This window comes from Rhipicephalus microplus, unplaced genomic scaffold, assembly GCF_043290135.1.
Source record: "Rhipicephalus microplus isolate Deutch F79 unplaced genomic scaffold, USDA_Rmic scaffold_12, whole genome shotgun sequence".
In the NCBI taxonomy this organism is placed as follows: Eukaryota; Metazoa; Arthropoda; class Arachnida; order Ixodida; family Ixodidae; genus Rhipicephalus; species Rhipicephalus microplus.
Window position 1 is genome coordinate 11,067,866 of NW_027464585.1, and position 72,089 is coordinate 11,139,954.

Sequence of the window (72,089 nt, forward strand, 5' to 3'; positions counted from 1 at the left end):
CGCACCACCACCGGGTGGGCTCGAAACTCCAACCTTTCGGTTAACAGCCGATTCAGCTAGTCAATTGCGCAACAGAGACAGTCTTGCTCCACTCTCACCACCATCAGAACATATCTTCAAAGCTATCAGCCCAAAGAAATAAAAGCAACACACCACTCCCGGGAAAGCTCGAACCTCAAACATTTCGGTTAAAATCCGATCGCGCTAGCCAATTGCGCCACGGAGACAGTCGTGCTCCACTTTCACCACCATTAGAACATATCTTCAAAGCTATCAGCCCAAAGAAAAAAAAAGCCGCACCACCACCGGGTGGGCTCGAACCTCCAACCTTTCGGTTAACAGCCGATCGCGCAAGCCAATCGCGCCACAAAGACAGTCGTGCTCCGCACTCACCTCGCGCCACAACATATCTTCAAAGCTATCAGCTCAAAGAAAAAAGCAACACACCACTCTCGGGAGGGCTCGAACCTCCAACTTTTCGGTTAACAGCCGATCGCGCTAGCCAATTGCCCAACGGAGACAGTCCTGCTCCACTCTCACTGCCATCAGAACATAACTTCAAAGCTATCAGCCCAAAGAAAAAAAAGTGCCACACTACCACCGGGTGGGCTCGAACCTCCAACCTTTAGGTTAACAGCCGATTGCGCTAGCCACTCGCGCCACGGAGACAGTCCTGCTCCTCTCTCACCACTATCAGAACATATCTTCAAAGCTATCAGCCCAAAGAAAAAAAAAGCGCCGCACCACCACCGGATGGGCTCGAACCTCCAACCTTTCGGTTAACAGCCGATCGCGCTAGCCAATTGCGCCACGGAGACAGTCGGGCCCCACTTTCACCACCATCAGAACATATCTTCAAAGCTATCAGCCCAAAGAAAAAAAAAGCCGCACCTCCACCGGGTGGGCTCGAACATCCAACCTTTCGGTTAACAGCCGATCGCGCAAGCCAATCGCGCCACAGAGACAGTCGTGCTCCACACTCACCTCGCGCACAACATATCTTAACATATCTTCAAAGCTATCAGCTCAAAGAAAAAGCAACACACCACTCTCGGGAGGGCTCGAACCTCCAACTTTTCGGTTAACAGCCGATCGCCCTAGCCAATTGCGCCACGCAGACAGTCCTGCTCCACTCTCACTGCCATCAGAACATAACTTCAAAGCTATCAGGGCACAGAAAAAAGCAACGCACCACCACCGGGTGGGCTCGAACCTCCAACCTTTCGGTTAACAGCCGATCATGCAAGCCAATTGCGCAACGGAGACAGTCATGCCCCACTTTCACCACCATCAGAACATATCTTCAAAGCTTTCAGCCCAAAGAAAAAAAAGAGCCGCACCACCACCTTGTGGGCTCGAACCTCCAATTTTTCGGTTAAAAGCCGATCGCGCTGGCCATTTGCGGCACGGAGACAGTCCTGCTCCATTCTCACCACCATCAGAACATAACTTCAAAGCTACCAGCCCAAAGAAAAAAAAAGCACCGCACTACCACCGGATGGGCTCGAACCTCCAACCTTTCGGTTAACAGCCGATCGCGCTAGCCAATTTCGCCACGGAGACAGTCGTGCCCCACTTTCACCACCATCAGAACATATCTTCAAAGCTATCAGCCAAAAAAAAAAAGCGACGCACCACCACCTTGTGGGCTCGAACCTCCAATTTTTTGGCTAACAGCCGATTGCGCTAGCCATTTGCGGCACGGAGACAGTCCTGCTCCATTCTCACCACCATCAGAACATAACATCAAACCTATCAGCCCAAAGAAAAAAAAGCGCCGCACTACCACCGGGTGGGCTCGAAACTCCAACCTTTCGGTTAACATCCAATCGCGCTAGCCAATTGCGCCACGGAGACAGTCGTGCTCCACTCTCACCACCATCAGAACATATCTTCAAAGCTATCAGCGCAAAGAAAAAAAAGCGCCGCACCACGACCGGGTGGGCTCGAACCTCCAACCTTTCGGTTAACAGCCGATCGCGCTAGCCAATTGCGCAACGGAGACAGTCCTGCTCCTCTCTCACCACCATCAGAACATATCTTCAAAGCTATCAGCCCAAAAAAAGCGCCGCACCGCCACCGGGTGGGCTCGAACCTCCAATTTTTCGTTTAACAGCCGATCTCGCTAGCCATTTGCGGCACGGAGACACTCCTGCTCCATTCTCACCACCATCAGAACATATCTTCAAAGCTATCAGCCCAAAGAAAAAAAAAGCGCCGCACTACCACCGGGTGGGCTCGAAACTCCAACCTTTCCGTTAACAGCCGATCGCGCTAGCCAATTGCCCAACAGAGACAGTCCTGCTCCACTCTCACTGCCATCAGAACATATCTTCAAAGCTATCAGCCCAAAGAAAAAAAAGCGCCGCCCGACCACCGGGTGGGCTCGAACGTCCAACTTTTCGGTTAACAGCCGATCGCGCTAGCCATTTGCGCCACGGAGACAATCGTGCTCCAATCTCACCACCGTCAGAACATTTCTTCAGAGCTATCAGCCCAAAGAAAAAAAAGCGCCGCACCACCACCGGGTGGGCTCGAACCTCCAACCTTTCGGTTAACAGCCGATCGTGCTAGCCAATTGCGCCACGGAGACAGTCATGCCCCACTTTCACCACCATCAGAACATATCTTCAAAGCTATCAGCCCAAAGAAAAAAAAGAGCCGCACCACCACCGGGTGGGCTCGAACCTCCAACTTTTCGGTTAACAACCGATCGCGCTAGCCAAGTGCGCCACGGAGACTGTCGTGCTCCACTCTCACCACCATCAGAACATATCTTCAAAGCTATCAGCGCCAAGAAAAAAAGCGCCGCACCACCACCGGGTGGGCTCGAACCTCCAACCTTTCGGTTAACAGCCGATCGCGCTAGCCAATTGCGCCACGGAGACAGTCCTGCTCCTCTCTAACCACCATCACAACATATCTTCAAAGCTATCAGCCCAAAAAAAAAGCGCCGCACCACCACCTTGTGGGCTCAAACCTCCAATTTTTCGGTTAAAAGCCGATCGCGCTGGCCATTTGCGGCACGGAGACAGTCCTGCTCCATTCTCAACACCATCAGAACATATCTTCAAAGCTATCAGCCCAAAGAAAAAAAAAGCGCCGCACTACCACCGGGTGGGCTCGAAACTCCAACCTTTCCGTTAACAACTGATCGCGCTAGCCAATTGCGCCACGGAGACAGTCCTGCTCCTCTCTCACCACCATCAGAACATATCTTCAAAGCTATCAGCCAAAAAAAGCGCCGCACCACCACCTTGTGGGCTCGAACCTCTAATTTTTTGGCTAACAGCCGATTGCGCTAGCCATTTGCGGCACGGAGACAGTCCTGCTCCATTCTCACCACCATCAGAACATAACATCAAAGCTATCAGCCCAAAGAAAAAAAAAGCGCCGCACTACCACCGGGTGGGATCGAAACTCCAACCTTTCGGTTAACAAACAATCGCGCTAGCCAATTGCGCCACGGAGACAGTCGTGCTTCACTCTCACCACCATCAGAACATATCTTCAAAGCTATCAGCGCAAAGAAAAAAAAGCGCCGCACAACGACCGGGTGGGCTCGAACCTCCAACCTTTCGGTTAACAGCCGATCGCGCTAGCCAATTGCGCAACGGAGACAGTCCTGCTCCTCTCTCACCACCATCAGAACATATCTTCAAAGCTATCAGCCCAAAAAAAGCGCCGCACCGCCACCGGGTGGGCTCGAACCTCCAATTTTTCGTTTAACAGCCGATCTCGCTAGCCATTTGCGGCACGGAGACACTCCTGCTCCATTCTCACCACCATCAGAACATATCTTCAAAGCTATCAGCCCAAAGAAAAAAAAAGCGCCGCACTACCACCGGGTGGGCTCGAAACTCCAACCTTTCCGTTAACAGCCGATCGCGCTAGCCAATTGCCCAACAGAGACAGTCCTGCTCCACTCTCACTGCCATCAGAACATATCTTCAAAGCTATCAGCCCAAAGAAAAAAAAGCGCCGCCCGACCACCGGGTGGGCTCGAACGTCCAACTTTTCGGTTAACAGCCGATCGCGCTAGCCATTTGCGCCACGGAGACAATCGTGCTCCAATCTCACCACCGTCAGAACATTTCTTCAGAGCTATCAGCCCAAAGAAAAAAAAGCGCCGCACCACCACCGGGTGGGCTCGAACCTCCAACCTTTCGGTTAACAGCCGATCGTGCTAGCCAATTGCGCCACGGAGACAGTCATGCCCCACTTTCACCACCATCAGAACATATCTTCAAAGCTATCAGCCCAAAGAAAAAAAAGAGCCGCACCACCACCGGGTGGGCTCGAACCTCCAACTTTTCGGTTAACAACCGATCGCGCTAGCCAAGTGCGCCACGGAGACTGTCGTGCTCCACTCTCACCACCATCAGAACATATCTTCAAAGCTATCAGCGCCAAGAAAAAAAGCGCCGCACCACCACCGGGTGGGCTCGAACCTCCAACCTTTCGGTTAACAGCCGATCGCGCTAGCCAATTGCGCCACGGAGACAGTCCTGCTCCTCTCTAACCACCATCACAACATATCTTCAAAGCTATCAGCCCAAAAAAAAAGCGCCGCACCACCACCTTGTGGGCTCGAACCTCCAATTTTTCGGTTAAAAGCCGATCGCGCTGGCCATTTGCGGCACGGAGACAGTCCTGCTCCATTCTCAACACCATCAGAACATAACTTCAAAGCTACCAGCCCAAAGAAAAAAAAGCACCGCACTACCACCGGGTGGGCTCGAAACGCCAACCTTTCGGTTAACAGCCGATCGCGCTAGCCAATTGCGCCACGGAGACAGTCCTGCTCCACTCTCACCACCATCAGAACATATCTTCAAAGCTATCAGCCCAAAGAAAAAAAAAAGCGCCGCACCACCACCGGATGGGCTCGAACCTCCAACCTTTCGGTTAACAGCCGATCGCGCTAGCCAATTTCGCCACGGAGACAGTCGTGCCCCACTTTCACCACCATCAGAACATATCTTCAAAGCTATCAGCCCAAAGAAAAAAAAAGCCGCACCTCCACCGGGTGGGCTCGAACCTCCAACCTTTCGGTTAACAACTGATCGCGCTAGCCAATTGCGCCACGGAGACAGTCCTGCTCCTCTCTCACCACCATCAGAACATATCTTCAAAGCTATCAGCCAAAAAAAGCGCCGCACCACCACCTTGTGGGCTCGAACCTCTAATTTTTTGGCTAACAGCCGATTGCGCTAGCCATTTGCGGCACGGAGACAGTCCTGCTCCATTCTCACCACCATCAGAACATAACATCAAAGCTATCAGCCCAAAGAAAAAAAAAGCGCCGCACTACCACCGGGTGGGATCGAAACTCCAACCTTTCGGTTAACAAACAATCGCGCTAGCCAATTGCGCCACGGAGACAGTCGTGCTTCACTCTCACCACCATCAGAACATATCTTCAAAGCTATCAGCGCAAAGAAAAAAAAGCGCCGCACCACGACCGGGTGGGCTCGAACCTCCAACCTTTCGGTTAACAGCCGATCGCGCTAGCCAATTGCGCCACGGAGACAGTCCTGCTCCTCTCTGACCACCATCAGAACATATCTTCAAAGCTATCAGCCCAAAAAAAGCGCCGCACCGCCACCGGGTGGGCTCGAACCTCCAATTTTTCGTTTAACAGCCGATCTCGCTAGCCATTTGCGGCACGGAGACAGTCCTGCTCCATTCTCACCACCATCAGAACATATCTTCAAAGCTATCAGCCCAAAGAACAAAAAAGCGCCGCACCACCACCGTGTGGGCTCGAACCTCCAACGTTTCGGTTAACAACCGATCGCGCTACCCAGTTGCGCCACGGAGACAGTCGTGCTCCGCTCTCACCACCATCAGAACATATCTTCAAAGCTATCAGCCCAAAGAAAAAATAAGCGCCGCACTACCACCGGGTGGGCTCGAAACTCCAACCTTTCGGTTAACAGCCGATCGCGCTAGCCAATTGTGCCACGGAGACAGTCCTGCTCCACTCTCACCACCATCAGAACATATCTTCAAATCTATCAGCGCAAAGAAAAAAAAGCGCCGCACCACGACCGGGTGGGCTCGAACCTCCAACCTTTCGGTTAACAGCCGATCGCGCTAGCCAATTGCGCCACGGAGACAGTCCTGCTCCTCTCTCACCACCATCAGAACATATCTTCAAAGCTATCAGCCCAAAAAAAGCGCCGCACCGCCACCGGGTGGGCTCGAACCTCCAATTTTTCGTTTAACAGCCGATCTCGCTAGCCATTTGCGGCACGGAGACAGTACTGCTCCATTCTCACCACCATCAGAACATATCTTCAAAGCTATCAGCCCAAAGAAAAAAAAAGCGCCGCGCCACCACCGGGTGGGCTCGAAACTCCAACCTTTCCGTTAACAGCCGATCGCGCTAGCCAATTGCCCAACAGAGACAGTCCTGCTCCACTCTCACTGCCATCAGAACATATCTTCAAAGCTATCAGCCCAAAGAAAAAAAAGCGCCGCCCGACCACCGGGTGGGCTCGAACGTCCCACTTTTCGGTTAACAGCCGATCGCGCTAGCCATTTGCGCCACGGAGACAATCGTGCTCCAATCTCACCACCGTCAGAACATTTCTTCAGAGCTATCAGCCCAAAGAAAAAAAAGCGCCGCACCACCACCGGGTGGGCTCGAACCTCCAACCTTTCGGTTAACAGCCGATCGTGCTAGCCAATTGCGCCACGGAGACAGTCATGCCCCACTTTCACCACCATCAGAACATATCTTCAAAGCTATCAGCCCAAAGAAAAAAAAGAGCCGCACCACCACCGGGTGGGCTCGAACCTCCAACTTTTCGGTTAACAACCGATCGCGCTAGCAAAGTGCGCCACGGAGACAGTCGTGCTCCACTCTCACCACCATCAGAACATATCTTCAAAGCTATCAGCGCCAAGAAAAAAAGCGCCGCACCACCACCTTGTGGGCTCGAACCTCCAATTTTTCGGTTAAAAGCCGATCGCGCTGGCCATTTGCGGCACGGAGACAGTCCTGCTCCATTCTCACCACCATCAGAACATAACTTCAAAGCTACCAGCCCAAAGAAAAAAAAAAGCACCGCACTACCACCGGGTGGGCTCGAAACTCCAACCTTTTGGTTAACAGCCGATCGCGCTAGCCAATTGCGCCACGGAGACAGTCCTGCTCCACTCTCACCCCCATCAGAACATATCTTCAAAGCTATCAGCCCAAAGAAAAAAAAAAGCGCCGCACCACCACCGGATGGGCTCGAACCTCCAACCTTTCGGTTAACAGCCGATCGCGCTAGCCAATTTCGCCACGGAGACAGTCGTGCCCCACTTTCACCACCATCAGAACATATCTTCAAAGCTATCAGCCAAAAAAAAAAGCGACGCACCACCACCTTGTGGGCTCGAACCTCCAATTTTTTGGCTAACAGCCGATTGCGCTAGCCATTTGCGGCACGGAGACAGTCCTGCTCCATTCTCACCACCATCAGAACATAACATCAAACCTATCAGCCCAAAGAAAAAAAAGCGCCGCACTACCACCGGGTGGGCTCGAAACTCCAACCTTTCGGTTAACATCCAATCGCGCTAGCCAATTGCGCCACGGAGACAGTCGTGCTCCACTCTCACCACCATCAGAACATATCTTCAAAGCTATCAGCGCAAAGAAAAAAAAGCGCCGCACCACGACCGGGTGGGCTCGAACCTCCAACCTTTCGGTTAACAGTCGATCGCGCTAGCCAATTGCGCAACGGAGACAGTCCTGCTCCTCTCTCACCACCATCAGAACATATCTTCAAAGCTATCAGCCCAAAAAAAGCGCCGCACCGCCACCGGGTGGGCTCGAACCTCCAATTTTTCGTTTAACAGCCGATCTCGCTAGCCATTTGCGGCACGGAGACAGTCCTGCTCCATTCTCACCACCATCAGAACATATCTTCAAAGCTATCAGCCCAAAGAAAAAAAAAGCGCCGCACTACCACCGGGTGGGCTCGAAACTCCAACCTTTCCGTTAACAGCCGATCGCGCTAGCCAATTGCCCAACAGAGACAGTCCTGCTCCACTCTCACTGCCATCAGAACATATCTTCAAAGCTATCAGCCCAAAGAAAAAAAAGCGCCGCCCGACCACCGGGTGGGCTCGAACGTCCAACTTTTCGGTTAACAGCCGATCGCGCTAGCCATTTGCGCCACGGAGACAATCGTGCTCCAATCTCACCACCGTCAGAACATTTCTTCAGAGCTATCAGCCCAAAGAAAAAAAAGCGCCGCACCACCACCGGGTGGGCTCGAACCTCCAACCTTTCGGTTAACAGCCGATCGTGCTAGCCAATTGCGCCACGGAGACAGTCATGCCCCACTTTCACCACCATCAGAACATATCTTCAAAGCTATCAGCCCAAAGAAAAAAAAGAGCCGCACCACCACCGGGTGGGCTCGAACCTCCAACTTTTCGGTTAACAACCGATCGCGCTAGCCAAGTGCGCCACGGAGACTGTCGTGCTCCACTCTCACCACCATCAGAACATATCTTCAAAGCTATCAGCGCCAAGAAAAAAAGCGCCGCACCACCACCGGGTGGGCTCGAACCTCCAACCTTTCGGTTAACAGCCGATCGCGCTAGCCAATTGCGCCACGGAGACAGTCCTGCTCCTCTCTAACCACCATCACAACATATCTTCAAAGCTATCAGCCCAAAAAAAAAGCGCCGCACCACCACCTTGTGGGCACGAACCTCCAACCTTTCGGTTAACAGCCGATCGCGCAAGCCAATCGCGCCACAGAGACAGTCATGCTCCACACTCACCTCGCGCCACAACATATCTTCAAAGCTATCAGCTGAAAGAAAAAAGCAACACACCACTCTCGGGAGGGCTCGAACCTCCAACTTTTCGGTTAACAGCCGATCGCCCTAGCCAATTGCGCCACGCAGACAGTCCTGCTCCACTCTCACTGCCATCAGAACATAACTTCAAAGCTATCAGGGCACAGAAAAAAGCAACACACCACCACCGGGTGGGCTCGAATCTCCAACCGTTCGGTTAACAGCCGATCATGCAAGCCAATTGCGCAACGGAGACAGTCATGCCCCACTTTCACCACCATCAGAACATATCTTCAAAGCTTTCAGCCCAAAGAAAAAAAAAGAGCCGCACCACCACCGGGTAGGCTCGAACCTCCAACTTTTCGGTTAACAACTGATCGCGCTAGCCAATTGCGCCACGGAGACAGTCCTGCTCCTCTCTCACCACCATCAGAACATATCTTCAAAGCTATCAGCCAAAAAAAGCGCCGCACCACCACCTTGTGGGCTCGAACCTCCAATTTTTTGGCTAACAGCCGATTGCGCTAGCCATTTGCGGCACGGAGACAGTCCTGCTCCATTCTCACCACCATCAGAACATAACATCAAAGCTATCAGCCCAAAGAAAAAAAAGCGCCGCACTACCACCGGGTGGGATCGAAACTCCAACCTTTCGGTTAACAAACAATCGCGCTAGCCAATTGCGCCACGGAGACAGTCGTGCTTCACTCTCACCACCATCAGAACATATCTTCAAAGCTATCAGCGCAAAGAAAAAAAAGCGCCGCACCACGACCGGGTGGGCTCGAACCTCCAACCTTTCGGTTAACAGCCGATCGCGCTAGCCAATTGCGCCACGGAGACAGTCCTGCTCCTCTCTGACCACCATCAGAACATATCTTCAAAGCTATCAGCCCAAAAAAAGCGCCGCACCGCCACCGGGTGGGCTCGAACCTCCAATTTTTCGTTTAACAGCCGATCTCGCTAGCCATTTGCGGCACGGAGACAGTCCTGCTCCGTTCTCACCACCATCAGAACATATCTTCAAAGCTATCAGCCCAAAGAAAAATAAGCGCCGCACTACCACCGGGTGGGCTCGAAACTCCAACCTTTCCGTTAACAGCCGATCGCGCTAGCCAATTGCGCCACGGAGACAGTCCTGCTCCACTCTCACCACCATCAGGACATATCTTCAAAGCTATCAGCCCAAAGAAAAAAAAAGCGCCGCACCACCACCGGGTGGGCTCGAACTTCCAACCTTTCGGTTAACAGCCGTTCGCGCTAGCCAATTTCGCCACGGAGACAGTCATCTCAACACTCACCACCATTAGAATATATCTTGAAAGCTTCTAAACGCAAGGAAAAAAGCAACACACCACTCTCGGGAGGGCTCGAACCTCAAACTTTTCGGTTAACAGCCGATCGCGCTAGCCAATTGCCCAACAGAGACTGTCCTGCTCCACTCTCACTCCCATAAGAACATATCTTCAAAGCTATCAGCCCAAAGAAAAAAAAGTGCCGCCCGACCACCGGGTGGGCTCGAACGTCCAACCTTTCGGTTAACAGCCGATCGCGCTAGCCATTTGCGCCACGGAGACAGTCGTGCTCCACTCTCACCACCATCAGAACATATCTTCAAAGCTATCAGCGCCAAGAAAAAAAGCGCCGCACCACCACCGGGTGGGCTCGAACCTCCGCCTTTCGGTTAACAGCCGATCGCGCTAGCCAATTGCGCGACGGAGACAGTCCTGCTCCACTCTCACCACCATCAGAACATATCTTCAAAGCTATCAGCCCAAAGAAAAAAAAAGCGCCGCACCACCACCGGGTGGGCTCGAACCTCCAACCTTTCGGTTAACAGCCGATCGCGCTAGCCAATTGCGCCACGGAGACAGTCGTGCCCCACTTTCACCACCATCAGAACATATCTTCAAAGCTATCAGCCCAAAGAAAAAAAAAACGCCGCACCACCACCGTGTGGGCTCGAACCTCCAACTTTTCGGTTAACAACCGATCGCGCTACCCAGTTGCGCCACGGAGACAGTCGTGCTCCGCTCTCACCACCATCAGAACATATCTTCAAAGCTGTCAGCTCAAAGAAAAAAAACCGCCGCACCACCACCGGGTGGGCTCGAAACTCCAACCTTTCGGTTAACAGCCGATTCAGCTAGTCAATTGCGCATCAGAGACAGTCTTGCTCCACTCTCACCACCATCAGAACATATCTTCAAAGCTATCAGCCCAAAGAAAAAAAAAGCGCCGCACCACCACCGTGTGGGCTCGAACCTCCTACCTTTCGGTTAACAGCCGATCGCGCTAGCAAATTGCGCCACGGAGACAGCCGTGCCCCACTTTCACCACCATCAGAACATATCTTCAAAGCTATCAGCCCAAAGAAAAAAAAAGCGCCGCACCACCACCGTGTGGGCTCGAACCTCCAACTTTTCGGTTAACAACCAATCGCGCTACCCAGTTGCGCCACGGAGACAGTCGTGCTCCGCTCTCACCACCATCAGAACATATCTTCAAAGCTGTCAGCTCAAAGAAAAAAAAGCGCCGCACCACCACCGGGTGGGCTCGAAACTCCAACCTTTCGGTTAACAGCCGATTCAGCTAGTCAATTGCGCAACAGAGACAGTCTTGCTCCACTCTCACCACCATCAGAACATATCTTCAAAGCTATCAGCCCAAAGAAATAAAAGCAACACACCACTCCCGGGAAAGCTCGAACCTCAAACATTTCGGTTAAAATCCGATCGCGCTAGCCAATTGCGCCACGGAGACAGTCGTGCTCCACTTTCACCACCATCAGAACATATCTTCAAAGCTATCAGCCCAAAGAAAAAAAAGCCGCACCACCACCGGGTGGGCTCGAACCTCCACCCTTTCGGTTAACAGCCGATCGCGCAAGCCAATCGCGCCACAGAGACAGTCGTGCTCCACACTCACATCGCGCCACAACATATCTTCAAAGCTATCAGCTCAAAGAAAAAAGCGCCGCACCACCACCGGGTGGGCTCGAACTTCCAACCTTTCGGTTAACAGCCGTTCGCGCTAGCCAATTTCGCCACGGAGACAGTCATGCTCAACACTCACCACCATTAGAATATATCTTGAAAGCTATAAACGCAAAGAAAAAAGCAACACACCACTCTCGGGAGGGCTCGAACCTCAAACTTTTCGGTTAACAGCCGATCGCGCTAGCCAATTGCCCAACAGAGACAGTCCTGCTCCACTCTCACTCCCATAAGAACATATCTTCAAAGCTATCAGCCCAAAGAAAAAAAAGCGCCGCCCGACCACCGGGTGGGCTCGAACGTCCAACCTTTCGGTTAACAGCCGATCGCGCTAGCCATTTGCGCCACGGAGACAGTCGTGCTCCACTCTCACCACCATCAGAACATATCTTCAAAGCTATCAGCGCCAAGAAAAAAAGCGCCGCACCACCACCGGGTGGGCTCGAACCTCCGCCTTTCGGTTAACAGCCGATCGCGCTAGCCAATTGCGCCACGGAGACAGTCCTGCTCCACTCTCACCACCATCAGAACATATCTTCAAAGCTATCAGCCCAAAGAAAAAAAAAGCGCCGCACCACCACCGGGTGGGCTCGAACCTCCAACCTTTCGGTGAACAGCCGATCGCGCTAGCCAATTGCGCCACGGAGACAGTTGTGCCCCACTTTCACCACCATCAGAACATATCTTCAAAGCTATCAGCCCAAAGAAAAAAAAAACGCCGCACCACCACCGTGTGGGCTGGAACCTCCAACTTTTCGGTTAACAACCGATCGCGCTACCCAGTTGCGCCACGGAGACAGTCGTGCTCCGCTCTCACCACCATCAGAACATATCTTCAAAGCTGTCAGCTCAAAGAAAAAAAAGCGCCGCACCACCACCGGGTGGGCTCGAAACTCCAACCTTTCGGTTAACAGCCGATTCAGCTAGTCAATTGCGCAACAGAGACAGTCTTGCTCCACTCTCACCACCATCAGAACATATCTTCAAAGCTATCAGCCCAAAGAAAAAAAAAAGCGCCGCACCACCACCGGGTGGGCTCGAACCTCCTACCTTTCGGTTAACAGCCGATCGCGCTAGCCAATTGCGCCACGGAGACAGTCGTGCCCCACTTTCACCACCATCAGAACATATCTTCAAAGCTATCAGCCCAAAGAAAAAAAAAGCGCCGCACCACCACCGTGTGGGCTCGAACCTCCAACTTTTCGGTTAACAACCAATCGCGCTACCCAGTTGCGCCACGGAGACAGTCGTGCTCCGCTCTAACCACCATCAGAACATATCTTCAAAGCTGTCAGCTCAAAGAAAAAAAAGCGCCGCACCACCACCGGGTGGGCTCGAAACTCCAACCTTTCGGTTAACAGCCGATTCAGCTAGTCAATTGCGCAACAGAGACAGTCTTGCTCCACTCTCACCACCATCAGAACATATCTTCAAAGCTATCAGCCCAAAGAAATAAAAGCAACACACCACTCCCGGGAAAGCTCGAACCTCAAACATTTCGGTTAAAATCCGATCGCGCTAGCCAATTGCGCCACGGAGACAGTCGTGCTCCACTTTCACCACCATCAGAACATATCTTCAAAGCTATCAGCCCAAAGAAAAAAAAGCCGCACCACCACCGGGTGGGCTCGAACCTCCAACCTTTCGGTTAACAGCCGATCGCGCAAGCCAATCGCGCCACAGAGACAGTCGTGCTCCACACTCACCTCGCGCCACAACATATCTTCAAAGCTATCAGCTCAAAGAAAAAAGCAACACACCACTCTCGGGAGGGCTCGAACCTTCAATTTTTCGGTTAACAGCCGATCGCGCTAGCCAATTGCCCAACGGAGACAGTCCTGCTCCACTCTCACTGCCATCAGAACATAACTTCAAAGCTATCAGCCCAAAGAAAAAAAAAGCGCCACACTACCACCGGGTGGGCTCGAACCTCCAACCTTTAGGTTAACAGCCCATCGCGCTAGCCAATTGCGCCACGGAGACAGTCCTGCTCCTCTCTCACCACTATCAGAACATATCTTCAAAGCTATCAGCCGAAAAAAAAAGCACCGCACCACCACCTTGTGGGCTCGAACCTCCAATTTTTTGGTTAAGAGCCGATCGCGCTAGCCATTTGCGGCACGGAGACAGTCCTGCTCCATTCTCACCACCATCAGAACATAACTTCAAAGCTACCAGCCCAAAGAAAAAAAAGCACCGCACTACCACCGGGTGGGCTCGAAACTCCAACCTTTCGGTTAACAGCCGATCGCGCTAGCCAATTGCGCCACGGAGACAGTCCTGCTCCACTCTCACCACCATCAGAACATATCTTCAAAGCTATCAGCCCAAAGAAAAAAAAAAGCGCCGCACCACCACCAGATGGGCTCGAACCTCCAACCTTTCGGTTAACAGCCGATCGCGCTAGCCAATTGCGCCACGGAGACAGTCGTGCCCCACTTTCACCACCATCAGAACATATCTTCAAAGCTATCAGCCCAAAGAAAAAAAAAGCGCCGCACCACCACCGTGTGGGCTCAAACCTCCAACTTTTCGGTTAACAACCGATCGCGCTACCCAATTGCGCCACGGAGACAGTCGTGCTCCACTCTCACCACCATCAGAACATATCTTCAAAGCTATCAGCGCAAAGAAAAAAAAAACGCCGCACTACCACCGGGTGGGCTCGAACCTCCAATTTTTCGGTTAACAGCCGATCGCGCTAGCCAGTTGCGCCACGGAGACAGTCTTGCTCCACTCTCACCACCATCAGAACATATCTTCAAAGCTATCAGCCCAAAGAAAAAAAAAGCGCCGCACCATCACCGGGTGGGCTCGAACCTCCTACCTTTCGGTTAACAGCCGATCGCGCTAGCCAATTGCGCCACGGAGACAGTCGTGCCCCACTTTCACCACTATCAGAACATATCTTCAAAGCTATCAGCCCAAAGAAAAAAAAAGCGCCGCACCACCACCGTGTGGGCTCGAACCTCCAACTTTTCGGTTAACAACCGATCGCGCTACCCGGTTGCGCCACGGAGACAGTCGTGCTCCGCTCTCACCACCATCAGAACATATCTTCAGAGCTGTCAGCTCAAAGAAAAAAAAGCGCCGCACCACCACCGGGTGGGCTCGAAACTCCAACCTTTCGGTTAACAGCCGATTCAGCTAGTCAATTGCGCAACAGAGACAGTCTTGCTCCACTCTCACCACCATCAGAACATATCTTCAAAGCTATCAGCCCAAAGAAAAAAAAAGCGCCGCACCACCACCGGGTGGGCTCGAACCTCCAATTTTTCGGTTAACAGCCGATCGCGCTAGCCAATTGCGCCACGGAGACAGTCCTGCTCCACTCTCACCACCATCAGAACATATCTTCAAAGCTATCAGCCCAAAGAAAAAAAAGCGCCGCACCACCAGCGGGTGGGCTCGAACATGCAACCTTCCAGTTAACAGCCGATCGCGCTAGCCAATTGCGCCACGGAGACAGTCCTGCTACACTCTCCCCACCATCAAAACATATCTTCAAAGCTATCAGTGCAAAGAAAAAAGCCGCAAACCACTCCCTGGAGGTCTCGAAACTCCAACCTTTCGGTTAACAGCCGATCGCGCTAGCCAATTGCGCCACGGAGACAGTCGTGCTCCACACTCACCACCATCAGAACATAACTTCAAAGCTACCAGCCCAAAGAAAAAAAAGCACCGCACTACCACCGGGTGGGCTCGAAACTCCAACCTTTCGGTTAACAGCCGATCGCGCTAGCCAATTGCGCCACGGAGACAGTCCTGCTCCACTCTCACCACCATCAGAACATATCTTCAAAGCTATCAGCCCAAAGAAAAAAAAAGCGCCGCACCACCACCGGATGGGCTCGAACCTCCAACCTTACGGTTAACAGCCGATCGCGCTAGCCAATTGCGCCACGGAGACAGTCGTGCCCCACTTTCACCACCATCAGAACATATCTTCAAAGCTATCAGCCCAAAGAAAAAAAAGCGCCGCACTACCACCGGGTGGGCTCGAAACTCCAACCTTTCGGTTAACAGCCGATCGCGCTAGCCAATTGCGCCACGGAGACAGTCCTGCTCCACTCTCACCACCATCAGAACATATCTTCAAAGCTATCAGCCCAAAGAAAAAAAAAGCGCCGCACCACCACCGGGTGGGCTCGAACCTCCAACCTTTCGGTTAACAGCCGATCGCGCTAGCCAATTGCGCCACGGAGACAGTCGTGCCCCACTTTCACCACCATCAGAACATATCTTCAAAGCTATCAGCCCAAAGAAAAAAAAAGCGCCGCACCACCACCGTGTGGGCTCGAACCTCCAACTTTTCGGTTAACAACCGATCGCGCTACCCAGTTGCGCCACGGAGACAGTCGTGCTCCGCTCTCACCACCATCAGAACATATCTTCAAAGCTGTCAGCTCAAAGAAAAAAAAGCGCCGCACCACCACCGGGTGGGCTCGAAACTCCAACCTTTCGGTTAACAGCCGATTCAGCTAGTCAATTGCGCAACAGAGACAGTCTTGCTCCACTCTCACCACCATCAGAACATATCTTCAAAGCTATCAGCCCAAAGAAAAAAAAAGCGCCGCACCACCACCGGGTGGGCTCGAACCTCCTACCTTTCGGTTAACAGCCGATCGCGCTAGCCACTTGCGCCACGGAGACAGTCGTGCCCCACTTTCACCACCATCAGAACATATCTTCAAAGCTATCAGCCCAAAGAAAAAAAAAGCGCCGCACCACCACCGTGTGGGCTCGAACCTCCAACTTTTCGGTTAACAACCGATCGCGCTACCCAGTTGCGCCACGGAGACAGTCGTGCTCCGCTCTCACCACCATCAGAACATATCTTCAAAGCTGTCAGCTCAAAGAAAAAAAAGCGCCGCACCACCACCGGGTGGGCTCGAAACTCCAACCTTTCGGTTAACAGCCGATTCAGCTAGTCAATTGCGCAACAGAGACAGTCTTGCTCCACTCTCACCACCATCAGAACATATCTTCAAAGCTATCAGCCCAAAGAAATAAAAGCAACACACCACTCCCGGGAAAGCTCGAACCTCAAACATTTCGGTTAAAATCCGATCGCGCTAGCCAATTGCGCCACGGAGACAGTCGTGCTCCACTTTCACCACCATCAGAACATATCTTCAAAGCTATCAGCCCAAAGAAAAAAAAGCCGCACCACCACCGGGTGGGCTCGAACCTCCAACCTTTCGGTTAACAGCCGATCGCGCAAGCCAATCGCGCCACAGAGACAGTCGTGCTCCACACTCACCTCGCGCCACAACATATCTTCAAAGCTATCAGCTCAAAGAAAAAGGCAACACACCACTCTCGGGAGGGCTCGAATCTTCAACTTTTCGGTTAACAGCCGATCGCGCTAGCCAATTGCCCAACGGAGACAGTCCTGCTCCACTCTCACTGCCATCAGAACATAACTTCAAAGCTATCAGCCCAAAGAAAAAAAAGCGCCACACTACCACCGGGTGGGCTCGAACCTCCAACCTTTAGGTTAACAGCCGATCGCGCTAGCCAATTGCGCCACGGAGACAGTCCTGCTCCTCTCTCACCACTATCAGAACATATCTTCAAAGCTATCAGCCGAAAAAAAAAGCACCGCACCACCACCTTGTGGGCTCGAACCTCCAATTTTTGGTTAAGAGCCGATCGCGCTAGCCATTTGCGGCACGGAGACAGTCCTGCTCCATTCTCACCACCATCAGAACATAACTTCAAAGCTACCAGCCCAAAGAAAAAAAAGCACCGCACTACCACCGGGTGGGCTCGAAACTCCAACCTTTCGGTTAACAGCCGATCGCGCTACCCAGTTGCGCCACGGAGACAGTCGTGCTCCGCTCTCACCACCATCAGAACATATCTTCAAAGCTATCAGCCCAAAGAAAAAATAAGCGCCGCACTACCACCGGGTGGGCTCGAAACTCCAACCTTTCGGTTAACAGCCGATCGCGCTAGCCAATTGTGCCACGGAGACAGTCCTGCTCCACTCTCACCACCATCAGAACATATCTTCAAATCTATCAGCGCAAAGAAAAAAAAGCGCCGCACCACGACCGGGTGGGCTCGAACCTCCAACCTTTCGGTTAACAGCCGATCGCGCTAGCCAATTGCGCCACGGAGACAGTCCTGCTCCTCTCTCACCACCATCAGAACATATCTTCAAAGCTATCAGCCCAAAAAAAGCGCCGCACCGCCACCGGGTAGGCTCGAACCTCCAATTTTTCGTTTAACAGCCGATCTCGCTAGCCATTTGCGGCACGGAGACAGTACTGCTCCATTCTCACCACCATCAGAACATATCTTCAAAGCTATCAGCCCAAAGAAAAAAAAAGCGCCGCACTACCACCGGGTGGGCTCGAAACTCCAACCTTTTCGTTAACAGCCGATCGCGCTAGCCAATTGCCCAACAGAGACAGTCCTGCTCCACTCTCACTGCCATCAGAACATATCTTCAAAGCTATCAGCCCAAAGAAAAAAAAGCGCCGCCCGACCACCGGGTGGGCTCGAACGTCCCACTTTTCGGTTAACAGCCGATCGCGCTAGCCATTTGCGCCACGGAGACAATCGTGCTCCAATCTCACCACCGTCAGAACATTTCTTCAGAGCTATCAGCCCAAAGAAAAAAAAGCGCCGCACCACCACCGGGTGGGCTCGAACCTCCAACCTTTCGGTTAACAGCCGATCGTGCTAGCCAATTGCGCCACGGAGACAGTCATGCCCCACTTTCACCACCATCAGAACATATCTTCAAAGCTATCAGCCCAAAGAAAAAAAAGAGCCGCACCACCACCGGGTGGGCTCGAACCTCCAACTTTTCGGTTAACAACCGATCGCGCTAGCAAAGTGCGCCACGGAGACAGTCGTGCTCCACTCTCACCACCATCAGAACATATCTTCAAAGCTATCAGCGCCAAGAAAAAAAGCGCCGCACCACCACCTTGTGGGCTCGAACCTCCAATTTTTCGGTTAAAAGCCGATCGCGCTGGCCATTTGCGGCACGGAGACAGTCCTGCTCCATTCTCACCACCATCAGAACATAACTTCAAAGCTACCAGCCCAAAGAAAAAAAAAAGCACCGCACTACCACCGGGTGGGCTCGAAACTCCAACCTTTTGGTTAACAGCCGATCGCGCTAGCCAATTGCGCCACGGAGACAGTCCTGCTCCACTCTCACCCCCATCAGAACATATCTTCAAAGCTATCAGCCCAAAGAAAAAAAAAAGCGCCGCACCACCACCGGATGGGCTCGAACCTCCAACCTTTCGGTTAACAGCCGATCGCGCTAGCCAATTTCGCCACGGAGACAGTCGTGCCCCACTTTCACCACCATCAGAACATATCTTCAAAGCTATCAGCCAAAAAAAAAAAGCGACGCACCACCACCTTGTGGGCTCGAACCTCCAATTTTTTGGCTAACAGCCGATTGCGCTAGCCATTTGCGGCACGGAGACAGTCCTGCTCCATTCTCACCACCATCAGAACATAACATCAAACCTATCAGCCCAAAGAAAAAAAAGCGCCGCACTACCACCGGGTGGGCTCGAAACTCCAACCTTTCGGTTAACATCCAATCGCGCTAGCCAATTGCGCCACGGAGACAGTCGTGCTCCACTCTCACCACCATCAGAACATATCTTCAAAGCTATCAGCGCAAAGAAAAAAAAGCGCCGCACCACGACCGGGTGGGCTCGAACCTCCAACCTTTCGGTTAACAGCCGATCGCGCTAGCCAATTGCGCAACGGAGACAGTCCTGCTCCTCTCTCACCACCATCAGAACATATCTTCAAAGCTATCAGCCCAAAAAAAGCGCCGCACCGCCACCGGGTGGGCTCGAACCTCCAATTTTTCGTTTAACAGCCGATCTCGCTAGCCATTTGCGGCACGGAGACAGTCCTGCTCCATTCTCACCACCATCAGAACATATCTTCAAAGCTATCAGCCCAAAGAAAAAAAAAGCGCCGCACTACCACCGGGTGGGCTCGAAACTCCAACCTTTCCGTTAACAGCCGATCGCGCTAGCCAATTGCCCAACAGAGACAGTCCTGCTCCACTCTCACTGCCATCAGAACATATCTTCAAAGCTATCAGCCCAAAGAAAAAAAAGCGCCGCCCGACCACCGGGTGGGCTCGAACGTCCAACTTTTCGGTTAACAGCCGATCGCGCTAGCCATTTGCGCCACGGAGACAATCGTGCTCCAATCTCACCACCGTCAGAACATTTCTTCAGAGCTATCAGCCCAAAGAAAAAAAAGCGCCGCACCACCACCGGGTGGGCTCGAACCTCCAACCTTTCGGTTAACAGCCGATCGTGCTAGCCAATTGCGCCACGGAGACAGTCATGCCCCACTTTCACCACCATCAGAACATATCTTCAAAGCTATCAGCCCAAAGAAAAAAAAGAGCCGCACCACCACCGGGTGGGCTCGAACCTCCAACTTTTCGGTTAACAACCGATCGCGCTAGCCAAGTGCGCCACGGAGACTGTCGTGCTCCACTCTCACCACCATCAGAACATATCTTCAAAGCTATCAGCGCCAAGAAAAAAAGCGCCGCACCACCACCGGGTGGGCTCGAACCTCCAACCTTTCGGTTAACAGCCGATCGCGCTAGCCAATTGCGCCACGGAGACAGTCCTGCTCCTCTCTAACCACCATCACAACATATCTTCAAAGCTATCAGCCCAAAAAAAAAGCGCCGCACCACCACCTTGTGGGCTCGAACCTCCAATTTTTCGGTTAAAAGCCGATCGCGCTGGCCATTTGCGGCACGGAGACAGTCCTGCTCCATTCTCACCACCATCAGAACATAACTTCAAAGCTACCAGCCCAAAGAAAAAAAAGCACCGCACTACCACCGGGTGGGCTCGAAACGCCAACCTTTCGGTTAACAGCCGATCGCGCTAGCCAATTGCGCCACGGAGACAGTCCTGCTCCACTCTCACCACCATCAGAACATATCTTCAAAGCTATCAGCCCAAAGAAAAAAAAAAGCGCCGCACCACCACCGGATGGGCTCGAACCTCCAACCTTTCGGTTAACAGCCGATCGCGCTAGCCAATTTCGCCACGGAGACAGTCGTGCCCCACTTTCACCACCATCAGAACATATCTTCAAAGCTATCAGCCCAAAGAAAAAAAAAGCCGCACCTCCACCGGGTGGGCTCGAACCTCCAACCTTTCGGTTAACAGCCGATCGCGCAAGCCAATCGCGCCACAGAGACAGTCATGCTCCACACTCACCCCGCGCCACAACATATCTTCAAAGCTATCAGCTGAAAGAAAAAAGCAACACACCACTCTCGGGAGGGCTCGAACCTCCAACTTTTCGGTTAACAGCCGATCGCCCTAGCCAATTGCGCCACGCAGACAGTCCTGCTCCACTCTCACTGCCATCAGAACATAACTTCAAAGCTATCAGGGCACAGAAAAAAGCAACACACCACCACCGGGTGGGCTCGAATCTCCAACCGTTCGGTTAACAGCCGATCATGCAAGCCAATTGCGCAACGGAGACAGTCATGCCCCACTTTCACCACCATCAGAACATATCTTCAAAGCTTTCAGCCCAAAGAAAAAAAAAGAGCCGCACCACCACCGGGTAGGCTCGAACCTCCAACTTTTCGGTTAACAACTGATCGCGCTAGCCAATTGCGCCACGGAGACAGTCCTGCTCCTCTCTCACCACCATCAGAACATATCTTCAAAGCTATCAGCCAAAAAAAGCGCCGCACCACCACCTTGTGGGCTCGAACCTCCAATTTTTTGGCTAACAGCCGATTGCGCTAGCCATTTGCGGCACGGAGACAGTCCTGCTCCATTCTCACCACCATCAGAACATAACATCAAAGCTATCAGCCCAAAGAAAAAAAAGCGCCGCACTACCACCGGGTGGGATCGAAACTCCAACCTTTCGGTTAACAAACAATCGCGCTAGCCAATTGCGCCACGGAGACAGTCGTGCTTCACTCTCACCACCATCAGAACATATCTTCAAAGCTATCAGCGCAAAGAAAAAAAAGCGCCGCACCACGACCGGGTGGGCTCGAACCTCCAACCTTTCGGTTAACAGCCGATCGCGCTAGCCAATTGCGCCACGGAGACAGTCCTGCTCCTCTCTGACCACCATCAGAACATATCTTCAAAGCTATCAGCCCAAAAAAAGCGCCGCACCGCCACCGGGTGGGCTCGAACCTCCAATTTTTCGTTTAACAGCCGATCTCGCTAGCCATTTGCGGCACGGAGACAGTCCTGCTCCGTTCTCACCACCATCAGAACATATCTTCAAAGCTATCAGCCCAAAGAAAAATAAGCGCCGCACTACCACCGGGTGGGCTCGAAACTCCAACCTTTCCGTTAACAGCCGATCGCGCTAGCCAATTGCGCCACGGAGACAGTCCTGCTCCACTCTCACCACCATCAGAACATATCTTCAAAGCTATCAGCCCAAAGAAAAAAAAAGCGCCGCACCACCACCGGGTGGGCTCGAACTTCCAACCTTTCGGTTAACAGCCGTTCGCGCTAGCCAATTTCGCCACGGAGACAGTCATCTCAACACTCACCACCATTAGAATATATCTTGAAAGCTTCTAAACGCAAGGAAAAAAGCAACACACCACTCTCGGGAGGGCTCGAACCTCAAACTTTTCGGTTAACAGCCGATCGCGCTAGCCAATTGCCCAACAGAGACTGTCCTGCTCCACTCTCACTCCCATAAGAACATATCTTCAAAGCTATCAGCCCAAAGAAAAAAAAGTGCCGCCCGACCACCGGGTGGGCTCGAACGTCCAACCTTTCGGTTAACAGCCGATCGCGCTAGCCATTTGCGCCACGGAGACAGTCGTGCTCCACTCTCACCACCATCAGAACATATCTTCAAAGCTATCAGCGCCAAGAAAAAAAGCGCCGCACCACCACCTGGTGGGCTCGAACCTCCGCCTTTCGGTTAACAGCCGATCGCGCTAGCCAATTGCGCGACGGAGACAGTCCTGCTCCACTCTCACCACCATCAGAACATATCTTCAAAGCTATCAGCCCAAAGAAAAAAAAAGCGCCGCACCACCACCGGGTGGGCTCGAACCTCCAACCTTTTGGTTAACAGCCGATCGCGCTAGCCAATTGCGCCACGGAGACAGTCGTGCCCCACTTTCACCACCATCAGAACATATCTTCAAAGCTATCAGCCCAAAGAAAAAAAAAACGCCGCACCACCACCGTGTGGGCTCGAACCTCCAACTTTTCGGTTAACAACCGATCGCGCTACCCAGTTGCGCCACGGAGACAGTCGTGCTCCGCTCTCACCACCATCAGAACATATCTTCAAAGCTGTCAGCTCAAAGAAAAAAAAGCGCCGCACCACCACCGGGTGGGCTCGAAACTCCAACCTTTCGGTTAACAGCCGATTCAGCTAGTCAATTGCGCAACAGAGACAGTCTTGCTCCACTCTCACCACCATCAGAACATATCTTCAAAGCTATCAGCCCAAAGAAAAAAAAAGCGCCGCACCACCACCGTGTGCGCTCGAACCTCCTACCTTTCGGTTAACAGCCGATCGCGCTAGCAAATTGCGCCACGGAGACAGTCGTGCCCCACTTTCACCACCATCAGAACATATCTTCAAAGCTATCAGCCCAAAGAAAAAAAAAGCGCCGCACCACCACCGTGTGGGCTCGAACCTCCAACTTTTCGGTTAACAACCAATCGCGCTACCCAGTTGCGCCACGGAGACAGTCGTGCTCCGCTCTCACCACCATCAGAACATATCTTCAAAGCTGTCAGCTCAAAGAAAAAAAAGCGCCGCACCACCACCGGGTGGGCTCGAAACTCCAACCTTTCGGTTAACAGCCGATTCAGCTAGTCAATTGCGCAACAGAGACAGTCTTGCTCCACTCTCACCACCATCAGAACATATCTTCAAAGCTATCAGCCCAAAGAAATAAAAGCAACACACCACTCCCGGGAAAGCTCGAACCTCAAACATTTCGGTTAAAATCCGATCGCGCTAGCCAATTGCGCCACGGAGACAGTCGTGCTCCACTTTCACCACCATCAGAACATATCTTCAAAGCTATCAGCCCAAAGAAAAAAAAGCCGCACCACCACCGGGTGGGCTCGAACCTCCAACCTTTCGGTTAACAGCCGATCGCGCAAGCCAATCGCGCCACAGAGACAGTCGTGCTCCACACTCACATCGCGCCACAACATATCTTCAAAGCTATCAGCTCAAAGAAAAAAGCGCCGCACCACCACCGGGTGGGCTCGAACTTCCAACCTTTCGGTTAACAGCCGTTCGCGCTAGCCAATTTCGCCACGGAGACAGTCATGCTCAACACTCACCACCATTAGAATATATCTTGAAAGCTATAAACGCAAAGAAAAAAGCAACACACCACTCTCGGGAGGGCTCGAACCTCAAACTTTTCGGTTAACAGCCGATCGCGCTAGCCAATTGCCCAACAGAGACAGTCCTGCTCCACTCTCACTCCCATAAGAACATATCTTCAAAGCTATCAGCCCAAAGAAAAAAAAGCGCCGCCCGACCACCGGGTGGGCTCGAACGTCCAACCTTTCGGTTAACAGCCGATCGCGCTAGCCATTTGCGCCACGGAGACAGTCGTGCTCCACTCTCACCACCATCAGAACATATCTTCAAAGCTATCAGCGCCAAGAAAAAAAGCGCCGCACCACCACCGGGTGGGCTCGAACCTCCAACCTTTCGGTGAACAGCCGATCGCGCTAGCCAATTGCGCCACGGAGACAGTCGTGCCCCACTTTCACCACCATCAGAACATATCTTCAAAGCTATCAGCCCAAAGAAAAAAAAAACGCCGCACCATCACCGTGTGGGCTGGAACCTCCAACTTTTCGGTTAACAACCGATCGCGCTACCCAGTTGCGCCACGGAGACAGTCGTGCTCCGCTCTCACCACCATCAGAACATATCTTCAAAGCTGTCAGCTCAAAGAAAAAAAAGCGCCGCACCACCACCGGGTGGGCTCGAAACTCCAACCTTTCGGTTAACAGCCGATTCAGCTAGTCAATTGCGCAACAGAGACAGTCTTGCTCCACTCTCACCACCATCAGAACATATCTTCAAAGCTATCAGCCCAAAGAAAAAAAAAAGCGCCGCACCACCACCGGGTGGGCTCGAACCTCCTACCTTTCGGTTAACAGCCGATCGCGCTAGCCAATTGCGCCACGGAGACAGTCGTGCCCCACTTTCACCACCATCAGAACATATCTTCAAAGCTATCAGCCCAAAGAAAAAAAAAGCGCCGCACCACCACCGTGTGGGCTCGAACCTCCAACTTTTCGGTTAACAACCAATCGCGCTACCCAGTTGCGCCACGGAGACAGTCGTGCTCCGCTCTAACCACCATCAGAACATATCTTCAAAGCTGTCAGCTCAAAGAAAAAAAAGCGCCGCACCACCACCGGGTGGGCTCGAAACTCCAACCTTTCGGTTAACAGCCGATTCAGCTAGTCAATTGCGCAACAGAGACAGTCTTGCTCCACTCTCACCACCATCAGAACATATCTTCAAAGCTATCAGCCCAAAGAAATAAAAGCAACACACCACTCCCGGGAAAGCTCGAACCTCAAACATTTCGGTTAAAATCCGATCGCGCTAGCCAATTGCGCCACGGAGACAGTCGTGCTCCACTTTCACCACCATCAGAACATATCTTCAAAGCTATCAGCCCAAAGAAAAAAAAGCCGCACCACCACCGGGTGGGCTCGAACCTCCAACCTTTCGGTTAACAGCCGATCGCGCTAGCCAATCGCGCCACAGAGACAGTCGTGCTCCACACTCACCTCGCGCCACAACATATCTTCAAAGCTATCAGCTCAAAGAAAAAAGCAACACACCACTCTCGGGAGGGCTCGAACCTTCAATTTTTCGGTTAACAGCCGATCGCGCTAGCCAATTGCCCAACGGAGACAGTCCTGCTCCACTCTCACTGCCATCAGAACATAACTTCAAAGCTATCAGCCCAAAGAAAAAAAAAGCGCCACACTACCACCGGGTGGGCTCGAACCTCCAACCTTTAGGTTAACAGCCCATCGCGCTAGCCAATTGCGCCACGGAGACAGTCCTGCTCCTCTCTCACCACTATCAGAACATATCTTCAAAGCTATCAGCCGAAAAAAAAAGCACCGCACCACCACCTTGTGGGCTCGAACCTCCAATTTTTTGGTTAAGAGCCGATCGCGCTAGCCATTTGCGGCACGGAGACAGTCCTGCTCCATTCTCACCACCATCAGAACATAACTTCAAAGCTACCAGCCCAAAGAAAAAAAAGCACCGCACTACCACCGGGTGGGCTCGAAACTCCAACCTTTCGGTTAACAGCCGATCGCGCTAGCCAATTGCGCCACGGAGACAGTCCTGCTCCACTCTCACCACCATCAGAACATATCTTCAAAGCTATCAGCCCAAAGAAAAAAAAAAGCGCCGCACCACCACCGGATGGGCTCGAACCTCCAACCTTTCGGTTAACAGCCGATCGCGCTAGCCAATTGCGCCACGGAGACAGTCGTGCCCCACTTTCACCACCATCAGAACATATCTTCAAAGCTATCAGCCCAAAGAAAAAAAAAGCGCCGCACCACCACCGTGTGGGCTCAAACCTCCAACTTTTCGGTTAACAACCGATCGCGCTACCCAATTGCGCCACGGAGACAGTCGTGCTCCACTCTCACCACCATCAGAACATATCTTCAAAGCTATCAGCGCAAAGAAAAAAAAACGCCGCACTACCACCGGGTGGGCTCGAACCTCCAATTTTTCGGTTAACAGCCGATCGCGCTAGCCAGTTGCGCCACGGAGACAGTCCTTCTCCACTCTAACCACCATCAGAACATATCTTCAAAGCTATCAGCCTAAAGAAAACAAAATCGCCGCACCACCACCGGGTGGGATCGAACCTCCAACCTTTTGGTTAACAGCCGATCGCGCTAGCCAATTGCGCCACGGAGACAGTCGTGTCCACTCTCCCCACCATCAAAACTTATCTTCAAAGCTATCAGTGCAAAGAAAAAAGCAGCAAACCACTCCCTGGAGGTCTCGAAACTCCAACCTTTCGGTTAAACGCCGATCGCGCTAGCCCATTGCGCCACCGAGACAGTCCTGCTCCACTCTCACCCCCATTAGGACATAGCTTCAAAGCTATCAGCCCCCCCAAAAAAAAGCGCCGCACCACTGGGTGGGCTGGAAACTCCGACCTTTCGGTTAACAGCCGATCACGCTAGCCAATTGCGCCACGGAGACGGTCCTGCTCCTCTCTCACCACTATCAGAACATATCTTCAAAGCTATCAGCCGAAAAAAAAAGCACCGCACCACCACCTTGTGGGCTCGAACCTCCAATTTTTTGGTTAAGAGCCGATCGCGCTAGCCATTTGCGGCACGGAGACAGTCCTGCTCCATTCTCACCACCATCAGAACATAACTTCAAAGCTACCAGCCCAAAGAAAAAAAAGCACCGCACTACCACCGGGTGGGCTCGAAACTCCAACCTTTCGGTTAACAGCCGATCGCGCTAGCCAATTGCGCCACGGAGACAGTCCTGCTCCACTCTCACCACCATCAGAACATATCTTCAAAGCTATCAGCCCAAAGAAAAAAAAAGCGCCGCTCCACCACCGGGTGGGCTCGAACCTCCAACCTTTCGGTTAACAGCCGATCGCGCTAGCCAATTGCGCCACGGAGACAATCGTGCCCCACTTTCACCACCATCAGAACATATCTTCAAAGCTATCAGCCCAAAGAAAAAAAAAAGCGCCGCACCACCACCGTGTGGGCTCGATTCTCCAACTTTTCGGTTAACAACCGATCGCGCTACCCAGTTGCGCCACGGAGACAGTCGTGCTCCGCTCTCACCACCATCAGAACATATCTTCAAAGCTGTCAGCTCAAAGAAAAAAAAGAGCCGCACCACCACCGGGTGGGCTCGAAACTCCAACCTTTCGGTTAACAGCCGATTCAGCTAGTCAATTGCGCAACAGAGACAGTCTTGCTCCACTCTCACCACCATCAGAACATATCTTCAAAGCTATCAGCCCAAAGAAAAAAAAAGCGCCGCACCACCACCGGGTGGGCTCGAACCTCCTACCTTTCGGTTAACAGCCGATCGCGCTAGCCAAATGCGCCACGGAGACAGTCGTGCCCCACTTTCACCACCATCAGAACATATCTTCAAAGCTATCAGCCCAAAGAAAAAAAAAGCGCCGCACCACCACCGTGTGGGCTCGAACCTCCAACTTTTCGGTTAACAACCGATCGCGCTACCCGGTTGCGCCACGGAGACAGTCGTGCTCCGCTCTCACCACCATCAGAACATATCTTCAGAGCTGTCAGCTCAAAGAAAAAAAAGCGCCGCACCACCACCGGGTGGGCTCGAAACTCCAACCTTTCGGTTAACAGCCGATTCAGCTAGTCAATTGCGCAACAGAGACAGTCTTGCTCCACTCTCACCACCATCAGAACATATCTTCAAAGCTATCAGCCCAAAGAAAAAAAAAGCGCCGCACCACCACCGGGTGGGCTCGAACCTCCAATTTTTCGGTTAACAGCCCATCGCGCTAGCCGATTGCGCCACGGAGACAGTCCTGCTCCACTCTCACCACCATCAGAACATATCTTCAAAGCTATCAGCCCAAAGAAAAAAAAGCGCCGCACCACCAGCGGGTGGGCTCGAACATGCAACCTTCCAGTTAACAGCCGATCGAGCTAGCCAATTGCGCCACGGAGACAGTCCTGCTACACTCTCCCCACCATCAAAACATATCTTCAAAGCTATCAGTGCAAAGAAAAAAGCAGCAAACCATTCCCTGGAGGTCTCGAAACTCCAACCTTTCGGTTAACAGCCGATCGCGCTAGCCAATTGCGCCACGGAGACAGTCGTGCTCCACACTCACCACCATCAGAACATAACTTCAAAGCTACCAGCCCAAAGAAAAAAAAGCACCGCACTACCACCGGGTGGGCTCGAAACTCCAACCTTTCGGTTAACAGCCGATCGCGCTAGCCAATTGCGCCACGGAGACAGTCCTGCTCCACTCTCACCACCATCAGAACATATCTTCAAAGCTATCAGCCCAAAGAAAAAAAAAGCGCCGCACCACCACCGGATGGGCTCGAACCTCCAACCTTACGGTTAACAGCCGATCGCGCTAGCCAATTGCGCCACGGAGACAGTCGTGCCCCACTTTCACCACCATCAGAACATATCTTCAAAGCTATCAGCCCAAAGAAAAAAAAGCGCCGCACTACCACCGGGTGGGCTCGAAACTCCAACCTTTCGGTTAACAGCCGATCGCGCTAGCCAATTGCGCCACGGAGACAGTCCTGCTCCACTCTCACCACCATCAGAACATATCTTCAAAGCTATCAGCCCAAAGAAAAAAAAAGCGCCGCACCACCACCGGGTGGGCTCGAACCTCCTACCTTTCGGTTAACAGCCGATCGCGCTAGCCAAATGCGCCACGGAGACAGTCGTGCCCCACTTTCACCACCATCAGAACATATCTTCAAAGCTATCAGCCCAAAGAAAAAAAAAGCGCCGCACCACCACCGTGTGGGCTCGAACCTCCAACTTTTCGGTTAACAACCGATCGCGCTACCCGGTTGCGCCACGGAGACAGTCGTGCTCCGCTCTCACCACCATCAGAACATATCTTCAGAGCTGTCAGCTCAAAGAAAAAAAAGCGCCGCACCACCACCGGGTGGGCTCGAAACTCCAACCTTTCGGTTAACAGCCGATTCAGCTAGTCAATTGCGCAACAGAGACAGTCTTGCTCCACTCTCACCACCATCAGAACATATCTTCAAAGCTATCAGCCCAAAGAAAAAAAAAGCGCCGCACCACCACCGGGTGGGCTCGAACCTCCAATTTTTCGGTTAACAGCCCATCGCGCTAGCCGATTGCGCCACGGAGACAGTCCTGCTCCACTCTCACCACCATCAGAACATATCTTCAAAGCTATCAGCCCAAAGAAAAAAAAGCGCCGCACCACCAGCGGGTGGGCTCGAACATGCAACCTTCCAGTTAACAGCCGATCGAGCTAGCCAATTGCGCCACGGAGACAGTCCTGCTACACTCTCCCCACCATCAAAACATATCTTCAAAGCTATCAGTGCAAAGAAAAAAGCAGCAAACCATTCCCTGGAGGTCTCGAAACTCCAACCTTTCGGTTAACAGCCGATCGCGCTAGCCAATTGCGCCACGGAGACAGTCGTGCTCCACACTCACCACCATCAGAACATAACTTCAAAGCTACCAGCCCAAAGAAAAAAAAGCACCGCACTACCACCGGGTGGGCTCGAAACTCCAACCTTTCGGTTAACAGCCGATCGCGCTAGCCAATTGCGCCACGGAGACAGTCCTGCTCCACTCTCACCACCATCAGAACATATCTTCAAAGCTATCAGCCCAAAGAAAAAAAAAGCGCCGCACCACCACCGGATGGGCTCGAACCTCCAACCTTACGGTTAACAGCCGATCGCGCTAGCCAATTGCGCCACGGAGACAGTCGTGCCCCACTTTCACCACCATCAGAACATATCTTCAAAGCTATCAGCCCAAAGAAAAAAAAGCGCCGCACTACCACCGGGTGGGCTCGAAACTCCAACCTTTCGGTTAACAGCCGATCGCGCTAGCCAATTGCGCCACGGAGACAGTCCTGCTCCACTCTCACCACCATCAGAACATATCTTCAAAGCTATCAGCCCAAAGAAAAAAAAAGCGCCGCACCACCACCGGGTGGGCTCGAACCTCCAACCTTTCGGTTAACAGCCGATCGCGCTAGCCAATTGCGCCACGGAGACAGTCGTGCCCCACTTTCACCACCATCAGAACATATCTTCAAAGCTATCAGCCCAAAGAAAAAAAAAGCGCCGCACCACCACCGTGTGGGCTCGAACCTCCAACTTTTCGGTTAACAACCGATCGCGCTACCCAGTTGCGCCACGGAGACAGTCGTGCTCCGCTCTCACCACCATCAGAACATATCTTCAAAGCTGTCAGCTCAAAGAAAAAAAAGCGCCGCACCACCACCGGGTGGGCTCGAAACTCCAACCTTTCGGTTAACAGCCGATTCAGCAAGTCAATTGCGCAACAGAGACAGTCTTGCTCCACTCTCACCACCATCAGAACATATCTTCAAAGCTATCAGCCCAAAGAAAAAAAAAGCGCCGCACCACCACCGGGTGGGCTCGAACCTCCTACCTTTCGGTTAACAGCCGATCGCGCTAGCCAATTGCGCCACGGAGACAGTCGTGCCCCACTTTCACCACCATCAGAACATATCTTCAAAGCTATCAGCCCAAAGAAAAAAAAAGCGCCGCACCACCACCGTGTGGGCTCGAACCTCCAACTTTTCGGTTAACAACCGATCGCGCTACCCAGTTGCGCCACGGAGACAGTCGTGCTCCGCTCTCACCACCATCAGAACATATCTTCAAAGCTGTCAGCTCAAAGAAAAAAAAGCGCCGCACCACCACCGGGTGGGCTCGAAACTCCAACCTTTCGGTTAACAGCCGATTCAGCTAGTCAATTGCGCAACAGAGACAGTCTTGCTCCACTCTCACCACCATCAGAACATATCTTCAAAGCTATCAGCCCAAAGAAATAAAAGCAACACACCACTCCCGGGAAAGCTCGAACCTCAAACATTTCGGTTAAAATCCGATCGCGCTAGCCAATTGCGCCACAGAGACAGTCGTGCTCCACTTTCACCACCATCAGAACATATCTTCAAAGCTATCAGCCCAAAGAAAAAAAAGCCGCACCACCACCGGGTGGGCTCGAACCTCCAACCTTTCGGTTAACAGCCGATCGCGCAAGCCAATCGCGCCACAGAGACAGTCGTGCTCCACACTCACCTCGCGCCACAACATATCTTCAAAGCTATCAGCTCAAAGAAAAAGGCAACACACCACTCTCGGGAGGGCTCGAACCTTCAACTTTTCGGTTAACAGCCGATCGCGCTAGCCAATTGCCCAACGGAGACAGTCCTGCTCCACTCTCACTGCCATCAGAACATAACTTCAAAGCTATCAGCCCAAAGAAAAAAAAGCGCCACACTACCACCGGGTGGGCTCGAACCTCCAACCTTTAGGTTAACAGCCGATCGCGCTAGCCAATTGCGCCACGGAGACAGTCCTGCTCCTCTCTCACCACTATCAGAACATATCTTCAAAGCTATCAGCCGAAAAAAAAAGCACCGCACCACCACCTTGTGGGCTCGAACCTCCAATTTTTGGTTAAGAGCCGATCGCGCTAGCCATTTGCGGCACGGAGACAGTCCTGCTCCATTCTCACCACCATCAGAACATAACTTCAAAGCTACCAGCCCAAAGAAAAAAAAGCACCGCACTACCACCGGGTGGGCTCGGAACTCCAACCTTTCGGTTAACAGCCGATCGCGCTAGCCAATTGCGCCACGGAGACAGTCGTGCCCCACTTTCACCACCATCAGAACATATCTTCAAAGCTATCAGCCCAAAGAAAAAAAAAGCGCCGCACCGCCACCGGGTGGGCTCGAACCTCCAATTTTTCGTTTAACAGCCGATCTCGCTAGCCATTTGCGGCACGGAGACAGTCCTGCTCCGTTCTCACCACCATCAGAACATATCTTCAAAGCTATCAGCCCAAAGAAAAATAAGCGCCGCACTACCACCGGGTGGGCTCGAAACTCCAACCTTTCCGTTAACAGCCGATCGCGCTAGCCAATTGCGCCACGGAGACAGTCCTTCTCCACTCTCACCACCATCAGAACATATCTTCAAAGCTATCAGCCCAAAGAAAAAAAAAGCGCCGCACCACCACCGGGTGGGCTCGAACTTCCAACCTTTCGGTTAACAGCCGTTCGCGCTAGCCAATTTCGCCACGGAGACAGTCATCTCAACACTCACCACCATTAGAATATATCTTGAAAGCTTCTAAACGCAAGGAAAAAAGCAACACACCACTCTCGGGAGGGCTCGAACCTCAAACTTTTCGGTTAACAGCCGATCGCGCTAGCCAATTGCCCAACAGAGACTGTCCTGCTCCACTCTCACTCCCATAAGAACATATCTTCAAAGCTATCAGCCCAAAGAAAAAAAAGTGCCGCCCGACCACCGGGTGGGCTCGAACGTCCAACCTTTCGGTTAACAGCCGATCGCGCTAGCCATTTGCGCCACGGAGACAGTCGTGCTCCACTCTCACCACCATCAGAACATATCTTCAAAGCTATCAGCGCCAAGAAAAAAAGCGCCGCACCACCACCTGGTGGGCTCGAACCTCCGCCTTTCGGTTAACAGCCGATCGCGCTAGCCAATTGCGCGACGGAGACAGTCCTGCTCCACTCTCACCACCATCAGAACATATCTTCAAAGCTATCAGCCCAAAGAAAAAAAAAGCGCCGCACCACCACCGGGTGGGCTCGAACCTCCAACCTTTCGGTTAACAGCCGATCGCGCTAGCCAATTGCGCCACGGAGACAGTCGTGCCCCACTTTCACCACCATCAGAACATATCTTCAAAGCTATCAGCCCAAAGAAAAAAAAAACGCCGCACCACCACCGTGTGGGCTCGAACCTCCAACTTTTCGGTTAACAACCGATCGCGCTACCCAGTTGCGCCACGGAGACAGTCGTGCTCCGCTCTCACCACCATCAGAACATATCTTCAAAGCTGTCAGCTCAAAGAAAAAAAAGCGCCGCACCACCACCGGGTGGGCTCGAAACTCCAACCTTTCGGTTAACAGCCGATTCAGCTAGTCAATTGCGCAACAGAGACAGTCTTGCTCCACTCTCACCACCATCAGAACATATCTTCAAAGCTATCAGCCCAAAGAAAAAAAAAGCGCCGCACCACCACCGTGTGGGCTCGAACCTCCTACCTTTCGGTTAACAGCCGATCGCGCTAGCAAATTGCGCCACGGAGACAGTCGTGCCCCACTTTCACCACCATCAGAACATATCTTCAAAGCTATCAGCCCAAAGAAAAAAAAAGCGCCGCACCACCACCGTGTGGGCTCGAACCTCCAACTTTTCGGTTAACAACCAATCGCGCTACCCAGTTGCGCCACGGAGACAGTCGTGCTCCGCTCTCACCACCATCAGAACATATCTTCAAAGCTGTCAGCTCAAAGAAAAAAAAGCGCCGCACCACCACCGGGTGGGCTCGAAACTCCAACCTTTCGGTTAACAGCCGATTCAGCTAGTCAATTGCGCAACAGAGACAGTCTTGCTCCACTCTCACCACCATCAGAACATATCTTCAAAGCTATCAGCCCAAAGAAATAAAAGCAACACACCACTCCCGGGAAAGCTCGAACCTCAAACATTTCGGTTAAAATCCGATCGCGCTAGCCAATTGCGCCACGGAGACAGTCGTGCTCCACTTTCACCACCATCAGAACATATCTTCAAAGCTATCAGCCCAAAGAAAAAAAAGCCGCACCACCACCGGGTGGGCTCGAACCTCCAACCTTTCGGTTAACAGCCGATCGCGCAAGCCAATCGCGCCACAGAGACAGTCGTGCTCCACACTCACATCGCGCCACAACATATCTTCAAAGCTATCAGCTCAAAGAAAAAAGCGCCGCACCACCACCGGGTGGGCTCGAACTTCCAACCTTTCGGTTAACAGCCGTTCGCGCTAGCCAATTTCGCCACGGAGACAGTCATGCTCAACACTCACCACCATTAGAATATATCTTGAAAGCTATAAACGCAAAGAAAAAAGCAACACACCACTCTCGGGAGGGCTCGAACCTCAAACTTTTCGGTTAACAGCCGATCGCGCTAGCCAATTGCCCAACAGAGACAGTCCTGCTCCACTCTCACTCCCATAAGAACATATCTTCAAAGCTATCAGCCCAAAGAAAAAAAAGCGCCGCCCGACCACCGGGTGGGCTCGAACGTCCAACCTTTCGGTTAACAGCCGATCGCGCTAGCCATTTGCGCCACGGAGACAGTCGTGCTCCACTCTCACCACCATCAGAACATATCTTCAAAGCTATCAGCGCCAAGAAAAAAAGCGCCGCACCACCACCGGGTGGGCTCGAACCTCCGCCTTTCGGTTAACAGCCGATCGCGCTAGCCAATTGCGCCACGGAGACAGTCCTGCTCCACTCTCACCACCATCAGAACATATCTTCAAAGCTATCAGCCCAAAGAAAAAAAAAGCGCCGCACCACCACCGGGTGGGCTCGAACCTCCAACCTTTCGGTGAACAGCCGATCGCGCTAGCCAATTGCGCCACGGAGACAGTCGTGCCCCACTTTCACCACCATCAGAACATATCTTCAAAGCTATCAGCCCAAAGAAAAAAAAAACGCCGCACCACCACCGTGTGGGCTGGAACCTCCAACTTTTCGGTTAACAACCGATCGCGCTACCCAGTTGCGCCACGGAGACAGTCGTGCTCCGCTCTCACCACCATCAGAACATATCTTCAAAGCTGTCAGCTCAAAGAAAAAAAAGCGCCGCACCACCACCGGGTGGGCTCGAAACTCCAACCTTTCGGTTAACAGCCGATTCAGCTAGTCAATTGCGCAACAGAGACAGTCTTGCTCCACTCTCACCACCATCAGAACATATCTTCAAAGCTATCAGCCCAAAGAAAAAAAAAAGCGCCGCACCACCACCGGGTGGGCTCGAACCTCCTACCTTTCGGTTAACAGCCGATCGCGCTAGCCAATTGCGCCACGGAGACAGTCGTGCCCCACTTTCACCACCATCAGAACATATCTTCAAAGCTATCAGCCCAAAGAAAAAAAAAGCGCCGCACCACCACCGTGTGGGCTCGAACCTCCAACTTTTCGGTTAACAACCAATCGCGCTACCCAGTTGCGCCACGGAGACAGTCGTGCTCCGCTCTAACCACCATCAGAACATATCTTCAAAGCTGTCAGCTCAAAGAAAAAAAAGCGCCGCACCACCACCGGGTGGGCTCGAAACTCCAACCTTTCGGTTAACAGCCGATTCAGCTAGTCAATTGCGCAACAGAGACAGTCTTGCTCCACTCTCACCACCATCAGAACATATCTTCAAAGCTATCAGCCCAAAGAAATAAAAGCAACACACCACTCCCGGGAAAGCTCGAACCTCAAACATTTCGGTTAAAATCCGATCGCGCTAGCCAATTGCGCCACGGAGACAGTCGTGCTCCACTTTCACCACCATCAGAACATATCTTCAAAGCTATCAGCCCAAAGAAAAAAAAGCCGCACCACCACCGGGTGGGCTCGAACCTCCAACCTTTCGGTTAACAGCCGATCGCGCAAGCCAATCGCGCCACAGAGACAGTCGTGCTCCACACTCACCTCGCGCCACAACATATCTTCAAAGCTATCAGCTCAAAGAAAAAAGCAACACACCACTCTCGGGAGGGCTCGAACCTTCAATTTTTCGGTTAACAGCCGATCGCGCTAGCCAATTGCCCAACGGAGACAGTCCTGCTCCACTCTCACTGCCATCAGAACATAACTTCAAAGCTATCAGCCCAAAGAAAAAAAAAGCGCCACACTACCACCGGGTGGGCTCGAACCTCCAACCTTTAGGTTAACAGCCCATCGCGCTAGCCAATTGCGCCACGGAGACAGTCCTGCTCCTCTCTCACCACTATCAGAACATATCTTCAAAGCTATCAGCCGAAAAAAAAAGCACCGCACCACCACCTTGTGGGCTCGAACCTCCAATTTTTTGGTTAAGAGCCGATCGCGCTAGCCATTTGCGGCACGGAGACAGTCCTGCTCCATTCTCACCACCATCAGAACATAACTTCAAAGCTACCAGCCCAAAGAAAAAAAAGCACCGCACTACCACCGGGTGGGCTCGAAACTCCAACCTTTCGGTTAACAGCCGATCGCGCTAGCCAATTGCGCCACGGAGACAGTCCTGCTCCACTCTCACCACCATCAGAACATATCTTCAAAGCTATCAGCCCAAAGAAAAAAAAAGCGCCGCACCACCACCGGATGGGCTCGAACTTCCAACCTTTCGGTTAACAGCCGATCGCGCTAGCCAATTGCGCCACGGAGACAGTCGTGCCCCACTTTCACCACCATCAGAACATATCTTCAAAGCTATCAGCCCAAAGAAAAAAAAAGCGCCGCACCACCACCGTGTGGGCTCAAACCTCCAACTTTTCGGTTAACAACCGATCGCGCTACCCAATTGCGCCACGGAGACAGTCGTGCTCCACTCTCACCACCATCAGAACATATCTTCAAAGCTATCAGCGCAAAGAAAAAAAAAACGCCGCACTACCACCGGGTGGGCTCGAACCTCCAATTTTTCGGTTAACAGCCGATCGCGCTAGCCAGTTGCGCCACGGAGACAGTCCTTCTCCACTCTAACCACCATCAGAACATATCTTCAAAGCTATCAGCCTAAAGAAAACAAAATCGCCGCACCACCATCGGGTGGGATCGAACCTCCAACCTTTTGGTTAACAGCCGATCGCGCTAGCCAATTGCGCCACGGAGACAGTCGTGTCCACTCTCCCCACCATCAAAACATATCTTCAAAGCTATCAGTGCAAAGAAAAAAGCAGCAAACCACTCCCTGGAGGTCTCGAAACTCCAACCTTTCGGTTAAACGCCGATCGCGCTAGCCCATTGCGCCACCGAGACAGTCCTGCTCCACTCTCACCCCCATTAGTACATAGCTTCAAAGCTATCAGCCCCCCCAAAAAAAAGCGCCGCACCACTGGGTGGGCTGGAAACTCCGACCTTTCGGTTAACAGCCGATCACGCTAGCCAATTGCGCCACGGAGACGGTCCTGCTCCTCTCTCACCACTATCAGAACATATCTTCAAAGCTATCAGCCGAAAAAAAAAGCACCGCACCACCACCTTGTGGGCTCGAACCTCCAATTTTTTGGTTAAGAGCCGATCGCGCTAGCCATTTGCGGCACGGAGACAGTCCTGCTCCATTCTCACCACCATCAGAACATAACTTCAAAGCTACCAGCCCAAAGAAAAAAAAGCACCGCACTACCACCGGGTGGGCTCGAAACTCCAACCTTTCGGTTAACAGCCGATCGCGCTAGCCAATTGCGCCACGGAGACAGTCCTGCTCCACTCTCACCACCATCAGAACATATCTTCAAAGCTATCAGCCCAAAGAAAAAAAAAGCGCCGCTCCACCACCGGGTGGGCTCGAACCTCCAACCTTTCGGTTAACAGCCGATCGCGCTAGCCAATTGCGCCACGGAGACAGTCGTGCCCCACTTTCACCACCATCAGAACATATCTTCAAAGCTATCAGCCCAAAGAAAAAAAAAAGCGCCGCACCACCACCGTGTGGGCTCGATTCTCCAACTTTTCGGTTAACAACCGATCGCGCTACCCAGTTGCGCCACGGAGACAGTCGTGCTCCGCTCTCACCACCATCAGAACATATCTTCAAAGCTGTCAGCTCAAAGAAAAAAAAGAGCCGCACCACCACCGGGTGGGCTCGAAACTCCAACCTTTCGGTTAACAGCCGATTCAGCTAGTCAATTGCGCAACAGAGACAGTCTTGCTCCACTCTCACCACCATCAGAACATATCTTCAAAGCTATCAGCCCAAAGAAAAAAAAAGCGCCGCACCACCACCGGGTGGGCTCGAACCTCCTACCTTTCGGTTAACAGCCGATCGCGCTAGCCAATTGCGCCACGGAGACAGTCGTGCCCCACTTTCACCACCATCAGAACATATCTTCAAAGCTATCAGCCCAAAGAAAAAAAAAGCGCCGCACCACCACCGTGTGGGCTCGAACCTCCAACTTTTCGGTTAACAACCGATCGCGCTACCCGGTTGCGCCACGGAGACAGTCGTGCTCCGCTCTCACCACCATCAGAACATATCTTCAGAGCTGTCAGCTCAAAGAAAAAAAAGCGCCGCACCACCACCGGGTGGGCTCGAAACTCCAACCTTTCGGTTAACAGCCGATTCAGCTAGTCAATTGCGCAACAGAGACAGTCTTGCTCCACTCTCACCACCATCAGAACATATCTTCAAAGCTATCAGCCCAAAGAAAAAAAAGCGCCGCACCACCACCGGGTGGGCTCGAACCTCCAATTTTTCGGTTAACAGCCGATCGCGCTAGCCAATTGCGCCACGGAGACAGTCCTGCTCCACTCTCACCACCATCAGAACATATCTTCAAAGCTATCAGCCCAAAGAAAAAAAAGCGCCGCACCACCAGCGGGTGGGCTCGAACATGCAACCTTCCAGTTAACAGCCGATCGAGCTACCCAATTGCGCCACGGAGACAGTCCTGCTACACTCTCCCCACCATCAAAACATATCTTCAAAGCTATCAGTGCAAAGAAAAAAGCAGCAAACCACTCCCTGGAGGTCTCGAAACTCCAACCTTTCGGTTAACAGCCGATCGCGCTAGCCAATTGCGCCACGGAGACAGTCGTGCTCCACACTCACCACCATCAGAACATAACTTCAAAGCTACCAGCCCAAAGAAAAAAAAGCACCGCACTACCACCGGGTGGGCTCGAAACTCCAACCTTTCGGTTAACAGCCGATCGCGCTAGCCAATTGCGCCACGGAGACAGTCCTGCTCCACTCTCACCACCATCAGAACATATCTTCAAAGCTATCAGCCCAAAGAAAAAAAAAGCGCCGCACCACCACCGGATGGGCTCGAACCTCCAACCTTACGGTTAACAGCCGATCGCGCTAGCCAATTGCGCCACGGAGACAGTCGTGCCCCACTTTCACCACCATCAGAACATATCTTCAAAGCTATCAGCCCAAAGAAAAAAAAGCGCCGCACTACCACCGGGTGGGCTCGAAACTCCAACCTTTCGGTTAACAGCCTATCGCGCTAGCCAATTGCGCCACGGAGACAGTCCTGCTCCACTCTCACCACCATCAGAACATATCTTCAAAGCTATCAGCCCAAAGAAAAAAAAAGCGCCGCACCACCACCGGGTGGGCTCGAACCTCCAACCTTTCGGTTAACAGCCGATCGCGCTAGCCAATTGCGCCACGGAGACAGTCGTGCCCCACTTTCACCACCATCAGAACATATCTTCAAAGCTATCAGCCCAAAGAAAAAAAAAGCGCCGCACCACCACCGTGTGGGCTCGAACCTCCAACTTTTCGGTTAACAACCGATCGCGCTACCCAGTTGCGCCACGGAGACAGTCGTGCTCCGCTCTCACCACCATCAGAACATATCTTCAAAGCTGTCAGCTCAAAGAAAAAAAAGCGCCGCACCACCACCGGGTGGGCTCGAAACTCCAACCTTTCGGTTAACAGCCGATTCAGCTAGTCAATTGCGCAACAGAGACAGTCTTGCTCCACTCTCACCACCATCAGAACATATCTTCAAAGCTATCAGCCCAAAGAAAAAAAAAGCGCCGCACCACCACCGGGTGGGCTCGAACCTCCTACCTTTCGGTTAACAGCCGATCGCGCTAGCCAATTGCGCCACGGAGACAGTCGTGCCCCACTTTCACCACCATCAGAACATATCTTCAAAGCTATCAGCCCAAAGAAAAAAAAAGCGCCGCACCACCACCGTGTGGGCTCGAACCTCCAACTTTTCGGTTAACAACCGATCGCGCTACCCAGTTGCGCCACGGAGACAGTCGTGCTCCGCTCTCACCACCATCAGAACATATCTTCAAAGCTGTCAGCTCAAAGAAAAAAAAGCGCCGCACCACCACCGGGTGGGCTCGAAACTCCAACCTTTCGGTTAACAGCCGATTCAGCTAGTCAATTGCGCAACAGAGACAGTCTTGCTCCACTCTCACCACCATCAGAACATATCTTCAAAGCTATCAGCCCAAAGAAATAAAAGCAACACACCACTCCCGGGAAAGCTCGAACCTCAAACATTTCGGTTAAAATCCGATCGCGCTAGCCAATTGCGCCACGGAGACAGTCGTGCTCCACTTTCACCACCATCAGAACATATCTTCAAAGCTATCAGCCCAAAGAAAAAAAAGCCGCACCACCACCGGGTGGGCTCGAACCTCCAACCTTTCGGTTAACAGCCGATCGCGCAAGCCAATCGCGCCACAGAGACAGTCGTGCTCCACACTCACCTCGCGCCACAACATATCTTCAAAGCTATCAGCTCAAAGAAAAAGGCAACACACCACTCTCGGGAGGGCTCGAACCTTCAACTTTTCGGTTAACAGCCGATCGCGCTAGCCAATTGCCCAACGGAGACAGTCCTGCTCCACTCTCACTGCCATCAGAACATAACTTCAAAGCTATCAGCCCAAAGAAAAAAAAGCGCCACACTACCACCGGGTGGGCTCGAACCTCCAACCTTTAGGTTAACAGCCGATCGCGCTAGCCAATTGCGCCACGGAGACAGTCCTGCTCCTCTCTCACCACTATCAGAACATATCTTCAAAGCTATCAGCCGAAAAAAAAAGCACCGCACCACCACCTTGTGGGCTCGAACCTCCAATTTTTGGTTAAGAGCCGATCGCGCTAGCCATTTGCGGCACGGAGACAGTCCTGCTCCATTCTCACCACCATCAGAACATAACTTCAAAGCTACCAGCCCAAAGAAAAAAAAGCACCGCACTACCACCGGGTGGGCTCGAAACTCCAACCTTTCGGTTAACAGCCGATCGCGCTAGCCAATTGCGCCACGGAGACAGTCCTGCTCCACTCTCACCACCATCAGAACATATCTTCAAAGCTATCAGCCCAAAAAAAAAAAAGCGCCGCACCACCACCGGATGGGCTCGAACCTCCAACCTTTCGGTTAACAGCCGATCGCGCTAGCCAATTGCGCCACGGAGACAGTCGTGCCCCACTTTCACCACCATCAGAACATATCTTCAAAGCTATCAGCCCAAAGAAAAAAAAAGCGCCGCACCACCACCGTGTGGGCTCAAACCTCCAACTTTTCGGTTAACAACCGATCGCGCTACCCAATTGCGCCACGGAGACAATCGTGCTCCACTCTCACCACCATCAGAACATATCTTCAAAGCTATCAGCGCAAAGAAAAAAAAACGCCGCACTACTACCGGGTGGGCTCGAACCTCCAATTTTTCGGTTAACAGCCGATCGCGCTAGCCAGTTGCGCCACGGAGACAGTCCTGCTCCACTCTCACCACCATCAGAACATATCTTCAAAGCTATCAGCCCAAAGAAAAAAAAAGCGCCGCACCACCACCGGATGGGCTCGAACCTCCAACCTTACGGTTAACAGCCGATCGCGCTAGCCAATTGCGCCACGGAGACAGTCGTGCCCCACTTTCACCACCATCAGAACATATCTTCAAAGCTATCAGCCCAAAGAAAAAAAAGCGCCGCACTACCACCGGGTGGGCTCGAAACTCCAACCTTTCCGTTAACAGCCGATCGCGCTAGCCAATTGCGCCACGGAGACAGTCCTGCTCCTCTCTCACCACCATCAGAACATATCTTCAAAGCTATCAGCCCAAAGAAAAAAAAAGCGCCGCACCACCACCGGGTGGGCTCGAACTTCCAACCTTTCGGTTAACAGCCGTTCGCGCTAGCCATTTTCGCCACGGAGACAGTCATGCTCAACACTCACCACCATTAGAATATATCTTCAAAGCTATCAACGCAAAGAAAAAAGCAACACACCACTCTCGGGAGGGCTCGAACCTCAAACTTTTCGGTTAACAGCCGATCGCGCTAGCCAATTGCCCAACAGAGACAGTCCTGCTCCACTCTCACTCCCATCAGAACATATCTTCAAAGCTATCAGCCCAAAGAAAAAAAAGCGCCGCCCGACCACCGGTTGGGCTCGAACGTCCAACCTTTCGGTTAACAGCCGATCGCGCTAGCCATTTGCGCCACGGAGACAGTCGTGCTCCACTCTCACCACCATCAGAACATATCTTCAAAGCTATCAGCGCCAAGAAAAAAAGCGCCGCACCACCACCGGGTGGGCTCGAACCTCCGCCTTTCGGTTAACAGCCGATCGCGCTAGCCAATTGCGCCACGGAGACAGTCCTGCTCCACTCTCACCACCATCAGAACATATCTTCAAAGCTATCAGCCCAAAGAAAAAAAAAGCGCCGCACCACCACCGGGTGGGCTCGAACCTCCAACCTTTCGGTTAACAGCCGATCGCGCTAGCCAATTGCGCCACGGAGACAGTCGTGCCCCACTTTCACCACCATCAGAACATATCTTCAAAGCTATCAGCCCAAAGAAAAAAAAAGCGCCGCACCACCACCGTGTGGGCTCGAACCTCCAACTTTTCGGTTAACAACCGATCGCGCTACCCAGTTGCGCCACGGAGACAGTCGTGCTCCGCTCTCACCACCATCAGAACATATCTTCAAAGCTGTCAGCTCAAAGAAAAAAAAGCGCCGCACCACCACCGGGTGGGCTCGAAACTCCAACCTTTCGGTTAACAGCCGATTCAGCTAGTCAATTGCGCAACAGAGACAGTCTTGCTCCACTCTCACCACCATCAGAACATATCTTCAAAGCTATCAGCCCAAAGAAAAAAAAAGCGCCGCACCACCACCGTGTGGGCTCGAACCTCCTACCTTTCGGTTAACAGCCGATCGCGCTAGCAAATTGCGCCACGGAGACAGTCGTGCCCCACTTTCACCACCATCAGAACATATCTTCAAAGCTATCAGCCCAAAGAAAAAAAAAGCGCCGCACCACCACCGTGTGGGCTCGAACCTCCAACTTTTCGGTTAACAACCAATCGCGCTACCCAGTTGCGCCACGGAGACAGTCGTGCTCCGCTCTCACCACCATCAGAACATATCTTCAAAGCTGTCAGCTCAAAGAAAAAAAAGCGCCGCACCACCACCGGGTGGGCTCGAAACTCCAACCTTTCGGTTAACAGCCGATTCAGCTAGTCAATTGCGCAACAGAGACAGTCTTGCTCCACTCTCACCACCATCAGAACATATCTTCAAAGCTATCAGCCCAAAGAAATAAAAGCAACACACCACTCCCGGGAAAGCTCGAACCTCAAACATTTCGGTTAAAATCCGATCGCGCTAGCCAATTGCGCCACGGAGACAGTCGTGCTCCACTTTCACCACCATCAGAACATATCTTCAAAGCTATCAGCCCAAAGAAAAAAAAGCCGCACCACCACCGGGTGGGCTCGAACCTCCAACCTTTCGGTTAACAGCCGATCGCGCAAGCCAATCGCGCCACAGAGACAGTCGTGCTCCACACTCACATCGCGCCACAACATATCTTCAAAGCTATCAGCTCAAAGAAAAAAGCGCCGCACCACCACCGGGTGGGCTCGAACTTCCAACCTTTCGGTTAACAGCCGTTCGCGCTAGCCAATTTCGCCACGGAGACAGTCATGCTCAACACTCACCACCATTAGAATATATCTTGAAAGCTATAAACGCAAAGAAAAAAGCAACACACCACTCTCGGGAGGGCTCGAACCTCAAACTTTTCGGTTAACAGCCGATCGCGCTAGCCAATTGCCCAACAGAGACAGTCCTGCTCCACTCTCACTCCCATAAGAACATATCTTCAAAGCTATCAGCCCAAAGAAAAAAAAGCGCCGCCCGACCACCGGGTGGGCTCGAACGTCCAACCTTTCGGTTAACAGCCGATCGCGCTAGCCATTTGCGCCACGGAGACAGTCGTGCTCCACTCTCACCACCATCAGAACATATCTTCAAAGCTATCAGCGCCAAGAAAAAAAGCGCCGCACCACCACCGGGTGGGCTCGAACCTCCGCCTTTCGGTTAACAGCCGATCGCGCTAGCCAATTGCGCCACGGAGACAGTCCTGCTCCACTCTCACCACCATCAGAACATATCTTCAAAGCTATCAGCCCAAAGAAAAAAAAAGCGCCGCACCACCACCGGGTGGGCTCGAACCTCCAACCTTTCGGTGAACAGCCGATCGCGCTAGCCAATTGCGCCACGGAGACAGTCGTGCCCCACTTTCACCACCATCAGAACATATCATCAAAGCTATCAGCCCAAAGAAAAAAAAAACGCCGCACCACCACCGTGTGGGCTGGAACCTCCAACTTTTCGGTTAACAACCGATCGCGCTACCCAGTTGCGCCACGGAGACAGTCGTGCTCCGCTCTCACCACCATCAGAACATATCTTCAAAGCTGTCAGCTCAAAGAAAAAAAAGCGCCGCACCACCACCGGGTGGGCTCGAAACTCCAACCTTTCGGTTAACAGCCGATTCAGCTAGTCAATTGCGCAACAGAGACAGTCTTGCTCCACTCTCACCACCATCAGAACATATCTTCAAAGCTATCAGCCCAAAGAAAAAAAAAAGCGCCGCACCACCACCGGGTGGGCTCGAACCTCCTACCTTTCGGTTAACAGCCGATCGCGCTAGCCAATTGCGCCACGGAGACAGTCGTGCCCCACTTTCACCACCATCAGAACATATCTTCAAAGCTATCAGCCCAAAGAAAAAAAAAGCGCCGCACCACCACCGTGTGGGCTCGAACCTCCAACTTTTCGGTTAACAACCAATCGCGCTACCCAGTTGCGCCACGGAGACAGTCGTGCTCCGCTCTAACCACCATCAGAACATATCTTCAAAGCTGTCAGCTCAAAGAAAAAAAAGCGCCGCACCACCACCGGGTGGGCTCGAAACTCCAACCTTTCGGTTAACAGCCGATTCAGCTAGTCAATTGCGCAACAGAGACAGTCTTGCTCCACTCTCACCACCATCAGAACATATCTTCAAAGCTATCAGCCCAAAGAAATAAAAGCAACACACCACTCCCGGGAAAGCTCGAACCTCAAACATTTCGGTTAAAATCCGATCGCGCTAGCCAATTGCGCCACGGAGACAGTCGTGCTCCACTTTCACCACCATCAGAACATATCTTCAAAGCTATCAGCCCAAAGAAAAAAAAGCCGCACCACCACCGGGTGGGCTCGAACCTCCAACCTTTCGGTTAACAGCCGATCGCGCAAGCCAATCGCGCCACAGAGACAGTCGTGCTCCACACTCACCTCGCGCCACAACATATCTTCAAAGCTATCAGCTCAAAGAAAAAAGCAACACACCACTCTCGGGAGGGCTCGAACCTTCAATTTTTCGGTTAACAGCCGATCGCGCTAGCCAATTGCCCAACGGAGACAGTCCTGCTCCACTCTCACTGCCATCAGAACATAACTTCAAAGCTATCAGCCCAAAGAAAAAAAAAGCGCCACACTACCACCGGGTGGGCTCGAACCTCCAACCTTTAGGTTAACAGCCCATCGCGCTAGCCAATTGCGCCACGGAGACAGTCCTGCTCCTCTCTCACCACTATCAGAACATATCTTCAAAGCTATCAGCCGAAAAAAAAAGCACCGCACCACCACCTTGTGGGCTCGAACCTCCAATTTTTTGGTTAAGAGCCGATCGCGCTAGCCATTTGCGGCACGGAGACAGTCCTGCTCCATTCTCACCACCATCAGAACATAACTTCAAAGCTACCAGCCCAAAGAAAAAAAAGCACCGCACTACCACCGGGTGGGCTCGAAACTCCAACCTTTCGGTTAACAGCCGATCGCGCTAGCCAATTGCCCAACAGAGACAGTCCTGCTCCACTCTCACTCCCATAAGAACATATCTTCAAAGCTATCAGCCCAAAGAAAAAAAAGCACCGCACCACCACCTTGTGGGCTCGAACCTCCAATTTTTGGTTAAGAGCCGATCGCGCTAGCCATTTGCGGCACGGAGACAGTCCTGCTCCATTCTCACCACCATCAGAACATAACTTCAAAGCTACCAGCCCAAAGAAAAAAAAGCACCGCACTACCACCGGGTGGGCTCGAAACTCCAACCTTTCGGTTAACAGCCGATCGCGCTAGCCAATTGCGCCACGGAGACAGTCCTGCTCCACTCTCACCACCATCAGAACATATCTTCAAAGCTATCAGCCCAAAAAAAAAAAAGCGCCGCACCACCACCGGATGGGCTCGAACCTCCAACCTTTCGGTTAACAGCCGATCGCGCTAGCCAATTGCGCCACGGAGACAGTCGTGCCCCACTTTCACCACCATCAGAACATATCTTCAAAGCTATCAGCCCAAAGAAAAAAAAAGCGCCGCACCACCACCGTGTGGGCTCAAACCTCCAACTTTTCGGTTAACAACCGATCGCGCTACCCAATTGCGCCACGGAGACAATCGTGCTCCACTCTCACCACCATCAGAACATATCTTCAAAGCTATCAGCGCAAAGAAAAAAAAACGCCGCACTACTACCGGGTGGGCTCGAACCTCCAATTTTTCGGTTAACAGCCGATCGCGCTAGCCAGTTGCGCCACGGAGACAGTCCTGCTCCACTCTCACCACCATCAGAACATATCTTCAAAGCTATCAGCCCAAAGAAAAAAAAAGCGCCGCACCACCACCGGATGGGCTCGAACCTCCAACCTTACGGTTAACAGCCGATCGCGCTAGCCAATTGCGCCACGGAGACAGTCGTGCCCCACTTTCACCACCATCAGAACATATCTTCAAAGCTATCAGCCCAAAGAAAAAAAAGCGCCGCACTACCACCGGGTGGGCTCGAAACTCCAACCTTTCCGTTAACAGCCGATCGCGCTAGCCAATTGCGCCACGGAGACAGTCCTGCTCCACTCTCACCACCATCAGAACATATCTTCAAAGCTATCAGCCCAAAGAAAAAAAAAGCGCCGCACCACCACCGGGTGGGCTCGAACTTCCAACCTTTCGGTTAACAGCCGTTCGCGCTAGCCATTTTCGCCACGGAGACAGTCATGCTCAACACTCACCACCATTAGAATATATCTTCAAAGCTATCAACGCAAAGAAAAAAAAGCACCGCACTACCACCGGGTGGGCTCGAAACTCCAACCTTTCGGTTAACAGCCGATCGCGCTAGCCAATTGCGCCACGGAGACAGTCCTGCTCCACTCTCACCACCATCAGAACATATCTTCAAAGCTATCAGCCCAAAGAAAAAAAAAGCGCCGCTCCACCACCGGGTGGGCTCGAACCTCCAACCTTTCGGTTAACAGCCGATCGCGCTAGCCAATTGCGCCACGGAGACAGTCGTGCCCCACTTTCACCACCATCAGAACATATCTTCAAAGCTATCAGCCCAAAGAAAAAAAAAAGCGCCGCACCACCACCGTGTGGGCTCGATTCTCCAACTTTTCGGTTAACAACCGATCGCGCTACCCAGTTGCGCCACGGAGACAGTCGTGCTCCGCTCTCACCACCATCAGAACATATCTTCAAAGCTGTCAGCTCAAAGAAAAAAAAGAGCCGCACCACCACCGGGTGGGCTCGAAACTCCAACCTTTCGGTTAACAGCCGATTCAGCTAGTCAATTGCGCAACAGAGACAGTCTTGCTCCACTCTCACCACCATCAGAACATATCTTCAAAGCTATCAGCCCAAAGAAAAAAAAAGCGCCGCACCACCACCGGGTGGGCTCGAACCTCCTACCTTTCGGTTAACAGCCGATCGCGCTAGCCAATTGCGCCACGGAGACAGTCGTGCCCCACTTTCACCACCATCAGAACATATCTTCAAAGCTATCAGCCCAAAGAAAAAAAAAGCGCCGCACCACCACCGTGTGGGCTCGAACCTCCAACTTTTCGGTTAACAACCGATCGCGCTACCCAGTTGCGCCACGGAGACAGTCGTGCTCCGCTCTCACCACCATCAGAACATATCTTCAAAGCTGTCAGCTCAAAGAAAAAAAAGCGCCGCACCACCACCGGGTGGGCTCGAAACTCCAACCTTTCGGTTAACAGCCGATTCAGCTAGTCAATTGCGCAACAGAGACAGTCTTGCTCCACTCTCACCACCATCAGAACATATCTTCAAAGCTATCAGCCCAAAGAAAAAAAAAGCGCCGCACCACCACCGTGTGGGCTCGAACCTCCTACCTTTCGGTTAACAGCCGATCGCGCTAGCAAATTGCGCCACGGAGACAGTCGTGCTCCACTCTCACCACCATCAGAACATATCTTCAAAGCTATCAGCCCAAAGAAAAAAAAAGCGCCGCACCACCACCGTGTGGGCTCGAACATGCAACCTTCCAGTTAACAGCCGATCGAGCTAGCCAATTGCGCCACGGAGACAGTCCTGCTACACTCTCCCCACCATCAAAACATATCTTCAAAGCTATCAGTGCAAAGAAAAAAGCAGCAAACCACTCCCTGGAGGTCTCGAAACTCCAACCTTTCGGTTAACAGCCGATCGCGCTAGCCAATTGCGCCACGGAGACAGTCGTGCTCCACACTCACCACCATCAGAACATAACTTCAAAGCTACCAGCCCAAAGAAAAAAAAGCACCGCACTACCACCGGGTGGGCTCGAAACTCCAACCTTTCGGTTAACAGCCGATCGCGCTAGCCAATTGCGCCACGGAGACAGTCCTGCTCCACTCTCACCACCATCAGAACATATCTTCAAAGCTATCAGCCCAAAGAAAAAAAAAGCGCCGCACCACCACCGGATGGGCTCGAACCTCCAACCTTACGGTTAACAGCCGATCGCGCTAGCCAATTGCGCCACGGAGACAGTCGTGCCCCACTTTCACCACCATCAGAACATATCTTCAAAGCTATCAGCCCAAAGAAAAAAAAGCGCCGCACTACCACCGGGTGGGCTCGAAACTCCAACCTTTCGGTTAACAGCCTATCGCGCTAGCCAATTGCGCCACGGAGACAGTCCTGCTCCACTCTCACCACCATCAGAACATATCTTCAAAGCTATCAGCCCAAAGAAAAAAAAAGCGCCGCACCACCACCGGGTGGGCTCGAACCTCCAACCTTTCGGTTAACAGCCGATCGCGCTAGCCAATTGCGCCACGGAGACATTCGTGCCCCACTTTCACCACCATCAGAACATATCTTCAAAGCTATCAGCCCAAAGAAAAAAAAAGCGCCGCACCACCACCGTGTGGGCTCGAACCTCCAACTTTTCGGTTAACAACCGATCGCGCTACCCAGTTGCGCCACGGAGACAGTCGTGCTCCGCTCTCACCACCATCAGAACATATCTTCAAAGCTGTCAGCTCAAAGAAAAAAAAGCGCCGCACCACCACCGGGTGGGCTCGAAACTCCAACCTTTCGGTTAACAGCCGATTCAGCTAGTCAATTGCGCAACAGAGACAGTCTTGCTCCACTCTCACCACCATCAGAACATATCTTCAAAGCTATCAGCCCAAAGAAAAAAAAAGCGCCGCACCACCACCGGGTGGGCTCGAACCTCCTACCTTTCGGTTAACAGCCGATCGCGCTAGCCAATTGCGCCACGGAGACAGTCGTGCCCCACTTTCACCACCATCAGAACATATCTTCAAAGCTATCAGCCCAAAGAAAAAAAAAGCGCCGCACCACCACCGTGTGGGCTCGAACCTCCAACTTTTCGGTTAACAACCGATCGCGCTACCCAGTTGCGCCACGGAGACAGTCGTGCTCCGCTCTCACCACCATCAGAACATATCTTCAAAGCTGTCAGCTCAAAGAAAAAAAAGCGCCGCACCACCACCGGGTGGGCTCGAAACTCCAACCTTTCGGTTAACAGCCGATTCAGCTAGTCAATTGCGCAACAGAGACAGTCTTGCTCCACTCTCACCACCATCAGAACATATCTTCAAAGCTATCAGCCCAAAGAAATAAAAGCAACACACCACTCCCGGGAAAGCTCGAACCTCAAACATTTCGGTTAAAATCCGATCGCGCTAGCCAATTGCGCCACGGAGACAGTCGTGCTCCACTTTCACCACCATCAGAACATATCTTCAAAGCTATCAGCCCAAAGAAAAAAAAGCCGCACCACCACCGGGTGGGCTCGAACCTCCAACCTTTCGGTTAACAGCCGATCGCGCAAGCCAATCGCGCCACAGAGACAGTCGTGCTCCACACTCACCTCGCGCCACAACATATCTTCAAAGCTATCAGCTCAAAGAAAAAGGCAACACACCACTCTCGGGAGGGCTCGAACCTTCAACTTTTCGGTTAACAGCCGATCGCGCTAGCCAATTGCCCAACGGAGACAGTCCTGCTCCACTCTCACTGCCATCAGAACATAACTTCAAAGCTATCAGCCCAAAGAAAAAAAAGCGCCACACTACCACCGGGTGGGCTCGAACCTCCAACCTTTAGGTTAACAGCCGATCGCGCTAGCCAATTGCGCCACGGAGACAGTCCTGCTCCTCTCTCACCACTATCAGAACATATCTTCAAAGCTATCAGCCGAAAAAAAAAGCACCGCACCACCACCTTGTGGGCTCGAACCTCCAATTTTTGGTTAAGAGCCGATCGCGCTAGCCATTTGCGGCACGGAGACAGTCCTGCTCCATTCTCACCACCATCAGAACATAACTTCAAAGCTACCAGCCCAAAGAAAAAAAAGCACCGCACTACCACCGGGTGGGCTCGAAACTCCAACCTTTCGGTTAACAGCCGATCGCGCTAGCCAATTGCGCCACGGAGACAGTCCTGCTCCACTCTCACCACCATCAGAACATATCTTCAAAGCTATCAGCCCAAAAAAAAAAAAGCGCCGCACCACCACCGGATGGGCTCGAACCTCCAACCTTTCGGTTAACAGCCGATCGCGCTAGCCAATTGCGCCACGGAGACAGTCGTGCCCCACTTTCACCACCATCAGAACATATCTTCAAAGCTATCAGCCCAAAGAAAAAAAAAGCGCCGCACCACCACCGTGTGGGCTCAAACCTCCAACTTTTCGGTTAACAACCGATCGCGCTACCCAATTGCGCCACGGAGACAATCGTGCTCCACTCTCACCACCATCAGAACATATCTTCAAAGCTATCAGCGCAAAGAAAAAAAAACGCCGCACTACTACCGGGTGGGCTCGAACCTCCAATTTTTCGGTTAACAGCCGATCGCGCTAGCCAGTTGCGCCACGGAGACAGTCCTTCTCCACTTTAACCACCATCAGAACATATCTTCAAAGCTATCAGCCTAAAGAAAACAAAATCGCCGCACCACCACCGGGTGGGATCGAACCTCCAACCTTTTGGTTAACAGCCGATCGCGCTAGCCAATTGCGCCACGGAGACAGTCGTGTCCACTCTCCCCACCATCAAAACATATCTTCAAAGCTATCAGTGCAAAGAAAAAAGCAGCAAACCACTCCCTGGAGGTCTCGAAACTCCAACCTTTCGGTTAACAGCCGATCGCGCTAGCCCATTGCGCCACCGAGACAGTCCTGCTCCACTCTCACCACCATTAGGACATAGCTTCAAAGCTATCAGCCCCCCAAAAAAAGCGCCGCACCACTGGGTGGGATCGAAACTCCGACCTTTCGGTTAACAGCCGATCACGCTAGCCAATCGCGCCACGGAGACAGTCCTGCTCCACTCTCACCACCATCAGAACATATCTTCAAAGCTATCAGCCCAAAGAAAAAAAAGCGCCGCACCACCAGCGGGTGGGCTCGAACATCCAACCTTCCAGTTAACAGCCGATCGCGCTAGCCAATTGCGCCACGGAGACAGTCGTGCTCCACACTCACCACCATCAGAACATATCTTCGAAGCTATCAGCGCAAAGAAAAAAGCAACACACCACTCCCGGGAGGGCTCGAAACTCCAACCTTTCGGTTAACAGCCGATTCAGCTAGTCAATTGCGCAACAGAGACAGTCTTGCTCCACTCTCACCACCATCAGAACATATCTTCAAAGCTATCAGCCCAAAGAAAAAAAAGCAACACACCACTCCCGGGAAAGCTCGAACCTCAAACTATTCGGTTAAAAGCCGATCGCGCTAGCAAATTGCGCCACGGAGACAGTCGTGCTCCACTTTCACCACCATCAGAACATATCTTCAAAGCTATCAGCCCAAAGAAAAAAAAAGCCGCACCACCACTGGGTGGGCTCGAACCTCTAACCTTTCGGTTAACAGCCGATCGCGCAAGCCAATCGCGCCACGGAGACAGTCATGCTCCAACTCACCACCATTAGACTATATCTTCAAAGCTATCAGCGCAAAGAAAAAAGCAACACACCACTCTCGGGAAGGGCTCGAACCTCAAACTTTTCGGTTAGCAGCCGATCGCGCTAGCCAATTGCCCAACGGAGACAGTCCTGCTCCACTCTCACTGCCATCAGAACATATCTTCAAAGCTATCAGCCCAAAGAAAAAAAAGCGCCGCCCGACCATCGGGTGGGCTCGAACATCCAACCTTTCGGTTAACAGCCGATCGCGCTAGCCATTTGCGCCACGGAGACAATCGTGCCCCAGTCTCGCCACCGTCAGAACATTTCTTCAGAGCTATCAGCCGAAAGAGAAAAAAGCGCCGCACCACCACCGGGTGGGCTCAAACCTCCAACCTTTCGGTTAACAGCCGATCGTGCTAGCCAATTGCGCCACGGAGACAGTCATGCCCCCCTTTCACCACCATCAGAACATATCTTCAAAGCTATCAGCCCAAAGAAAAAAAAGAGCCGCACCACGACCGGGTGGGCTCGAACCTCCAACTTTTCGGTTAACAACCGATCGCGCTAGCCAATTGCGCCACGGAGACAGTCGTGCTCCACTCTCACCACCATCACAACATATCTTCAAAGCTATCAGCGCAAAGAAAAAAAGCGCCGCACCACCACCGGGTGGGCTCGAACCTCCAATTTTTCGGTTAAGAGCCGATCGCGCTTGCTACTTGCGCCACGGAGACAGTCCTGCTCCTCACTCACCACCATCAGAACATATCTTCAAAGCTATCAGCGCAAAGAAATAAAAGCAACACACCACTCCCGGGAAAGCCTGAACCTCAAACTTTTCGGTTAAAATCCGATCGCGCTAGCCAATTGCGCCACGGAGACAGTCGTGCTCCACTTTCAACACCATCAGAACATATCTTCAAAGCTATCAGCTCAAAGAAAAAAAAAGCCGCACCAGCACCGGGTGGGCTCGTACCTCCAACCTTTCGGTTAACAGCCGATCGCGCAAGCCAATCGCGCCACAGAGACAGTCGTGCTCCACACTCACCACCATTAGAACATATCTTCAAAGCTATCAGCTCAAAGAAAAAAGCAACACACCACTCTCGGGAGGGCTCGAACCTCCAACTTTTCGGTTAACAGCCGATCGCGCTAGCCAATTGCGCCACCGAGACAGTCCTGCTCCACTCCCACCACCATCAGAACATATCTTCACAGCTATCAGCCCAAAGAAAAAAAAAGCGCCGCACCACCACCGGATGGGCTCGAACCTCCAACCTTTCGGTTAACAGCCGATCGCGTTAGCCAATTGCGCCACGGAGACAGTCGTGCCCCACTTTCACCACCATCAGAACATATCTTCAAAGCTATCAGCCCAAAGAAAAAAAAAAGCGCCGCACCACCACCGTGTGGGCTCAAACCTCCAACTTTTCGGTCAACAACCGATCGCGCTACCCGGTTGCGCCACGGAGACAGTCGTGCTCCGCTCTCACCACCATCAGAACATATCTTCAGAGCTGTCAGCTCAAAGAAAAAAAAGCGCCGCACCACCACCGGGTGGGCTCGAAACTCCAACCTTTCGGTTAACAGCCGATTCAGCTAGTCAATTGCGCAACAGAGACAGTCTTGCTCCACTCTCACCACCATCAGAACATATCTTCAAAGCTATCAGCCCAAAGAAAAAAAAGCGCCGCACCACCACCGGGTGGGCTCGAACCTCCAATTTTTCGGTTAACAGCCGATCGCGCTAGCCAATTGCGCCACGGAGACAGTCCTGCTCCACTCTCACCACCATCAGAACATATCTTCAAAGCTATCAGCCCAAAGAAAAAAAAGCGCCGCACCACCAGCGGGTGGGCTCGAACACGCAACCTTCCAGTTAACAGCCGATCGCGCTAGCCAAATGCGCCACGGAGACAGTCCTGCTACACTCTCCCCACCATCAAAACATATCTTCAAAGCTATCAGTGCAAAGAAAAAAGCAGCAAACCACTCCCTGGAGGTCTCGAAACTCCAACCTTTCGGTTAACAGCCGATCGCGCTAGCCAATTGCGCCACGGAGACAGTCGTGCTCCACACTCACCACCATCAGAACATAACTTCAAAGCTACCAGCCCAAAGAAAAAAAAGCACCGCACTACCACCGGGTGGGCTCGAAACTCCAACCTTTCGGTTAACAGCCGATCGCGCTAGCCAATTGCGCCACGGAGACAGTCCTGCTCCACTCTCACCACCATCAGAACATATCTTCAAAGCTATCAGCCCAAAGAAAAAAAAAGCGCCGCACCACCACCGGATGGGCTCGAACCTCCAACCTTACGGTTAACAGCCGATCGCGCTAGCCAATTGCGCCACGGAGACAGTCGTGCCCCACTTTCACCACCATCAGAACATATCTTCAAAGCTATCAGCCCAAAGAAAAAAAAGCGCCGCACTACCACCGGGTGGGCTCGAAACTCCAACCTTTCCGTTAACAGCCGATCGCGCTAGCCAATTGCGCCACGGAGACAGTCCTGCTCCACTCTCACCACCATCAGAACATATCTTCAAAGCTATCAGCCCAAAGAAAAAAAAAAGCGCCGCACCACCACCGGGTGGGCTCGAACTTCCAACCTTTCGGTTAACAGCCGTTCGCGCTAGCCATTTTCGCCACGGAGACAGTCATGCTCAACACTCACCACCATTAGAATATATCTTCAAAGCTATCAACGCAAAGAAAAAAGCAACACACCACTCTCGGGAGGGCTCGAACCTCAAACTTTTCGGTTAACAGCCGATCGCGCTAGCCAATTGCCCAACAGAGACAGTCCTGCTCCACTCTCACTCCCATCAGAACATATCTTCAAAGCTATCAGCCCAAAGAAAAAAAAGCGCCGCCCGACCACCGGTTGGGCTCGAACGTCCAACCTTTCGGTTAACAGCCGATCGCGCTAGCCATTTGCGCCACGGAGACAGTCGTGCTCCACTCTCACCACCATCAGAACATATCTTCAAAGCTATCAGCGCCAAGAAAAAAAGCGCCGCACCACCACCGGGTGGGCTCGAACCTCCGCCTTTCGGTTAACAGCCGATCGCGCTAGCCAATTGCGCCACGGAGACAGTCCTGCTCCACTCTCACCACCATCAGAACATATCTTCAAAGCTATCAGCCCAAAGAAAAAAAAAGCGCCGCACCACCACCGGGTGGGCTCGAACCTCCAACCTTTCGGTTAACAGCCGATCGCGCTAGCCAATTGCGCCACGGAGACAGTCGTGCCCCACTTTCACCACCATCAGAACATATCTTCAAAGCTATCAGCCCAAAGAAAAAAAAAGCGCCGCACCACCACCGTGTGGGCTCGAACCTCCAACTTTTCGGTTAACAACCGATCGCGCTACCCAGTTGCGCCACGGAGACAGTCGTGCTCCGCTCTCACCACCATCAGAACATATCTTCAAAGCTGTCAGCTCAAAGAAAAAAAAGCGCCGCACCACCACCGGGTGGGCTCGAAACTCCAACCTTTCGGTTAACAGCCGATTCAGCTAGTCAATTGCGCAACAGAGACAGTCTTGCTCCACTCTCACCACCATCAGAACATATCTTCAAAGCTATCAGCCCAAAGAAAAAAAAAGCGCCGCACCACCACCGGGTGGGCTCGAACCTCCTACCTTTCGGTTAACAGCCGATCGCGCTAGCCAATTGCGCCACGGAGACAGTCGTGCCCCACTTTCACCACCATCAGAACATATCTTCAAAGCTATCAGCCCAAAGAAAAAAAAAGCGCCGCACCACCACCGTGTGGGCTCGAACCTCCAACTGTTCGGTTAACAACCGATCGCGCTACCCAGTTGCGCCACGGAGACAGTCGTGCTCCGCTCTCACCACCATCAGAACATATCTTCAAAGCTGTCAGCTCAAAGAAAAAAAAGCGCCGCACCACCACCGGGTGGGCTCGAAACTCCAACCTTTCGGTTAACAGCCGATTCAGCTAGTCAATTGCGCAACAGAGACAGTGTTGCTCCACTCTCACCACCATCAGAACATATCTTCAAAGCTATCAGCCCAAAGAAAAAAAAAAGCGCCGCACCACCACCGTGTGGGCTCAAACCTCCAACTTTTCGGTCAACAACCGATCGCGCTACCCAATTGCGCCACGGAGACAGTCGTGCTCCACCCTCGCCACCATCAGAACATATCTTCAAAGCTATCAGCGCAAAGAAAAAAAAAGCGCCGCACCACCACCGGGTGGGCTCGAACCTCCAATTTTTCGGTTAACAGCCGATCGCGCTAGCCAATTGCGCCACGGAGACAGTCGTGCTCCACTCTCCCCATCATCAAAACATATCTTCAAAGCTATCCATGCAAAGAAAAAAGCAACAAATCACTCCCTGGAGGTCTCGAAACTCCAACCTTTCAGTTAACAGCCGATCGCGCTAGCCAATTGCGCCACCGAGACAGTCCTGCTCCAGTCTCACCACCATTACGACATAGCTTCAAAGCCATCAGCCCAAAGAAAAAAAAAGCGCCGCACCACTGGGTGGGCTCGAAACTCCGACCTTTCGGTTAACAGCCGATCGCGCTAGCCGATTGCGCCACGGAGACAGTCCTACTCCTTTCTCACAACCATCAGAACATATCTTCAAAGTTATTAGCCCAAAGAAAAAAAAAAGCGCTGCACCACCACCGGGTGGGCTCGAACCTCCAACCTTTCAGTTAACAGCCGATCGCGCTAGCTAATGGCGCCACGGAGACAGTCGTGCTCCACACTCACCACCATCAGAACATAACTTTAAAGCTATCAGCGCAAAGAAAAAAGCAACACACCACTCCAGGGAGGGCTCGAAAGTCAAACCTTTCGGTTGACAGCCGATTCAGCTAGTCAATTGCGCCACAGAGACAGTCTTGCTCCACTGTCACCACCATCAGAACATATCTTCAAAGCTATCAGCCCAAAGAAAAAAAAGCAACACACCACTCCCGGGAAAGCTCGAACCTCAAACTTTTCGGTTAAAAGCCGATCGCGCTAGCTAATTGCGCCACGGAGACAGTCGTGCTCCACTTTCACCACCATCAGAACATATCTTCAAAGCTATCAGCCCAAAGAAAAAAAAAGCCGCACAACCACCGGGTGGGCTCGAACCTCCAACCTTTCGGTTACCAGCCGATCGCGCAAGCCAATCGCGCCACGGAGACAGTCGTGCCCCACACTCATCACCTATAGAACATATCTTCAAAGCTATCAGCGCAAAGAAAAAAGCAACACACCACTCTCGGGAGGGCTCCAACCTCCAACTTTACGGTTAAGAGCCGATCGCGCTAGCCAATTGCCCCACGGAGACAGTCCTGCTCCACTCTCACTGCCATAAGAACATATCTTCAAAGCTATCAGCACAAAGAAAAAAAAGCGCCGCCTGACCACCGTGTGGGCTCGAACCTCCAACCTTTCGGTTAACAGCCGATCGCGCTAGCCAATTGCGCCACGAAGACAGTCCTGCGCCACTCGCACCACCATCAGAACATATCTTCAAAGCTATCAGCCCAAAGAAAAAAAAGCGCCGCACCACCACCGGGTGAGCTTGAACCTCCAACCTTTTGGTTAACAGCCGATCGCGCTAGCCAATTGCGCCACGGAGACAGTCCTGCTCCTCTCTCACCACTATCAGAACATATCTTCAAAGCTATCAGCCCAAAAAAAAGCGCCGCCCCACCACCTTGTGGGCTCCAACCTCCAACCTTTCGGTTAACAGCCGATCGCGCTAGCCAATTGCGCCACGGAGACAGTCCTACTCCACTCTCACCACCATCAGAACATATCTTCAAAGCTATCAGCCCAAAGAAAAAAAGCGCCGCACCACCACCGGGTGGGCTCGAAACTCCAACCTTTCGGTTAACAGCCGATTCAGCTAGTCAATTGCGCAACAGAGACAGTCTTGCTCCACTCTCACCACCATCAGAACATATCTTCAAAGCTATCAGCCCAAAGAAATAAAAGCAACACACCACTCCCGGGAAAGCTCGAACCTCAAACATTTCGGTTAAAATCCGATCGCGCTAGCCAATTGCGCCACGGAGACAGTCGTGCCCCACTTTCACCACCAACAGAACATATCTTCAAAGCTATCTGCCCAAAGAAAAAAAAAGCGCCGCACCACCACCGTGTGGGCTCAAACCTCCAACTTTTCGGTTAACAACCGATCGCGCTACCCGATTGCGCCACGGAGACAGTCGTGCTCCACTCTCACCACCATCAGAACATATCTTCAAAGCTATCAGCGCAAAGAAAAAAAAGCGCCGCACCACCACCTGGAGGGCTCGAACCTCCAATTTTTCAGTTAACAGCTGATCGCGCTAGCCAATTGCGCCACGGAGACAGTCCTTCTCCACTCTAACCACCATCAGAACATATCTTCAAAGCTATCAGCCTAAAGAAAACAAAAGCGCCGCACCACCACCGGGTGGGCTCGAACCTCCAATTTTTCGGTTAACAGCCGATCGCGCTAGCCAATTGCGCCACGGAGACAGTCGTGCTCCACTCTCCCCATCATCAAAACATATCTTCAAAGCTATCCATGCAAAGAAAAAAGCAACAAACCACTCCCTGGAGGTCTCGAAACTCCGACCTTTCGGTTAACAGCCGATCGCGCTAGCCAATTGCGCCACGGAGACAGTCCTACTCCACTCTCACAACCATCAGAACATATCTTCAAAGCTATCAGCCCAAAGAAAAAAAAAAGCGCCGCACCACCACCGGGTGGGCTCGAACCTCCAACCTTTCAGTTAACAGCCGATCGCGCTAGCTAATGGCGCCACGGAGACAGTCGTGCTCTACACTCACCACCATCAGAACATAACTTTAAAGCTATAAGCGCAAAGAAAAAAGCAACACACCACTCCAGGGAGGGCTCGAAACTCCAACCTTTCGGTTGACAGCCGATTCAGCTAGTCAATTGCGCCACAGAGACAGTCTTGCTCCACTCTCACCACCATCAGAACATATCTTCAAAGCTATCAGCCCAAAGAAAAAAAAAGCAACACACCACTCCCGGGAAAGCTCGAACCTCAAACTTTTCGGTTAAAAGCCGATCCCGCTAGCTAATTGCGCCACGGAGACAGTCGTGCTCCACTTTCACCACCATCAGAACATATCTTCAAAGCTATCAGCCCAAAGAAAAAAGAAGCCGCACAACCACCGGGTGGGCTCGAACCTCCAACCTTTCGGTTACCAGCCGATCGCGCAAGCCAATCGCGCCACGGAGACAGTCGTGCCCCACACTCATCACCTATAGAACATATCTTCAAAGCTATCAGCGCAAAGAAAAAAGCAACACACCACTCTCGGGAGGGCTCCAACCTCCAACTTTACGGTTAACAGCCGATCGCGCTAGCCAATTGCCCCACGGAGACAGTCCTGCTCCACTCTCACTGCCATAAGAACATATCTTCAAAGCTATCAGCCCAAAGAAAAAAAAGCGCCGCCTGACCACCGTGTGGGCTCGAACCTCCAACGTTTCGGTTAACAGCCGATCGCGCTAGCCAATTGCGCCACGGAGACAGTCCTGCTCCACTCGCACCACCATCAGAACATATCTTCAAAGCTATCAGCCCAAAGAAAAAAAAGCGCCGCACCACCACCGGGTGAGCTTGAACCTCCAACCTTTTGGTTAACAGCCGATCGCGCTAGCCAATTGCGCCACGGAGACAGTCCTGCTCCTCTCTCACCACTATCAGAACATATCTTCAAAGCTATCAGCCCAAAAAAAAGCGCCGCCCCACCACCTTGTGGGCTCCAACCTCCAACCTTTCGGTTAACAGCCGATCGCGCTACCCAATTGCGCCACGGAGACAGTCCTACTCCACTCTCACCACCATCAGAACATATCTTCAAAGCTATCAGCGCAAAGAAAAAAAAAGCGCCGCACCACCACCGGGTGGGCTCGAACCTCCAATTTTTCGGTTAACAGCCGATCGCGCTAGCCAATTGCGCCACGGAGACAGTCGTGCTCCACTCTCCCCATCATCAAAACATATCTTCAAAGCTATCCATGCAAAGAAAAAAGCAACAAATCACTCCCTGGAGGTCTCGAAACTCCAACCTTTCAGTTAACAGCCGATCGCGCTAGCCAATTGCGCCACCGAGACAGTCCTGCTCCACTCTCACCACCATTAGGACATAGCTTCAAAGCCATCAGCCCAAAGAAAAAAAAAGCGCCGCACCACTGGGTGGGCTCGAAACTCCGACCTTTCGGTTAACAGCCGATCGCGCTAGCCAATTGCGCCACGGAGACAGTCCTACTCCACTCTCACAACCATCAGAACATATCTTCAAAGTTATCAGCCCAAAGAAAAAAAAAGCGCTGCACCACCACCGGGTGGGCTCGAACCTCCAACCTTTCAGTTAACAGCCGATCGCGCTAGCTAATGGCGCCACGGAGACAGTCGTGCTCCACACTCACCACCATCAGAACATAACTTTAAAGCTATCAGCGCAAAGAAAAAAGCAACACACCACTCCAGGGAGGGCTCGAAACTCCAACCTTTCGGTTGACAGCCGATTCAGCTAGTCAATTGCGCCACAGAGACAGTCTTGCTCCACTCTCACCACCATCAGAACATATCTTCAAAGCTATCAGCCCAAAGAAAAAAAAGCAACCCACCACTTCCGGGAAAGCTCGAACCTCAAACTTTTGGTTAAAAGCCGATCGCGCTAGCTAATTGCGCCACGGAGACAGTCGTGCTCCACTTTCACCACCATCAGAACATATCTTCAAAGCTATCAGCCCAAAGAAAAAAAAAGCCGCACAACCACCGGGTGGGCTCGAACCTCCAACCTTTCGGTTACCAGCCGATCGCGCAAGCCAATCGCGCCACGGAGACAGTCGTGCCCCACACTCATCACCTATAGAACATATCTTCAAAGCTATCAGCGCAAAGAAAAAAGCAACACACCACTCTCGGGAGGGCTCCAACCTCCAACTTTACGGTTAAGAGCCGATCGCGCTAGCCAATTGCCCCACGGAGACAGTCCTGCACCACTCTCACTGCCATAAGAACATATCTTCAAAGCTATCAGCCCAAAGAAAAAAAAGCGCCGCCTGACCACCGTGTGGGCTCGAACCTCCAACCTTTCGGTTAACAGCCGATCGCGCTAGCCAATTGCGCCACGAAGACAGTCCTGCTCCACTCGCACCACCATCAGAACATATCTTCAAAGCTATCAGCCCAAAGAAAAAAAAGCGCCGCACCACCACCGGGTGAGCTTGAACCTCCAACCTTTCGGTTAACAGCCGATCGCGCTAGCCAATTGCGCCACGGAGACAGTCCTACTCCACTCTCACCACCATCAGAACATATCTTCAAAGCTATCAGCCCAAAGAAAAAAAAGCGCCGCACCACCACCGGGTGGGCTCGAAACTCCAACCTTTCGGTTAACAGCCGATTCAGCTAGTCAATTGCGCAACAGAGACAGTCTTGCTCCACTCTCACCACCATCAGAACATATCTTCAAAGCTATCAGCCCAAAGAAAAAAAAGCAACACACCACTCCCGGGAAAGCTCGAACCTCAAACATTTCGGTTAAAATCCGATCGCGCTAGCCAATTGCGCCACGGAGACAGTCGTGCTCCACTTTCACCACCATCAGAACATATCTTCAAAGCTATCAGCCCAAAGAAAAAAAAGCCGCACCACCAACGGGTGGGCTCGAATCTCCAACCTATCGGTTAACAGCCGATCGCGCAAGCCAATCGCGCCACAGAGACAGTCGTGCTCCACACTCACCTCGCGCCACAACATATCTTCAAAGCTATCAGCTCAAAGAAAAAAGCAACACACCACTCTCGGGAGGGCTCGAACCTCCAACTTTTTGGTTAACAGCCGATCGCGCTAGCCAATTGCCCAACGGAGACAGTCCTGCTCCACTCTCACTGCCATCAGAACATAACTTCAAAGCTATCAGCCCAAAGAAAAAAAAGCGCCACACTACCACCGGGTGGGCTCGAACCTCTAACCTTTCGGTTAACAGCCGATCGCGCTAGCCAATTGCGCCACGGAGACACTCCTGCTCCACTCTCACCACCGTCAGAACATATTTTCAAAGCTATCAGCCCAAACAAAAAAAAAGCGCCGCACCACCACCGGATGGGCTCGAACATCCAACCTTTTGGTTAACAGCCGATCGCGCTAGCCAATTGCGCCACGGAGACAGTCGTGCCCCACTTTCACCACCAACAGAACATATCTTCAAAGCTATCTGCCCAAAGAAAAAAAAAGCGCCGCACCACCACCGTGTGGGCTCAAACCTCCAACTTTTCGGTTAACAACCGATCGCGCTACCCAATTGCGCCACGGAGACAGTCGTGCTCCACTCTCACCACCATCAGAACATATCTTCAAAGCTATCAGCGCAAAGAAAAAAAAGCGCCGCACCACCACCGGGTGGGCTCGAACCTCCAATTTTTCAGTTAACAGCTGATCGCGCTAGCCAATTGCGCCAAGGAGACAGTCCTTCTCCACTCTAACCACCATCAGAACATATCTTCAAAGCTATCAGCCTAAAGAAAACAAAAGCGCCGCACCACCACCGGGTGGGCTCGAACCTCCAATTTTTCGGTTAACAGCCGATCGCGCTAGCCAATTGCGCCACGGAGACAGTCGTGCTCCACTCTCCCCATCATCAAAACATATCTTCAAAGCTATCCATGCAAAGAAAAAAGCAACAAACCACTCCCTGGAGGTCTCGAAACTCCGACCTTTCGGTTAACAGCCGATCGCGCTAGCCAATTGCGCCACGGAGACAGTCCTACTCCACTCTCACAACCATCAGAACATATCTTCAAAGCTATCAGCCCAAAGAAAAAAAAAGCGCCGCACCACCACCGGGTGGGCTCGAACCTCCAACCTTTCAGTTAACAGCCGATCGCGCTAGCTAATGGCGCCACGGAGACAGTCGTGCTCTACACTCACCACCATCAGAACATAACTTTAAGGCTATCAGCGCAAAGAAAAAAGCAACACACCACTCCAGGGAGGGCTCGAAACTCCAACCTTTCGGTTGACAGCCGATTCAGCTAGTCAATTGCGCCACAGAGACAGTCTTGCTCCACTCTCACCACCATCAGAACATATCTTCAAAGCTATCAGCCCAAAGAAAAAAAAAGCAACACACCACTCCCGGGAAAGCTCGAACCTCAAACTTTTCGGTTAAAAGCCGATCCCGCTAGCTAATTGCGCCACGGAGACAGTCGTGCCCCACTTTCACCACCATCAGAACATATCTTCAAAGCTATCAGCCCAAAGAAAAAAGAAGCCGCACAACCACCGGGTGGGCTCGAACCTCCAACCTTTCGGTTACCAGCCGATCGCGCAAGCCAATCGCGCCACGAAGACAGTCGTGCCCCACACTCATCACCTATAGAACATATCTTCAAAGCTATCAGCGCAAAGAAAAAAGCAACACACCACTCTCGGGAGGGCTCCAACCTCCAACTTTACGGTTAACAGCCGATCGCGCTAGCCAATTGCCCCACGGAGACAGTCCTGCTCCACTCTCACTGCCATAAGAACATATCTTCAAAGCTATCAGCCCAAAGAAAAAAAAGCGCCGCACCACCACCGGGTGGGCTCGAAACTCCAACCTTTCGGTTAACAGCCGATTCAGCTAGTCAATTGCGCAACAGAGACAGTCTTGCTCCACTCTCACCACCATCAGAACATATCTTCAAAGCTATCAGCCCAAAGAAATAAAAGCAACACACCACTCCCGGGAAAGCTCAAACCTCAAACATTTCGGTTAAAATCCGATCGCGCTAGCCAATTGCGCCACGGAGACAGTCGTGCTCCACTTTCACCACCATCAGAACATATCTTCAAAGCTATCAGCCCAAAGAAAAAAAAGCCGCACCACCAACGGGTGGGCTCGAATCTCCAACCTATCGGTTAACAGCCGATCGCGCAAGCCAATCGCGCCACAGAGACAGTCGTGCTCCACACTCACCTCGCGCCACAACATATCTTCAAAGCTATCAGCTCAAAGAAAAAAGCAACACACCACTCTCGGGAGGGCTCGAACCTCCAACTTTTCGGTTAACAGCCGATCGCGCTAGCCAATTGCCCAACGGAGACAGTCCTGCTCCACTCTCACTGCCATCAGAACATAACTTCAAAGCTATCAGCCCAAAGAAAAAAAAGCGCCACACTACCACCGGGTGGGCTCGAACCTCTAACCTTTCGGTTAACAGCCGATCGCGCTAGCCAATTGCGCCACGGAGACACTCCTGCTCCACTCTCACCACCGTCAGAACATATTTTCAAAGCTATCAGCCCAAACCAAAAAAAAGCGCCGCACCACCACCGGATGGGCTCGAACATCCAACCTTTTGGTTAACAGCCGATCGCGCTAGCCAATTGCGCCAAGGAGACAGTCGTGCCCCACTTTCACCACCAACAGAACATATCTTCAAAGCTATCTGCCCAAAGAAAAAAAAAGCGCCGCACCACCACCGTGTGGGCTCAAACCTCCAACTTTTCGGTTAACAACCGATCGCGCTACCCAATTGCGCCACGGAGACAGTCGTGCTCCACTCTCACCACCATCAGAACATATCTTCAAAGCTATCAGCGCAAAGAAAAAAAAGCGCCGCACCACCAGCGGGCGGGCTCGAACCTCCAATTTTTCAGTTAACAGCTGATCGCGCTAGCCAATTGCGCCACGGAGACAGTCCTTCTCCACTCTAACCACCATCAGAACATATCTTCAAAGCTATCAGCCTAAAGAAAACAAAAGCGCCGCACCACCACCGGGTGGGCTCGAACCTCCAATTTTTCGGTTAACAGCCGATCGCGCTAGCCAATTGCGCCACGGAGACAGTCGTGCTCCACTCTCCCCATCATCAAAACATATCTTCAAAGCTATCCATGCAAAGAAAAAAGCAACAAATCACTCCCTGGAGGTCTCGAAACTCCGACCTTTCGGTTAACAGCCGATCGCGCTAGCCAATTGCGCCACGGAGACAGTCCTACTCCACTCTCACAACCATCAGAACATATCTTCAAAGCTATCAGCCCAAAGAAAAAAAAAGCGCCGCACCACCACCGGGTGGGCTCGAACCTCCAACCTTTCAGTTAACAGCCGATCGCGCTAGCTAATGGCGCCACGGAGACAGTCGTGCTCTACACTCACCACCATCAGAACATAACTTTAAGGCTATCAGCGCAAAGAAAAAAGCAACACACCACTCCAAGGAGGGCTCGAAACTCCAACCTTTCGGTTGACAGCCGATTCAGCTAGTCAATTGCGCCACAGAGACAGTCTTGCTCCACTCTCACCACCATCAGAACATATCTTCAAAGCTATCAGCCCAAAGAAAAAAAAAGCAACACACCACTCCCGGGAAAGCTCGAACCTCAAACTTTTCGGTTAAAAGCCGATCCCGCTAGCTAATTGCGCCACGGAGACAGTCGTGCCCCACTTTCACCACCATCAGAACATATCTTCAAAGCTATCAGCCCAAAGAAAAAAGAAGCCGCACAACCACCGGGTGGGCTCGAACCTCCAACCTTTCGGTTACCAGCCGATCGCGCAAGCCAATCGCGCCACGGAGACAGTCGTGCCCCACACTCATCACCTATAGAACATATCTTCAAAGCTATCAGCGCAAAGAAAAAAGCAACACACCACTCTCGGGAGGGCTCCAACTTCCAACTTTACGGTTAACAGCCGATCGCGCTAGCCAATTGCCCCACGGAGACAGTCCTGCTCCACTCTCACTGCCATAAGAACATATCTTCAAAGCTATCAGCCCAAAGAAAAAAAAGCGCCGCCTGACCACCGTGTGGGCTCGAACCTCCAACCTTTCGGTTAACAGCCGATCGCGCTAGCCAATTGCGCCACGGAGACAGTCCTGCTCCACTCGCACCACCATCAGAACATATCTTCAAAGCTATCAGCCCAAAGAAAAAAAAGCGCCGCACCACCACCGGGTGAGCTTGAACCTCCAACCTTTTGGTTAACAGCCGATCGCGCTAGCCAATTGCGCCACGGAGACAGTCCTGCTCCTCTCTCACCACTATCAGAACATATCTTCAAAGCTATCAGCCCAAAAAAAAAGCGCCGCCCCACCACCTTGTGGCCTCGAACCTCCAACCTTTCGGTTACCAGCCGATCGCGCTAGCCAATTGCGCCACGGAGACAGTCCTACTCCACTCTCACCACCATGAGAACATATCTTCAAAGCTATCAGCCCAAAGAAAAAAAAGCGCCGCACCACCAACGGGTGGGCTCGAAACTCCAACCTTTCGGTTAACAGCCGATTCAGCTAGTCAATTACGCAACAGAGACAGTCTTGCTCCACTCTCACCACCATCAGAACATATCTTCAAAGCTATCAGCCCAAAGAAATAAAAGACAAACCACTCGCGGGAAAGCTCGAACCTCAAACATTTCGGTTAAAATCCGATCGCGCTAGCCAATTGCGCCACGGAGACAGTCGTGCTCCACTTTCACCACCACCAGAACATATTTTCAAAGCTATCAGCCCAAAGAAAAAAAAGCCGCACCACCAACGGGTGGGCTCGAACCTCCAACCTGTCGGTTAACAGCCGATCGCGCAAGCCAATCGCGCCACAGAGACAGTCGTGCTCCACACTCACCTCGCGCCACAACATATCTTCAAAGCTATCAGCTCAAAGAAAAAAGCAACACACCACTCTCGGGAGGGCTCGAACCTCCAACTTTTCGGTTAACAGCCGATCGCGCTAGCCAATTGCCCAACGGAGACAGTCCTGCTCCACTCTCTCTGCCATCAGAACATAACTTCAAAGCTATCAGCGCAAAGAAAAAAAAAGCGCCGCACCACCACCGGGTGGGCTCGAACCTCCAATTTTTCGGTTAACGGCCGATCGCGCTAGCCAATTGCGCCACGGAGACAGTCCTTCTCCACTCTAACCACCATCAGAACATATCTTCAAAGCTATCAGCCTAAAGAAAACAAAAGCGCCGCACCACCACCGGGTGGGCTCGAACCTCCAACCTTTTGGTTAACAGCCGATCGCGCTAGCCAATTGCGCCACGGAGACAGTCCTTCTCCACTCTAACCACCATCAGAACATATCTTCAAAGCTATCAGCCTAAAGAAAACAAAAGCGCCGCACCACCACCGGGTGGGCTCGAACCTCCAACCTTTTGGTTAACAGCCGATCGCGCTAGCCAATTGCGCCACGGAGACAGTCGTGCTCCCCTCTCCCCACCATCAAAACATATCTTCAAAGCTATCAGCCGAAAAAAAAAAGCGCCGCACCACCACCTTGTGGGCTCGAACCTCCAATTTTTCGTTTAAGAGCCGATCGCGCTAGCCATTTGCGGCACGGAGACAGTCCTGCTCTATTCTCACCACCATCAGAACATAACTTCAAAGCTGTCAAGAAAAAAAAGCACCGCACTACCACCGGGTGGGCTCGAAACTCCAACCTTTCGGTTAACAGCCGATCGCGCTAGCCAATTGCGCCACGGAGACAGTCGTGCTCCACTCTCACCACCATCAGAACATATCTTCAAAGCTATCAGCGCAAAGAAAAAAAAAGCGCCGCACCACCACCGGGTGGGCTCGAACCTCCAATTTTTCGGTTAACGGCCGATCGCGCTAGCCAATTGCGCCACGGAGACAGTCCTTCTCCACTCTAACCACCATCATAACATATCTTCAAAGCTATCAGCCTAAAGAAAACAAAAGCGCCGCACCACCACCGGGTGGGCTCGAACCTCCAACCTTTTGGTTAACAGCCGATCGCGCTAGCCAATTGCGCCACGGAGACAGTCGTGCTCCCCTCTCCCCACCATCAAAACATATCTTCAAAGCTATCAATGCAAAAAAAAAGCAGCAAACCACTCCCTGGAGGTCTCGAAACTCCAACCTTTCGGTTAACAGCCGATCGCGCTAGCCAATTGCGCCACGGAGACAGTCCTGCTCCACACTCACCACCATCAGAACTTATCTTCAAAGCTATCAGCGCAAAGAAAAAAGCAACACACCACTCCCGGGAGGGCTCGAAACTCCAACCTTTCGGTTAACAGCCGATTCAGCTAGTCAATTGCGCAACAGAGACAGTCTTGCTCCACTCTCACCACCATCAGAACATATCTTCAAAGCTATCAGCCCAAAGAAAAAAAAGCAACACACCACTCCCGGGAAAGCTCGAACCTCAAACTTTTCGGTTAAAAGCCGATCGCGCTAGCAAATTGCGCCACGGAGACAGTCGTGCTCCACTTTCACCACCATCAGAACATATCTTCAAAGCTATCAGCCCAAAGAAAAAAAAAGCCGCACCACCACTGGGTGGGCTCGAACCTCCAACCTTTCGGTTAACAGCCGATCGCGCAAGCCAATCGCGCCACGGAGACAGTCATGCTCCAACTCACCACCATTAGACTATATCTTCAAAGCTATCAGCGCAAAGAAAAAAGCAACACACCACTCTCGGGAAGCGCTCGAACCTGAAACTTTTCGGTTAGCAGCCGATCGCGCTAGCCAATTGCCCAACGGAGACAGTCCTGCTCCACTCTCACTGCCATCAGAACATATCTTCAAAGCTATCAGCCCAAAGAAAAAAAAGCGCCGCCCGACCATCGGGTGGGCTCGAACATCCAACCTTTCGGTTAACAGCCGATCGCGCTAGCCATTTGCGCCACGGAGACAGTCGTGCTCCACACTCACCACCATCAGAACATATCTTCAAAGCTATCAGCGCAAAGAAAAAAGCAACACACCACTCCCGGGAGGGCTCGAAACTCCAACCTTTCGGTTAACAGCCGATTCAGCTAGTCGATTGCGCAACAGAGACAGTCTTGCTCCACTCTCACCACCATCAGAACATATCTTCAAAGCTATCAGCCCAAAGAAAAAAAAGCAACACACCACACCCGGGAAAGCTCGAACCTCAAACTTTTCGGTTAAAAGCCGATCGCGCTAGCCAATTGCGCCACGGAGACAGTCCTGCTCCACTCTCACCACCACCAGAACATATCTTCAAAGCTATCAGCCCAAAGAAAAAAAAAGCGCCGCACCACCACCGGATGGGCTCGAACCTCCAACCTTTCGGTTAACAGCCGATCGCGCTAGCCAATTGCGCCACGGAGACAGTCGTGCCCCACTTTCACCACCATCAGAACATATCTTCAAAGCTATCAGCCCAAAGAAAAAAAAAGCGCCGCACCACCACTGTGTGGGCTCAAACCTCCAACTTTTCGGTTAACAACCGATCGCGCTACCCAATTGCGCCACGGAGACAGTAGTGCTCCACTCTCACCACCATCAGAACATATCTTCAAAGCTATCAGCGCAAAGAAAAAAAAGCGCCGCACCACCACCGGGTGGGCTCGAACCTCCAATTTTTCGGTTAACAGCCGATCGCGCTAGCCAATTGCGCCACGGAGACAGTCCTTCTCCACTCTAACCACCATTAGGACATAGCTTCAAAGCCATCAGCCCAAAGAAAAAAAAAGCGCCGCACCACTGGGTGGGCTCGAAACTCCGACCTTTCGGTTAACAGCCGATCGCGCTAGCCAATTGCGCCACGGAGACAGTCCTACTCCACTCTCACAACCATCAGAACATATCTTCAAAGCTATCAGCCCAAAGAAAAAAAAAGCGCTGCACCACCACCGGGTGGGCTCGAACCTCCAACCTTTCAGTTAACAGCCGATCGCGCTAGCTAATGGCGCCACGGAGACAGTCGTGCTCCACACTCACCACCATCAGAACATAACTTTAAAGCTATCAGCGCAAAGAAAAAAGCAACACACCACTCCAGGGAGGGCTCGAAACTCCAACCTTTCGGTTGACAGCCGATTCAGCTAGTCAATTGCGCCACAGAGACAGTCTTGCTCCACTCTCACCACCATCAGAACATATCTTCAAAGCTATCAGCCCAAAGAAAAAAAAGCAACACACCACTCCCGGGAAAGCTCGAACCTCAAACTTTTCGGTTAAAAGCCGATCGCGCTAGCTAATTGCACCACGGAGACAGTCGTGCTCCACTTTCACCACCATCAGAACATATCTTCAAAGCTATCAGCCCAAAGAAAAAAAAAGCCGCACAACCACCGGGTGGGCTCGAACCTCCAACCTTTCGGTTACCAGCCGATCGCGCAAGCCAATCGCGCCACGGAGACAGTCGTGCCCCACACTCATCACCTATAGAACATATCTTCAAAGCTATCAGCGCAAAGAAAAAAGCAACACACCACTCTCGGGAGGGCTCCAACCTCCAACTTTACGGTTAAGAGCCGATCGCGCTAGCCAATTGCCCCACGGAGACAGTCCTGCTCCACTCGCACCACCATCAGAACATATCTTCAAAGCTATCAGCCCAAAGAAAAAAAAGCGCCGCACCACCACCGGGTGAGCTTGAACCTCCAACCTTTTGGTTAACAGCCGATCGCGCTAGCCAATTGCGCCACGGAGACAGTCCTGCTCCTCTCTCACCACTATCAGAACATATCTTCAAAGCTATCAGCCCAAAAAAAAGCGCCGCCCCACCACCTTGTGGGCTCGAACCTCCAACCTTTCGGTTAACAGCCGATCGCGCTAGCCAATTGCGCCACGGAGACAGTCCTACTCCACTCTCACCACCATCAGAACATATCTTCAAAGCTATCAGCCCAAAGAAAAAAAAGCGCCGCACCACCACCGGGTGGGCTCGAAACTCCAACCTTTCGGTTAACAGCCGATTCAGCTAGTCAATTGCGCAACAGAGACAGTCTTGCTCCACTCTCACCACCATCAGAACATATCTTCAAAGCTATCAGCCCAAAGAAATAAAAGCAACACACCACTCCCGGGAAAGCTCGAACCTCAAACATTTCGGTTAAAATCCGATCGCGCTAGCCAATTGCGCCACGGAGACAGTCGTGCTCCACTTTCACCACCATCAGAACATATCTTCAAAGCTATCAGCCCAAAGGAAAAAAAGCCGCACCACCAACGGGTGGGCTCGAACCTCCAACCTATCGGTTAACAGCCGATCGCGCAAGCCAATCGCGCCACAGAGACAGTCGTGCTCCACACTCACCTCGCGCAACAACATATCTTCAAAGCTATCAGCTCAAAGAAAAAAGCAACACACCACTCTCGGGAGGGCTCGAACCTCCAACTTTTCGGTTAACAGCCGATCGCGCTAGCCAATTGCCCAACGGAGACAGTCCTGCTCCACTCTCACTGCCATCAGAACATAACTTCAAAGCTATCAGCCCAAAGAAAAAAAAAGCGCCACACTACCACCGGGTGGGCTCGAACCTCTAACCTTTCGGTTAACAGCCGATCGCGCTAGCCAATTGCGCCACGGAGACACTCCTGCTCCACTCTCACCACCATCAGAACATATCTTCAAAGCTATCAGCCCAAACAAAAAAAAGCGCCGCACCACCACCGGATGGGCTCGAACCTCC